The sequence below is a fragment of the Macrosteles quadrilineatus genome, unplaced genomic scaffold (assembly GCF_028750875.1).
Source record: "Macrosteles quadrilineatus isolate MER2022 unplaced genomic scaffold, UCM_ALF_1.0 Scaffold_1__1_contigs__length_201487025, whole genome shotgun sequence".
NCBI classification, from domain to species: domain Eukaryota; kingdom Metazoa; phylum Arthropoda; class Insecta; order Hemiptera; family Cicadellidae; genus Macrosteles; species Macrosteles quadrilineatus.
This window is the reverse complement of record NW_026542594.1, coordinates 88,912,372-88,984,460: the sequence shown is the minus strand read 5'-3', so window position 1 is coordinate 88,984,460 and position 72,089 is coordinate 88,912,372. Positions and strand designations below refer to the sequence as shown.

General features: G+C 33.3%; 2 protein-coding genes and 1 non-coding gene across 3 annotated transcripts; all 3 read right to left on the bottom strand.

Annotated features, from left to right (window-relative positions):
* Positions 1–38,445: 38,445 nt before the first annotated feature.
* Trnal-uaa (transfer RNA leucine (anticodon UAA)) lies at positions 38,446–38,529 on the bottom strand. Its single transcript has one exon. It is a non-coding gene; the product is annotated as a tRNA-Leu (tRNA).
* Positions 38,530–56,332: 17,803 nt separating this feature from the next.
* Positions 56,333–58,051, bottom strand: LOC128998719 (uncharacterized protein K02A2.6-like). Its single transcript, XM_054425027.1, has 3 exons — positions 57,923–58,051; positions 56,898–57,436; positions 56,333–56,588 (listed from the first exon to the last, which is right to left on the bottom strand). The coding sequence occupies exons 1-3, from the start codon at positions 58,049–58,051 to the stop codon at positions 56,333–56,335; spliced, it is 924 nt and encodes a 307-aa protein (XP_054281002.1).
* Positions 58,052–58,917: 866 nt separating this feature from the next.
* On the bottom strand, positions 58,918–60,923 carry LOC128998718 (uncharacterized protein K02A2.6-like). The gene is made up of 2 exons (XM_054425011.1): positions 59,738–60,923; positions 58,918–59,543 (listed from the first exon to the last, which is right to left on the bottom strand). The coding sequence occupies exons 1-2, from the start codon at positions 60,921–60,923 to the stop codon at positions 58,918–58,920; spliced, it is 1,812 nt and encodes a 603-aa protein (XP_054280986.1).
* Positions 60,924–72,089: the final 11,166 nt, after the last annotated feature.

Here is a 72,089-nt window from a genome sequence, read left to right as displayed (position 1 = left end):
GAGGTTTTAAACGGTTTAATATTACAAGCGCTTGAAGAGTCACTTGCAGGTCATGTGACCACCCAGCTGTAGTCTCTAGCATCATTCCAGCTCTGGCTGACAGTATCGTGCTAGTTTCATACTAATTGTTCTTCATACTAGTACAGTGCTAATTGTTCATACATTGCCGTAATTTTCTCGTTGTTACAATTGCTACATCTCACATATATTAATTAAATGAACGTGTTCTTGAAAGATAAAGTCCTTTTGTTATACGCCTACCACAACTTATTCGATTTTAATTAGTTAATTTACATGCCCGTAGTAGATACAAAATAATAGTGTTTATATATTAAAAGTATATTTTTTCCTTGCACTTTTTAATTTTATGATAGCTGATCATAGACACAACATCAATTCTAATAGCAACAGAAGACATTATTTTTGTTAACTACACAGTGAGTTCCAATTACATCACCAAACTTGTAAGTTGTAGCGCTAGTTCTCCAGCTTCGTCTGACAGGACTTCTAGCGCGCTGGAGAACTAGCAACTAAAGCTGCTGGATCTCGCAGCGAGAACCAGCTGCTGGAACCAGCTCCGTGTGACAGGGGCTTTAGAGAAAATTTTCCCTCTCCATAACATATTTTATTGGCTATCTAAGTTCGCGTGGTCACACTAATAACATGTACTTTGAGCGTATTGCTTCAGTTTGATTGCGTCTTAGGTGGCGTTGTGCTTGTTTGATTAGTTAATGCTAAATCTTATTTAGTCTTTGGTCTGTATGTAAAATTCTAATTTTAAAACTGTACGAGTTATTTTTATGTGAATAAAGGACATACAGTTTTCTTATTACCTATGAAAGTAAAAAAATATATATTTATACCTAGTACTAATAAAAGTTATATATTTAATTCACAAAGAGAATGGTTAAACAAAGCTATTTTTAACTAATCATCAATAATTTGTAAAGGCATTGCCTCAAATCTGAGGTAAAGTTCTTATAATAAAGATAAAAAATATATGAATACTAAACAAATACTTCTCCGTGTCATACTGGGGGCTAACAGCACGTCCCTCTGTAGCAAGTTGGGCTAATCCATCAGCAAATGTGATTGGCTCGTTAAGAATCCGTCACTCGCAGTTTGCGTACACAACATTCAATCAATCCAAGTCGTTATTGGAAAATGCAATATTGCAGTTCTAAGTTCAATCTTTGAGGTTAGAAATCTTGAAATTAGGTATCCAGGAGGGACTGAATTAAAGAAGAATTCATCATTCCTGTTGATTTATATCATACACGCATATATTCATGTACAAGCTACGCTATCTCAAGAAACACGATTTTTCGTCTATGTCTACGCCAAGCCGGTTGATTTTTCAGAAGAAGGGAGAGTAGTCTAACGCTTTTTAAGAAAGTGGTCCAAACCCAAAATCATTTGTGGGTGCGTAATGTATTAAACTGTATTGAAACCGTACATAGATACCAATACAGTTAGTATTGGTTCCCTTGCCTGAACATTTTACATGTACGTTGTATTGTGTTGATAGATCTATATTTAATGTATGACAAATAAATATAGGTTAATGTTTATATTTGGACCAACTGCAGATTTGTATTAGTTAAAAAAATCTTAGCAGATAATACGATGCAGAATGTTTTCTCCCTCAGCGCATTACGTTGAATGCTGAGTGAGCAAAGCCATCAGCAGATCTGCACAGTACACTTAACACAATAGTTTTGTGTGCTGAATCCAGTGATGAGGGACGAGAAAATGGACCTTCGAGCTAATAGCCTCGTGATATGCATTTTACAAAAAGATGCATATTCAAAGTTGTGGTAATATTTTTGTGGTCAATTTCTATTGTGCGTCTTTAAACCATTCTAATGTTTGATTTTATTCCTTTCACAAAATGTAAATGGTTTGAGAAGAAGCGATTCCACTCCCTCCACCCCATCCTATCTATGAAAGAACATCTGACAGCGGATAAGCTTATATATACAAAAGTGTATACATCAAAAGTCTGTGCAAACAGCTAAAAAGAGGTTCGGGGGTACCCAGGAAACCTTCTTCTTAAACTGTCAAATTTTATGAACGGACTTTAGTACAAGGCTGATCATATTAATTTAGACCAAAAGTAAAATACTAGTTATCCCTGCCCGTAGTTGTGTGTGAGAAGAAGTATTTGTTCTCAATACTATGTTGGTTTCCCTATGAAAATAGATACAGTTTAGTTTGTTCCTGGATGTTAACGATATATGTTCCAGAAAATGCACGCTATGTTTAGTTTGCTATTAACAAAATTTTTTATGGACAAAATTTCCAGAATTGTAGTGCAAATAATAACGGTTTTCTACATTAATAGATTTGAGTATTGCAGTTGTTTTTTTTTTTTTTTTTTTTTTTTATATATAGTTTTCAACAAAACTTCTTCCATTTCACTCAAGTATGCACCCTTGTGATTCTATAAAGATTCATGAAGTAGAGATCTCCTGAGACTCGTATTCCAGTCGAACACATGCTACACATGTATGAATGTTTTACATATTCTTTAAATAAAAATATTTTCATATAGATTCTCAGGAACAGAACCTCTTCACTGCGGGTGTTTGATTATCTTTGTAACATTCTTACTCTCTGGCCAGTTTATGATTTTCAATGAAGACTAACCGTATTTTCTTTTAATACAAACCTCTTCCCTATAACCATTTACCTGTATCTTAGTAAGGTATCAGATGGAAATATTTTAACTGCAAATGTATATATAAATTATCATTGATAATATAATATTTCTTTTAGGAGGGAAAAGCATACAAAGGCTCTGTGAGTTATGTAATATTCATATTTTTAACAAACTGTTTACAAAGGGTGTTATAAGACGAAATATTGTCACAGATGAATGTTTAAACTTTATCCATTTTCCTAGATATTTGAACACTCTCAACGCAATGATAATATAAGTAACTATGAAAGATAATGTCAATGGTGAGATGTTTGGCATTAGTATTGTTTTAGTTAATCTCCGTTTCTAGAGCCGCAGCTTAACGGTAATGGTACTTAACAATAATATATCTATCGTATACTAAATCACTACAGCCTAGCACTTAGGTGTATACATTTCTTTATTTAGGAACTTAAAATTTAATTTATAGCTCATATCTTTCAAATTGTTTTGGTAGTTTATGGTTGAAAAAAAAGATTTTTACGAAATAAATAATTAAGGACTAGAACCACCTACTTTGCTCCTTCTGACAGATATATTTGAATAGTATACCAATCGATATACTAAACATTTTTTAGTTGGGGAATCTATATATTAATTTGAAACTGTTTTTCTTTGTCATAGCTATTTTGAGAGAACGGCTGGGCGTAGAAACTCGGTAGGGGTGTCTAAAGAAAGGTCTTGGTCTGTAGATGAGCCATCAAAAGAGAAACGTGGTAAATTCCCTCGGGGCTCTGCCCCAGTGGCCTTTAAAGTCCCATCCCATGTTATTCTTATGGAGGAAAACAGAGTTTTTGTCACAGCTAATTTGAGAGAACGGCTGGGTGTAGAAACTTGGTAGGGGTGTCTAAAGACAGGTATTGGTCTGTAGGTGAGCCCTCAAAATAGAAAAGAGGTAAATTTCCTTGGGGCTCTGCCCCAGAGGCCTTTAAAGTTCACTCTGCAATTTTGTTTACATTATGATCATATGGATAATTTTACACTACTTTTAATGAACCAGCTGTTAATATTAAAATTGTATTCAAAGGACTACTGAAACGGTCAAAATTAAATGTTTACATTATTATTTATGATTTTAAAATGATTCTCCACTGCATGGTAAGTTTTTTATAGTTTAAACAAAATGATGAATTTATGATACGTTTTAAATGTTTTGTTCAAAAATCTATGCTTTATTGCTCTTAGAAAATGTTAAATTATGAAATAAGTGTGACATATCATTTTCAAAGGAACATATAACTATTCCTTATCGGGTTAGCTTATGTATTGTAAGGTTGGCACTTGCCTTTTTTTCCTACTTTCAATCACCATTTATTTTTCAATTCAAGAGAGAACACCACAAATTCATTTATTGGTATGAAAGTTTTCGATAATCGGGTGGAAAATTGTGTCATAGATGAGTAACTTGCATTGAGGATGAGAGCTGTGTTCAAGTTTTGGAATAGACTAACTACGGAGTATGTTTCATCTATGGTTTTGGTGAAGTAGGTGAACTAATGTCAATTCAGGTATTTTTAGAAAAATGTGCAGGCCTACAGGGTTTTTACTTTGATGTACACATGTAGCTAGGTCGAACAACGCATCTGAACCTCACTACATACAACACATTCGGAAACACAACAGTGTCATCACATCTCATCGCATTTGCATAATTTGTTACCAAGGCTGGACTAGGTTATGCATTTGGTTCCACAAATGTTCAAGATTTGTGATCAAATTTCCTACAATTATGGTTCATTCCATCCACGAAAAACATGCTTTATGTGGTCGATATGGCCAGGCAAAACTACCCCCTAAGTTAATGAATTATCAAGTAAGAACAGGATGATTAAATACATGGGTCGATGTGGCAAGAGAAGGAATTAAAATTGCTTAGATTGAAGTAAGAATGTTACTGCTATCTGGAGAATCAGATATTTTTATCAAATACAGAAAAAACTTATTTAAATGATGATAAAATTCTGTATTTTTATGACTAAAGATGAAGATTTACTTATAAATCTGGATACAATCTGAATCATTTTTCTAAAGCAGTTGGAATTAGTTGTTAGTAATAAATATTGACTCTTTCCGTAACATGATAGACTAATTATATGAACTCATTCTCCCAGATAGTGAAAGTGGCTTTGACATGAAACAAACTCATGAACAAACAATTATAACGACTCCTAAAAAACCTTTTGGGCAACATAAAGCCGATAAAAAGGTAGGAAATATTGTGTTAAACGAATTCAACAATCACGTTTTTTAGGGAACACAATCGTCATACTTATTATTATGCTTATCCTCCCTTCATTTGACTAAGATTTTAATGACTTCACTCTATCTATCGCAGTTAGCTGAATTTACATAAAACCTCAAGATTAACCGTCGAATTCGACGGGGTTCCACTAGTCCTAATAAATTGTTAACGAATTTTTTTATTCAGAGTTTAAGTACTTCTTTTTTGATCGAATAATTGGGTTCGTGTATAACCCGAACCGGAATTTTGTTCGGAATTTTGAAGTGTTCGATGTTTTTTTATTTATTTATTTTCTTTTATTTTTTATTATCACCCTAAAACATCTTAACCATTGTGTAGTACTAGCAAACAAGTATTCTTGTACATTAAAACGTTCTTTTACGATTGCAGGTTTAGGAGAGAGGTCATAAAAACTGTAGGCCTACGTTTAAAAATCCCATCATTCTTATGGAAAATAAACCTAATAGTTACATTGTGAATAAAAATATGACATTTTAAAAGAAATAATGTAAAGATCCGGAAATTCGCTTAGTCCGCAGGTTTTCAATGGTGGGGGTATTTATGAATACATAGCTTACGGTAGTTATACTTTTACCTTGCTTGCATAAATTAGCAGTAAATAAGTCAATTTCCATGGTATTAACGCCCAACATGAGTAATCAAGCATTGCGTTAATCGCGGTGGAATTGGAATCTCCTCCGGCCCAGCAGTTTGGGTAAACGAAGTTAAAACTCAATTGCGCTTCGTGATGGAAACGAATAGCCTCGTTTCAATCGAGCAGAGTTTCTTATTTGACAAGATATTAATAAAGTTCCCTGTAAACATAATATAAAATAGGCTTTAATGTTTCTGTATAATTCTTTATAGTACTTCTTGATACTCAAATGACCTCTATCTGACATATTACTATATACATATATATTTTTTTTACTTTATTTTTCTATATATTTTTCTATTACTTTTAAATACATAGCCTATTGCGGTAACATTCGTTTACTTCTCTGGGTTCTGACGGGGGGTTGAACAAATTATATAGTAAATCCCCATAAGCTTTATATTAATTTCAGAATGTTATTATTAAATATAATTATTTATCTAAATTTGCTTGAATGACAGAATATAAACACATCCGGACAAGTTTACACTGATTTAGTGATCTTGAGTGAATATTAAGGGGAATCTTACAGAGTCTTAGATATAAAATATCGTAAATTTAAAAAGTATAGTTGTTTAGTATAGTACAAGTATTAGTATGTTATATGTAAATCAAGAAATGCTGTATAAAATCCACATTGTGCTACCGTGGTAAAATATACTGAGCATGATGTTTTACTATAATCAATGTCTCTTTGGTTATGGAAGATTATTTTAGAGATTATAAGAAAAATATTACTATCATAACTTTTATTGAATGCTAACTCCAACTCCACAATAACACAGGATCAAACAATATATTCTATCTATATATTTTAAGGGATAAGTGTTACATAATACAGTAACAACTGAAACAATGTATGATTTAGATTCTTCACTTTGGCTACAACTAAATCAGCTTAACATTATCATATGGAATAACATTTCATGACACTGGGGCCAGTAAAGCGTGTGTGAGACTGGGTCTGAGAAATATCGCCTAGATAAGAGCTCGTTATCGTCAGTCCTACCATTTATCAGCTCGCGAGAAATAGCAGCGTCCGACCTGTGGACCCCTACATCTCTTTTGGCTCTTATGTGTTTCAGATTAAATAAATAGTCAAGAAATGGTTGCCAGTGTTAGCTGGGTAACGTATTTTGTGCAGTTTTTGTTTAATCATAATTGAAAAACGTTTATAATAGTTAAATTAATAAAAATAACAATGACTCACAATTGTAAAACCCTATGGTTATTTATTACTTTCAGTTGGTTACCATACGAGTATTATGCATGTATTTTATACTAATGGCAAAAGTAACTTTTAGGGGTTTCGGATACCAAAAAATAAATTTACACAGTTATTCAAATATCCCGTTTGTTTTTTAGTAGAATCTATAAACCTGATATATTAGTTAAGGTATGGTTCTTACGCTGACTGTTATTTCTTGTTCAAAATTCGTAATATTATTTAATAAGCTAAATAAGTACATAAACACGTCAGGTTTTTTAAATATTTTCCATCGGCCTACTCTTGCGTATCAAATGGTTCTATACCGGGTGTCCAAAACCACCCGTACACCCCTTTCAAAACGATGGAAACCATTTCTTACAAACAAATAATAATACAGAACTAGCTAAATTGGGCACGGTCTACCAAATGGTGATAAGTTCAAATCCAAAATCACACTGGAAGTGGCTTTTTCAGACCGGAAGTTGACTTTTTAATGTAAACTACAAATTTTGATTACAGAATCGGATTCTACGTTGAAAAATACATAGCTTTTGTCTAAAATATTTAAAAAAAACTTGTTTTCTACCTCTAATGCCCCATTAAAGTCAATAATTTTTTGTCATTCATGTGTCAAAATTACTCGAAATAGTAATAGAGAATAACAAATAACAAAGATTACATAAAGACATATGATAAATAGAATCAGCTGTTCATTGTAAACACCTTAGCAATAGAGTAATAGCTGCTCTACACATTGCTTAGTTTCATTTCATTTTAAAAATAAATCATTTGTTTTTACATTTAAGGGGTCAAATGTAAAAATAAATGATAAAAAAATTAAACTTAGCAATGTGTAAACCAGCTGTTACTCAATTGCTAAGGTGTTTAAAACAAACAGCTGATTCTATTCATCTTTATGCAATCTTTGTTATTAGTTTTTCTCTATTATTAATTGTTTCGAGTAATTTTGACACATGAATGCCAAAAAGTTATTGACTCTAATGGGGGATTAAAGGTAGAAAACAAGTTTTTTTCAAAAAAATGTTTTAGACAAAAGTTATGTATTTTTCAACGTAGAATCCGATTCTGTAATCAAAATTGGTAGTTTACATTTAAAAAAGTCAACTTCCGGTCTGAAAAAGCCACTCCCGGTGTGATTTTGGATTTGAAATTATCACCATTTGGTAGACTGTGCCCAATTTAGCTAGTTCTGTATTATTTTTTGTTTGTAAGAAATGGTTTACATCGTTTTGAAAGGGATGTATGGGTGGTTTTGGACACCCGGTATAGGATGATGTGCATTTTCCTGAAGAAAACGCCATTATTTATTTTTATTAATAATATGTTTTATAGAATAATATGCATAATGTGTTCATACTTTTCAGTAAATAAGAAAGTATACATATCCATTATATATGCTAGGTGGATATCGACAGTTACCGAGCCATAACAAACGCCTTGTTTCTTAGTTATTGGACTGTCACTGTACTTGACATCTTATTTCTTCTTCTCAGATTTGATTGTAATAACTTAATAAATCAATTTAACCTTCTGTTATATGCTTACGATTAATATTTTATACTTAAGCTGCAGTTATATTTATTTTAGTTTAGAAATGTTAAAATTACTCTATTATTGATATTTAGATAATTAGAGTCGATAAGATGGATAATTCGAGACGTTGTTGATACTTAATTACTTTAATACTTTTCAATGAAATGGCGACCGTACAAAGTAGGTATTGATACAACTGCTGGTTACTATACTGTTTGTAAATTTCGTATCACAGTCAAGTTAGTAAACATGTATTGAACACGTAATTTACATCACTGTTTGGTTAGCAATTCATGCTTCAATTCCAATTGCCTTATGTGAAGATTTACCTCTTAAAATTAAATTATTAAGTTTAGCATACTAACGGAAAACACTGGGTATTTCTTGGCTGGAATATATTGACACCTATTATGAACCCAAATCTGGTTTATATTGTAAAACATGAACTCTGAAATGAATAAAAAAAAATCCTTATAACAAAATTGAGTATAATGATGGTACCTAAATGCAAAGCCTAAAAACTTACAAGAAAGAATAATAATAACAATAATAACACAGGAAAAGTTGAACGAATAGTATTTTTAGCCTCTGGGACATCAAAACTAGAAAGTAAATCGGTCCCGAGCCCGGGACTTGCCGTGTCACAGATTTCCCTATAGGGGAATTCATTGAAAGATTTGAACTGACTGTTACTAACTTGTTTCTTCTATTACTAAATTGTGGGAGAGCGAGCTGGTCTAATTAGTCCAGGAGCTGAGGGGGGTTGAGCATGCATGAAAGTAGTACGCAATGTTATTGCTGATTATTGTAATATGGACTGTGGTGATCAAAATTACGTATGTCGCCTATTTCAAAAGTGGTCGATAAGGTGGGGGGGAGGGGGCAAACATGGCGGTTTGCGCTATGCGTTAAAACGCTGATAGTTCGAAAACGGTAAAAGATAGAACATCGGTTAAAACGTCGTTGTAATCCTAAAAATGTGGACAACAATAATGGTCATTGGGTCCGAGGTCGTATCTCTATAAATAAACAAGTTATTGTATAAAATATGTAAAAATGGACTTTTCGTGTAGATTTTTTACCGAAAGTAGAATTAATTTGTGAGTGTCGCAAAGAAGTAATATCAAATATCTTTGCTGATAGTTGTAATATGGACTGTGGTGATACAAAATACGCATGTCGCCTACTTTTCAGGTGGTCGAGAACTTGGGGGGAGGGGGGCAAAGATGGCGGAACGCGCTATACATCGAAATGACTGTAGCTTGAGAACGGTACGAGATAGGACATCGGTTAAAACGTAGTTTTGATCCAAAAAATATTACCAATAGAAAAGGTCATTGGGTAAAACGTCGTATCTTAACTAATCAAAAAGTTATAACAATAGCCTTGTTTCAATCGAGCAGAGTTTCTTATTTGACAAGATATTAATAAAGTTCCCTGTAAACATAATATAAAATAGGCTTTAATGTTTCTGTATAATTCTTTATAGTACTTCTTGATACTCAAATGACCTCTATCTGACATATTACTATATACATATATATTTTTTTTACTTTATTTTTCTGTATATTTTTCTATTACTTTTAAATACATAGCCTATTGCGGTAACATTCGTTTACTTCTCTGGGTTCTGACGGGGGGTTGAACAAATTATATAGTAAATCCCCATAAGCTTTATATTAATTTCAGAATGTTATTATTAAATATAATTATTTATCTAAATTTGCTTGAATGACAGAATATAAACACATCCGGACAAGTTTACACTGATTTAGTGATCTTGAGTGAATATTAAGGGGAATCTTACAGAGTCTTAGATATAAAATATCGTAAATTTAAAAAGTATAGTTGTTTAGTATAGTACAAGTATTAGTATGTTATATATAAATCAAGAAATGCTGTATAAAATCCACATTGTGCTACCGTGGTAAAATATACTGAGCATGATGTTTTACTATAATCAATGTCTCTTTGGTTATGGAAGATTATTTTAGAGATTATAAGAAAAATATTACTATCATAACTTTTATTGAATGCTAACTCCAACTCCACAATAACACAGGATCAAACAATATATTCTATCTATACATTTTAAGGGATAAGTGTTACATAATACAGTAACAACTGAAACAATGTATGATTTAGATTCTTCACTTTGGCTACAACTAAATCAGCTTAACATTATCATATGGAATAACATTTCATGACACTGGGGCCAGTAAAGCGTGTGTGAGACTGGGTCTGAGAAATATCGCCTAGATAAGAGCTCGTTATCGTCAGTCCTACCATTTATCAGCTCGCGAGAAATAGCAGCGTCCGACCTGTGGACCCCTACATCTCTTTTGGCTCTTATGTGTTTCAGATTAAATAAATAGTCAAGAAATGGTTGCCAGTGTTAGCTGGGTAACGTATTTTGTGCAGTTTTTGTTCAATCATAATTGAAAAACGTTTATAATAGTTAAATTAATAAAAATAACAATGACTCACAATTGTAAAACCCTATGGTTATTTATTACTTTCAGTTGGTTACCATACGAGTATTATGCATGTATTTTATACTAATGGCAAAAGTAACTTTTAGGGGTTTCGGATACCAAAAAATAAATTTACACAGTTATTCAAATATCCCGTTTGTTTTTTGGTAGAATCTATAAACCTGATATATTAGTTAAGGTATGGTTCTTACGCTGACTGTTATTTCTTGTTCAAAATTCGTAATATTATTTAATAAGCTAAATAAGTACATAAACACGTCAGGTTTTTTAAATATTTTCCATCGGCCTACTCTTGCGTATCAAATGGTTCTATACCGGGTGTCCAAAACCACCCGTACACCCCTTTCAAAACGATGGAAACCATTTCTTACAAACAAATAATAATACAGAACTAGCTAAATTGGGCACGGTCTACCAAATGGTGATAAGTTCAAATCCAAAATCACACTGGAAGTGGCTTTTTCAGACCGGAAGTTGACTTTTTAATGTAAACTACAAATTTTGATTACAGAATCGGATTCTACGTTGAAAAATACATAGCTTTTGTCTAAAATATTTAAAAAAAACTTGTTTTCTACCTCTAATGCCCCATTAAAGTCAATAATTTTTTGTCATTCATGTGTCAAAATTACTCGAAATAGTAATAGAGAATAACAAATAACAAAGATTACATAAAGACATATGATAAATAGAATCAGCTGTTCATTGTAAACACCTTAGCAATAGAGTAATAGCTGCTCTACACATTGCTTAGTTTCATTTCATTTTAAAAATAAATCATTTGTTTTTACATTTAAGGGGTCAAATGTAAAAATAAATGATAAAAAAATTAAACTTAGCAATGTGTAAACCAGCTGTTACTCAATTGCTAAGGTGTTTAAAACAAACAGCTGATTCTATTCATCTTTATGCAATCTTTGTTATTAGTTTTTCTCTATTATTAATTGTTTCGAGTAATTTTGACACATGAATGCCAAAAAGTTATTGACTCTAATGGGGGATTAAAGGTAGAAAACAAGTTTTTTTCAAAAAAATGTTTTAGACAAAAGTTATGTATTTTTCAACGTAGAATCCGATTCTGTAATCAAAATTGGTAGTTTACATTTAAAAAAGTCAACTTCCGGTCTGAAAAAGCCACTCCCGGTGTGATTTTGGATTTGAAATTATCACCATTTGGTAGACTGTGCCCAATTTAGCTAGTTCTGTATTATTTTTTGTTTTTAAGAAATGGTTTCCATCGTTTTGAAAGGGATGTATGGGTGGTTTTGGACACCCGGTATAGGATGATGTGCATTTTCCTGAAGAAAACGCCATTATTTATTTTTATTAATAATATGTTTTATAGAATAATATGCATAATGTGTTCATACTTTTCAGTAAATAAGAAAGTATACATATCCATTATATATGCTAGGTGGATATCGACAGTTACCGAGCCATAACAAACGCCTTGTTTCTTAGTTATTGGACTGTCACTGTACTTGACATCTTATTTCTTCTTCTCAGATTTGATTGTAATAACTTAATAAATCAATTTAACCTTCTGTTATATGCTTACGATTAATATTTTATACTTAAGCTGCAGTTATATTTATTTTAGTTTAGAAATGTTAAAATTACTCTATTATTGATATTTAGATAATTAGAGTCGATAAGATGGATAATTCGAGACGTTGTTGATACTTAATTACTTTAATACTTTTCAATGAAATGGCGACCGTACAAAGTAGGTATTGATACAACTGCTGGTTACTATACTGTTTGTAAATTTCGTATCACAGTCAAGTTAGTAAACATGTATTGAACACGTAATTTACATCACTGTTTGGTTAGCAATTCATGCTTCAATTCCAATTGCCTTATGTGAAGATTTACCTCTTAAAATTAAATTATTAAGTTTAGCATACTAACGGAAAACACTGGGTATTTCTTGGCTGGAATATATTGACACCTATTATGAACCCAAATCTGGTTTATATTGTAAAACATGAACTCTGAAATGAATAAAAAAAAATCCTTATAACAAAATTGAGTATAATGATGGTACCTAAATGCAAAGCCTAAAAACTTACAAGAAAGAATAATAATAACAATAATAACACAGGAAAAGTTGAACGAATAGTATTTTTAGCCTCTGGGACATCAAAACTAGAAAGTAAATCGGTCCCGAGCCCGGGACTTGCCGTGTCACAGATTTCCCTATAGGGGAATTCATTGAAAGATTTGAACTGACTGTTACTAACTTGTTTCTTCTATTACTAAATTGTGGGAGAGCGAGCTGGTCTAATTAGTCCAGGAGCTGAGGGGGGTTGAGCATGCATGAAAGTAGTACGCAATGTTATTGCTGATTATTGTAATATGGACTGTGGTGATCAAAATTACGTATGTCGCCTATTTCAAAAGTGGTCGATAAGGTGGGGGGGAGGGGGCAAACATGGCGGTTTGCGCTATGCGTTAAAACGCTGATAGTTCGAAAACGGTAAAAGATAGAACATCGGTTAAAACGTCGTTGTAATCCTAAAAATGTGGACAACAATAATGGTCATTGGGTCCGAGGTCGTATCTCTATAAATAAACAAGTTATTGTATAAAATATGTAAAAATGGACTTTTCGTGTAGATTTTTTACCGAAAGTAGAATTAATTTGTGAGTGTCGCAAAGAAGTAATATCAAATATCTTTGCTGATAGTTGTAATATGGACTGTGGTGATACAAAATACGCATGTCGCCTACTTTTCAGGTGGTCGAGAACTTGGGGGGAGGGGGGCAAAGATGGCGGAACGCGCTATACATCGAAATGACTGTAGCTCGAGAACGGTACGAGATAGGACATCGGTTAAAACGTAGTTTTGATCCAAAAAATATTACCAATAGAAAAGGTCATTGGGTAAAAAGTCGTATCTTAACTAATAAAAAAGTTATAACAATAATAAGTTTAACAAAATCTACATCGTACAGCTATTTTTTTCGAAAATCGTATGGATTGTTGATAAATAATAGTGTAATTACTTAATTACTCGGCTAAATATTAACTAGATGCATTTTCTTATAAGAAAAAAATATATTATTACGAATACACTTGGTTTAAAATGTAAAACACGGCCTCCAAACTACATATAATACTTGGGGTTTCGCCGCAATCAAATGCATAATACAGACTACCACTACAAATCCAATTTTAATTATTATAATGTTGAAGGTTATTACAATATGATTATGTAACAGATTCTTATTTAATACAGTTATATGAAATAAAAAACATTACTACAAAAGTAAATACCTTATATTAAAAAATACGGCAAATCTCTTCATTCTATCCATAACAATTACACTGGTTGTTCATATTATTTGTTGAATTGAAATAGGTACCTTTTTAATTTCTCTTAGCACCTGTAATACAAATAAAAAATTGTAAATATTTTCTTTGATACAAATGTATGTATATACATCTATATATAATTAATGCATGAGAGTGGTCAAGAAATTTAAAGTTTATGGTGTTTATATTTACAATGGAATTAAACTACTATATATTATATTTCATATTTAATTATTATCTTATTTGTTTTATTATTTATTTATCATTATTTCATTTATATACTCAGTGTATAATGAAATACAAAATACAAGCAATCGTTATTTTAAAAACAGCAGCAATTATAACGCAACCTAACGGACGAACCCCAAGGCGTTTGGAGGCCGTGTTTTACATTTTAAACCAAGTGTATTCGTAATAATATATTTTTTTCTTATAAGAAAATGCATCTAGTTAATATTTAGCCGAGTAATTAAGTAATTACACTATTATTTATCAACAATCCATACGATTTTCGAAAAAAATAGCTGTACGATGTAGATTTTGTTAAACTTATAATTGTTATAACTTTTTTATTAGTTAAGATACGACGTTTTACCCAATGACCTTTTCTATTGGTAATATTTTTTGGATTAAAACTACGTTTTAACCGATGTCCTATCTCGTACCGTTCTCGAGCTACAGTCATTTCGATGTATAGCGCGTTCCGCCATCTTTGCCCCCCTCCCCCCAAGTTCTCGACCACCTGAAAAGTAGGCGACATGCGTATTTTGTATCACCACAGTCCATATTACAACTATCAGCAAAGATATTTGATATTACTTCTTTGCGACACTCACAAATTAATTCTACTTTCGGTAAAAAATCTACACGAAAAGTCCATTTTTACATATTTTATACAATAACTTGTTTATTTATAGAGATACGACCTCGGACCCAATGACCATTATTGTTGTCCACATTTTTAGGATTACAACGACGTTTTAACCGATGATCTATCTTTTACCGTTTTCGAACTATCAGTGTTTTAACGCATAGCGCAAACCGCCATGTTTGCCCCCTCCCCCCCACCTTATCGACCACTTTTGAAATAGGCGACATACGTAATTTTGATCACCACAGTCCATATTACAATAATCAGCAATAACATTGCGTACTACTTTCATGCATGCTCAACCCCCCTCAGCTCCTGGACTAAATGGTTAGAGCGCGGGACTCCGGTTCATGGGGTCCCGGTTCAAATCCCGCCAAATTACCAATGGATTTTATGTAAGTGATAATGCCGTAACCCTTAGGTATAGCCTGAAGTAAAGTGAAAAACAATTCCGGGCTCGTGCCTAGCGTCCTAGGACGAAAAAAACTTATTCTTCAAATATTTTACTCGCAAACATAATGAAAACCCCTTATGTGTATTTTATACACCCCCGCCACAGAAAACCTGAAGACTGATGAATTGTCATTTGCTTAATTGGATTTCACTTAAATATTTCCTAAAACCAGTCCCATAAAGAGTCTACGTAGATTTATTGCCTTGAACAAATTATTTATGAGACTTAGGTTTGCTGATACAGGAAGGGTAATAAAGATTGATTTAGTAAATAATTGTAATAGCTGGTCAAAAATATGTACATGAACATAAAATAATCAAAGTTGACCAATAACATAAATAAATTGGCCAAGTTAGTTTATTTCCATAAACAAGCAAACTACAATATTTTAATTGTTCTTAATAAGTTTCTAGTTTATACCTAACATCGATTGCTAGACAATGACCAAAGAATCGAATTTTTAGAAACCATAATCCACAAAATTAAAGTAATTAGATGTGTTGCGTTCCTCTCTCTCAACATTTCCTTCAAAACTGGAACCATTAAAATTTTAGTGGTTCGTTCAGAATCTTAAAAAAGACCTTTACGTTTTCCCTAAACGTATTATATTGCTAATAAGGATGTTACTATCCTATTTGTATAAAGGATAATAATAGCAACAGTACCATACCATTCCGATCAACTGTTTTTGGGTTTGAGAACCTAATTCTATACATGAAGATATTGTTATTTGTATATGCCATTCCTAATTTGAGACTAAAAAGTAATAATTGTTAGTGTTATTGTTCGTTTCCACTACACATACCGTACAATATTTTTTTTCAGTCTCATGGAAATGTGTGTTGCCTGGTGCGGATGAAGATGTATGGGATTTACATCTGACAGTCCAATTCCTGTGAAACAAGTTAGGCGTGATCACAATCGCTTGGATTTATTTTTCTCCTGCAATATCTTAAACATTGCTTCACATATTACGATAACCATGTTTGGAAAAAGAATCATGATTCATTTCGACACAGTTTGAATTGGCCAATTTACATAATCATAGTTGTTTAAACTACACATGTTTTAAGCTATGATGCGATTTATATATAACTATATGATTTTGACTATGCGATTTTTATATGAACTAGCTGACCCGGCGAACTTCGTATCGCCTAAGTTATAGGTTTCCCCTAAGACAGACCGATGGAAAGAAAGTACCGTTACGTTTAATTTTCAAGATGATCTCGTTCGCTTCGCTCAATCACGTCCTGGTTGAAGTTCGTTCGCTACGCTCACTCACCTTTGGGTTGGAGCTCGTTCGCTACGCTCACTCACCTTTAGGTTGGAGCTCGTTCGCTGCGCTCACTTGCCTTCAGGTTAGCTCGTTCGCTACGCTAACTCGCCTCCAGGTTGAAGTTCGTTCGCTACGCTCACTCACCTTTTGGTTGCAAATTAGCTGTTGTCATAAATGTAAAAGAAATAATAGTGCTGCACCCTGTTGGTAATCCTTGTAACTTTAATGCTATTGAACATCATAGATCTAAACCAATATGTTTAATTGAAACAGCTGTTAAGATTCATTAATTCCATTTCTCATAAGGTTAACATGGGAAACTCCAGAGCCACTGGGGCAGAGCCCTTTTAAGAATTTCGAAACGGGAAATAGTTTACGTCCGATTCGCATACCTACAGAATTTACACACCAAATTTCATAACGATCGGTGAAGTCGTTCCGGAGGAGTTTGCAGACAAACACTGTGACACGAGAATTTTATTTATTAGATGTACGAATATTTCAATTTATTTGAAGACAATGGTAATCAAATACTTATTTCACACTGACCTAGTTGAAATTGAAACCCTTGCAATTTTATTGTAGGCTATGTGTAAGAATATATTATTATAAAATTTGTTTTAACCTCACGATTACAAACATATTGTATCACTCTTTTGTATAGATACAAGAAATAATTTGCAAAAGTAATTTTCAATAATATGTGCTACCTACTTAATTCCCGTATTACCTGTATATTTATCATAGAGTTTTTGCAAGCACATAGTTTTTTTATGAGAGTAATATATGTCATGTTCACTATATGAAACACGATACATTACGGCGTTTATGTTAGGTCCAGAAGTATTTAAAGTAATGAACTGTGCTAGTTTTAACTTAGATTTGTGTTTTGGATTGGGCTCGGTCCAACCGGTGCAGTGGCGGACTGCGTAAGCATGGGTTATTATACAGGGTGGTAAAAAAGTCCCAGGACAGTTAAATATTTAAAAAAATAATGTAGATAGAGCTACAATACTTGGTACAAAGTTACAGGGCATAAAACTCTATTTTCACACATATTCAGTGATCCAATAACTCTTCAGGGGGACGGCACACAAGGAGTCGGAAGAAAATCTTAAATGGAAGCATAGGTCAATATGCACATCAAATTAAAGGTCTTTTTAGTAGAATACAATGCCGCAAACCGCACTTCAAAAGGTTGATCCTGCGCAAAATGACAGTTGTTCAAAGATTAATTTAATTTACATTGCTATTATGCGCTTACTCCTCAGGGGGCACAGCCCTAGGAATCGGAAGAAAATTTTTAACGTAAGCATAGGTCGATATGCACATCAAATTAAAGGTCTTCACTAGTAGATTACGATGCCGTAAATTCAAGCTCAAAAGAATGCCTGAGTAAAAAATGGCAGTCGTTCAAAGATTCAAAATGGCGGATTCAAGAAATCTTTTATTATCTGCCATTTTGCGCAGGATCTACCTTTTGAAGTGCGGTTTGCGGCATTGTATTCTACTAAAAAAGACCTTTAATTTGATGTGCATATTGACCTATGCTTCCATTTAAGATTTTCTTCCGACTCCTTGTGGGCCGTCCCCCTGAAGAGTTTTTAGATCACTAAAAATATGTGTTAAAATAGAGTTTTATGCCCTGTAACTTTGTACCAAGTATTGTAGCTCTATCTGCATTATTTTTTTTTTAATATTTAACTGTCCTGGGACTTTTTTACCACCCTGTAGATACCTACTATAGTTCGGCCGCTTAGAAAACGACCTGCGCGCTAATGCTAAACCAATGCTGGAGGAGGTCGCTTTCTAAGCGGCCGAACTATAGTGGTCAAAAACTCGACCATAATATTTAATGTACAGTCTTCTCTATTTTAACCATACACAGTAAAGAACACATGTGATTGGAATTGCTTTCATTTGGTTTGATTTTCTGTTTATATTTCATTGTTATTTCGTCACCAGCTCGGCAACCCATAAATGTTCATTTTGTTCATTCATTCATTCATTTTGTTTGCTTATTTTTTGTCTATTACAATTTATAAAGGGATTCTGAACACATACAGGAAAATATCTTTCTCACAATATGCGTAAATTTTCACTGCCATCTACACGAGCTGAGAAAAAAGGTTTTAAAGAAACATGCTTGCCTATTGATATATAGATGTCATGGGTTCATGTCCCGATGACATCACTAAGGTATAGTTCTGCTATTAACTCTGTACCAAGCTGATCACCTAACCTTCTCCATACTTTGATTGGTAAGCTCCTAGCTCTTACTGAGGTATTCATAGTAAGATTTAGTTCTTGGACCTCAATGTACTTAATTAGGTATATAACATTGTTTTTCAACATTATCACGTCACAGATGGTCATTACGTGGTCATTAGCTGAAAGAAACATCGTCACTATCATTATCTGCAAGGTGGTACAATCCTGATTTTACTGATTCATTAAAATATCCAAAAGGGCACACGGTCGGTTGATAGCCGGAAAAGTTGCAAGGTTTAGGTTTTAAAGAAACACTGCACCACTACTACTCCTGCAATGAATACATCTGTACCTTCAAAACGTTTTGTTGAATCCAGGTACTAATAACTTCTGTCAGCTTGTAAAATTCTTTGAAGTCGTGGATGAACATGACATATAAATAAAAAACTGTAACATTGTGATCACTAAAGTAAAATGTTGGTGTAAAGTTGTCATGTTGTTTATTATGATTGAAAGAATACAATACAAAGGTAATATTGCAGTTTAATGAAATAATTGTACATTAACAAGTCTTTGAAAGTTAGTAAAATTCACTTAAAATTTTAAAATAAGAAATATGTTTTTGATTATAAACAAACGATAATATTTTTAAGTAAAGCGTGTTGTTGGAATAACTACTTTAACACCACTGTTATCCACCCTCATTCATCATAGGACAGTACATATTCTGTCAAGAGCAGGCAAAGTGAATTTATTCAAGAACGATTGTAAGCTGGTCTTTGTGAACTACGGGCTTTTGTGTCTAGACAAAGGCTGTGTGTATTCGACTATATAATCCCCTTTATGTAATACATAAATATTATAACATATTTATTAATATACCAGTTGTTAAAATATATTATATGATATACCCATCAAATATATTATTCCTTAATTTGCTCATAGAATTATAACCTCGGTCTTTAAGGCGGACCAATATTGATTGTCATAACAGTAGACGACCACGGGCTGTTAACTATGTAGGAATATTTATAACATGTTATATTTATAAAACAACCCGTTTCTCTTAAGCTATTTAAACATTTTCTCTCCATATTAATTTTATTCATTTCTTATGTGCTATTTTTAGGAGTGGAATTCACAAAACCTTTTAACAATTCTTAGACACACTTAAGGCTTAACTTCGTCACGTATTGTTAAATGACAGTGTAAAAATTTCGAAGTGAGTGGTTAGGTCAAAAATTAACCCTCCAGTAGATTATCAACACCACCTCACTAGTTTACTTAGCTTACTTAATATAAAATGCAAAACCCACTCATTTAAGAGGAGCTGATTAACGCAAATCTAGTGGAACTCCTTAATATTATAACAAATTAATGTAGCTTGTATGATAAATTAAACTATTTACAAATTATCATAGTTATGTTAATTTGTTTGTAATTTAACATACATGATTATTAGTACTTTACCTTTAAGACAGTCCATTAAAATGTTATTTAACTACCATATTGTTTTAAAGTTAAAGCTTCTGCTTCTATGTAACAAACAATATTGCAGTGATTGGAAATAAACATTGTGGGAATTGATAATCCTGGATTACAGAGAGTGCTGGAAATGCGTTCAAACATTAACACTACAGCGTGACGTGTTATAACTCTGTACGATCAAATCTAATATTTGGAGACTAAAATTATTAAGTTTATATCGCCTTAATGACAGTTGGATTATAATACAATAAAACGAATCCTCATTCCTCAAACTAATACAGCCCTACTAATAAAATATAGACATTTAGGGGTTTGGTCCGTATTTATTAAAAGCATTTATGATTTTATTACCGAAGCCATTCGCGTTAGTGAAAACTTAACCAAAGTAAAGGATGCCCTATTGGTTAGAATAGTTTTGTTATTGTTTATCATTACAAATATGTTTACACCAAACTGTAATCACCATTGCTACTGACGACAACGATTTAATTTCGTAAAATTCTTGTAGGAGATTAATGTACTGTTTGTTTATATTGATTGATAGACCCAGGTAACTCAAAACTAGTAAAACAACCATTAGCCATAGTTTTGACATTTTATGCTATTGAAGAGGATAGTGAAAATTCAATTGCAGATAAAGGAGATCAAAGGCTGTGCAAGCTATGAAAATGATTTATATCACTCGGATAAGGTATAACAACCATTGGTGTTAGTTTGAGGGGAGTTTGGGGATCGTGGGAAGATGGGTCAGTACAGAGTAGTCAGGAATATTATAGTATTGTTCGTACTTTGACAGGCTATAAAACTTGGATTAGGTAGAACAACCATTGCTCATAGATGTGACAGTACATTGATCAGGGAGATGATGGATCAGCACAGTGTAGCTAAGGGGATTGTGAGCTATGTGTAGATTTACAGAGCTGTCCAACTGTAATCAGATAGAACAACTAGTCGTTGATTCTACTTAAATATGGAGATGATAGATCAGTGCATTGTAGCTAAGGGGATTGTGATTTATGTGTAGATTTACAGAGCTGTCCAACTCTAATCAGATAGAACAATTGGTCGTTGATTCTACTTAAATATGGAGATGATAGATCAGTGCATTGTAGCTAAGGGGATTGTGAGTTATGTGTAGATTTACAGAGCTGTCCAACTGTAATCAGATAGAACAACTAGTCGTTGATTCTACTTAAATATGGAGATGATAGATCAGTGCATTGTAGCTAAGGGGATTGTGAGTTATGTGTAGATTTACAGAGCTGTCCAACTCTAATCAGATAGAGCAATTAGTCGTTGATTCTACCTAAATATGGAGATGATAGATCAGTGCATTGTAGCTAAGGGGATTGTGAGTTATGTGTAGATTTACAGAGCTGTCCAACTCTAATCAGATAGAGCAATTAGTCGTTGATTCTACCTAAATATGGAGATGATAGATTAGTGCATTGTAGCTAAGGGGATTGTGAGCTATGTGTAGATTTACAGAGCTGTCCAAGTCTAATCAGATAGAACAATTAGTCGTTGATTCTACCTAAATATAGAGATGATAGATCAGTGCATTGTAGCTAAGGGGATTGTGAGTTATGTGTAGATTTACAGAGCTGTCCAACTCTAATCAGATAGAGCAATTAGTCGTTGATTCTACCTAAATATGGAGATGATAGATCAGTGCATTGTAGCTAAGGGGATTGTGAGTTATGTGTAGATTTACAGAGCTGTCCAACTCTAATCAGATAGAGCAATTAGTCGTTGATTCTACCTAAATATGGAGATGATAGATTAGTGCATTGTAGCTAAGGGGATTGTGAGCTATGTGTAGATCAACGATATAAACAACTTGTAGATTTACAGAGCTGTCCAACTCTAATCAGATAGAGCAATTAGTCGTTGATTCTACCTAAATATGATGATGCATCAGCACAGTGTAGCTAAGGGGATTGTGAGCTATGTGTAGATTTACAGAGCTGTCCAACTCTAATCAGATAGAGCAATTAGTCGTTGATTCTACCTAAATATGGAGATGATACATTAGTGCATTGTAGCTAAGGGGATTGTGAGTTATGTGTAGATTTACAGAGCTGTCCAAGTCTAATCAGATAGAACAATTAGTCGTTGATTCTACCTAAATATGGAGATGATATATAAGTGCATTGTAGCTAAGGGGATTGTGAGCTATGTGTAGATTTACAGAGCTGTCCAACTGTAATCAGATAGAACAATTAGTCGTTGATTCTACCTAAATATAGAGATGATAGATTAGTGCAATGTAGCTAAGGGGGTTTATAAGCTGTGTGTGGATTGACACAGAAATAATTATTTTGACTTAATTTTGAAATCATTATTTTAAATACATTTTAAGTGTTCAAAAACGTTAAAATAATTCAAGTAAATTGACTTTATAATTTCACAATTTTTTTCACCAAAATCTTTCAATACAATCATTCACATTAGCGAATTTTAAAATAATTAATTAGGGTTAGATACAGCAACAGATAGACAATCTCACTTATTTCATAAGATCAATAATTAATGAACGATCAAATATAAGAATAAATAAACATGTCACATGATTGTAGAGAATATTATACGCCTATTTATAAACCAGCTGTAGGATTGTGAATTAATGTGGTTTGACAGTTCAGCTTGTTTACCTTTGGGTGGCATAGCAAATTGCAAACATTGTATTTGTGTTCTCATGGCAGCCATAAAGACCAAGCAATATTTACTTTTAAAATCCTCACTCAGAACATTTAAAACCAAAGGGGCAAAGCCTACGGTCGGTATCGAAGTGTGAATAGTCCTATAATGGTCCTTGGTATGGTAGCTATATTTTTGTAAAATTTAAGCCCAGTCAGTTCAGTAGTTTATGTGCATATTAGTAACAAACATACAGACAGACACCACTAGATTTTTATTGAGCGTAGCTCTTTGGGATCAACTTCAATGCAACAAATAGAGAAACATCACTCAATAACGGCTGAACGCATTTCAGCCAAACTTAAAAAAAATTACTAAGACTAATAGTGAGATGGTTTTTAAACAAGCAAATTTCAATTAGATAATACTAATGCAATTTAAAACGAACTTAAAATTTCCAATTTTTAACATTAGGCTTATGGGACTAAAGTAGCCATATGCCAGTTTTTTGTTTACAAGGAAAATGTAAACAAGAGAATCATAAGGTATTTCTTAACTTTCTAGACTTTTCTTTTAAACGTTTTTAAACCATTCCTATGATTTTAATAAACAAGAAAATGCCGTTAAAACATTTTTTCAAGGCGTGGAATTCACTGAAAATTGAGAAAATATACGAAACTACTTTCTCAATGCGCGGAGCATAAACAAGGAGCGGAGGGATACGGACCGCAGTGACTACTTTCTTGGGAACCTATTCGTGTTGCCAGCTGATTCGAATTTAGAAACAGCGAATGTTAGAAATCAGAATCTAATAAGCGATATATCGAACCGCATCGAAATCGATATTTAATCCGATAATACCTCACAGGTTATATTATGTTGAATTACATCGACGGTGCAGTAAGTTATTACACTTATTAATAAAACGCAGATTGAACACTGATTTAATTTCGGCATGTGGGGAAGGTAGGTCGGGGTTTATGAGTATTCGTGGTTTATGAGTATTAGTGTTTTGAAGTAAGGTTAGATTAGGAAGGTAAAATGTAGGTTAGTATGATTTATCTATGGTTATAGGTAGGTGATCGGGTTGTTTATTTGTGTTGCACCATATAATTTTTATCTTTTGGAATAGTTGGTTAAACGGGGAAACGATTACAAAAATGCTTGCATTATGGTATTAACAAGCCATCTACGGTATTCTAGCATTGTCTTTATATAAAGTCAATGATTTTAGAAAATTACTACATAAAAACCAAATGAAAAGAACATTTGGATTTGGACCTTTGACCATAGCAAAACCGTATGTTTTATCTATGGCAAAACTAACATGTAATTTATGAAATGTGAAAAGTTGTATATCATTAAATACTACTCTGTAATATTAATAATTGTTCGGCAAATCCTCATTTTAATGGCTCGGCTGAAAATGGAATCCGCATTTTGTGAAACAGTAATTTGGTAACAATTCAGTAATTTCAAATGTTGATAACAGTAGCCTCCTGTATAAATACTGTTATTTTATTGCCAAGCCACGGGCTATACATACGTCCAGTTACAACCATAATAATAAGTAAATAAATTAATTACCTAGGCTTATAGAAGTCCACTTTTAACTACGGTATGGATAATTGTCAAGGCTTGTCCAGAAGTAGGCTACTAATTTCTAATTATATTATCTACATTGTATATTTAAGGCATGTCTTCCCTTCTTATTATTATTCTGTTTTCACATAAATCAGCTGAATGCGATGTTTACTTATTACTTATGTTTAGGACTACATTTCAGCCATTTTATGTTGTACGGTTGAATTTAAATGTCAAATTTCCCCTCCTGTTGTTATACTTTAATACTCGTTTTTAGCGAATTTCCCTATAGGGAAGTAGCTATTACCGTAGGTGGCACGGTAAGACCTAGACCCGGGACCGATTTACTTTTTCATTTTGATGTCCCCAGAGGCCAAAAACACCATTCGTTCAAATTTTTATATATGTATATATATATATATATATATATAGACTTATATATATATATATATATATATACGTCCGTGAACGCGATAACTTGAGTAATTTTTGTCCGATTTTGATGAAATTTAGTTTAAAGGTGTAAAGCGGGATAAACTTGAATGAGTTCGCGAACCAGCACGATCGGACCATGGGAACGGGGCTTTACAAGGGGTTTTATGGGGTAAAAATTGGTTTTTCTCACTTTTGACCCTCAAAACACAAAATTTCCCAATTTCTCTTTAGACCTTTTTAAAGAGCTTAAAAAAACAAATAATTTAGTATGTAAAAGTATTTTTGTTCGATTGTTAGTAACGGAGAAAATTAAAAAAATTGTAAATTTAAAATTCCCATGTTATTCTTATGGAGAATATTGTCAAATGTTGTAGTTTGCTTGTTTATGGATATATTTTGATCAAACTTGGCAAATTTATTTATTTTGTACTAAGCTATCAATATTTTACTCAAAAACACACTTTATTAGTTTCCTTGTAGCAGCAAACCTAGGTACTCGTTAAACCTAATGTTATTAAAATATATTTAACTGAAAATCAATTCAGACAAATGGAAATTCGCTTAGTCGGCAGGTTTGCTGCGGCGGGGGTATTTATAGTTACTGTTTTTTTTATACTTAAATACTTTAACCGATTGTAAGGGTGAAAAATGTAGCCCAATGTTTTTTTGTTGTAGGCTACAGTTGCATTTGAATGTTAAATTACCTTTCTCTTTTTTATACTTTACTTTTTGGATGTTAATATCAGATTCCAACTACTGTAATATTTTCATGGTCAAAACTACCATAATGCACTTCTGGAAGAGGTATCTGAATAACAAGATGTAGTAAAAACAAATTTGAATTATTATAATTTTAATCAATAAAACCAGCATTAGTACATCTATTGACCTTTTTACATTTGATTACTTATACAAATATCAAATCACGTTTGTTCCGCTCAACTGGCTTTCACCTCACTGAAAGCAACCCTAGTATAATAGCCTAGTATAGATTTTGCGGCGCGTTGAGCAGCACGGGGTCACTAGTTAAATCTTTTTACTTCGCTGGTTTATAATTAAGTAAAATAAAAAAAACATTTTATTTTATTTGGAAATTGTATAAAAAAATGAACAAATTAAAATCAAGACTTGAGAAGTTACGATCTTAAATATCATTATGTTTCTCAGCCATTGTTCTACCAGAAATTCAGAGTCATTGTTCTTGCAAGAGCACTAAGTATTGAACTTTACACTTGGGTTCCTAAACTTGTAACACTCTGTATCACACTTTCGGCCCCGCTTACAGTTCTGTTTACTCAAACTATGTACTTATTTATTTGCGTTGCAAGAAAATTCTTATTTTTTGCTTTAGATTTAGGTAATGCTATATGCAAAACAACTATAATGCTTTTATCTTTTCACCACCAACTTTTAGACAGAGTTTATAAAAATATTAATTCATTTTACATTAAACCTGCCTTGTGGTACCTAATGATCAAAGTTAAGTTCCAGCCAACGGTGTTGTAAGAATATACTCTGTAAAATATTCCAATAATTGTCGTACGGTATTGTTTTAATTTATAATTTTTAGATTAGTGAGAAACATTATTCATGGATATGATCAACCCTGTAACACGAAGATGATAGTTCATTATGTTTAATAATTAAATTATCTTTTACATTTACAGGCAAATCAAAATAAATTATTCATTTTCTGGTTGGGTTGTTTTTACCTATTTAATTTTATTTATGGCAATCACAGGCCAGTATATTAAATATAAGATCTGTATTTTTGGTTTTCGAACCTTTTTGGGCAAATGTGACAATGCAGGTTTAATTCTACAACTGGTTAAAATAGCCGTTTAATACGATGTAAAATGAAATGGCTTACTCTCAGGATGAGCTGCTACACACTGTGTTTCAGGGATTGTGTGCCCAATTTGCATAACCTGGGGTTAAGCTGACTTTACCCTCTGAGAGAACTGAATGAGCTTAACCTTAATTTTATTGAGATCTTTATGCAATCGGATGCTCCACACTTCAACAGTTTAATGTAAAGTAACTCGAACTTTATATGTTACTGAAATAGTTGTAGTTTCATATTATTTGCCAAAATGGTATGCACAAATAATTTGCTAGGGTCAGTTATGTCATCAAAGTACACTAATCACGATTACATTTTAATGCTCCAACTCACTAAAAAAATTAGAATTACACAGTATCGTACATTATACTCACATGGATTGCTTATACATTTACCGTATATAGGTACACTCATGAAGGATATAATCACATAAATATGATGAGTTCAACACAACTTTTTAATTGTTATATAATTTCAAATAATTGAAATTATTGTTCTCTTCTTGTAATGTTACAAATAAATTGCGGATGACTGATTTATTCATGAGTATATTTTCAACAAAAACTTAATAGAACATCTGTAATCTTGCGCACGTCATCAAAATATCGTTATTTTTACAGCTAATTACAACTGGGAGTGGGTTTATCTCGGCCACTAGAGTGTAGTATCCTTGTTAACCAAGTCCGTTAACGAGGCATAACGGCGCTGCTGGGCTGAGTATCTGTTGCTGCGATGAACATCTCGGCTCTAGAAATTAACCCTTCATGTAGCAAGTAGCTACAAGAATATTGTCTTCTGCATAAAATGACCCTAGGAAGTGCCACAGAGCGTTAAAATTCTAATTAATTCTAATATAGTTAGTAAATAAAAAAATCAAATACTAATACTCTGACTATGATTATACATTAGACTAAAATCAGACTAAATTGCCTTGACTTAACCGCTTTAAGATACTTATCTGCGAAGTATCATTCTGCATCCCACAATTCGCCTTCAGAAAACACTTATGCATCCAAGTCCACTATACTACTTAATACTTTGCAGTGAAGTGTTAAATAAAAATAAATTAAATCCATTCAATGTTCTACAAAAAACAGAACCATTTACCATTAACTTAGTGTTTGTTTTCATGTTCTGCAAACAATATTTCTAATTTTATGAAATTGGCTATGGAGTGTTTATGGGATATCACATATGTTCTTTTACTTCAAGTGTTTACTTATCTATAATATTAATTTCACTTAAAATATTGTTATTTATAGTAATGAATAATGAATAATGTGGTGTAAGTGATTTAAGTTAAACAGCGGAAACAATGTCTCATGATCCAATATTCTTTGTACCTTTTAATATGGTCCATCTTCGATATTAAATAGTACCCATGAAGATTTAGTTTATTTAATTATATATATTGCTTATATACATAAAGCATCAGCAAGAACATATTCCCTTAACAAATATCAACATGATGCAATAGTGGAAATCGTGTTAATCTTTGTCAACCATTAACCAATCATTGATTGAGCGCCGTACTAGATTTACGAGTATCCACTAAGACACTCCTCATGAGGCCATAGTTACGATGTTGGCCTTTATCAATCGTCAAATCGTTATTGAAAACGAATTTAAAACACCTTATACAAAAAATTGAGATATATACATTTATAGATATAAATTCAACTATACCCCATTAGTTGTGGTAATGGTAGCTTTAGCTTTATGAATGTCAGATTTTAACAATTGATCATTTGAGAATGCAGACAATCTTGAGACAAGAGATCCGGTGAGAAGACTCAAGGGAAATCTCCAAATCCAATAACCGCTTTCAATCATCTCATCCCTCGCCACCAGGTATTGTTAGTGTCTAGTCTTGGTTACTTAACTGAGGGCTGTCCCAAATTAGACCTATTTCCCGGGGCTGGATTTATGAAAAAACACATTATTTCTTTCTCATAAGTATTTCCTCCTTTGGATTGGTGTACATTATTTATTCACATGAACAAATAATTTACAAACATTGGTTTTACAGCTGGTACACTCATAAACAGAATTCTTCCTGATTCTGTTTGTTTGATCATTTGTTTGATAATTCTTGTAAAAATAATGAATTGGTATACTACTAATTGAAACAAAAAAGAATAACAGACAAAGTTAAGCTCTACTCTTACACTCCTTATCCTAACAAACGTGTTATCCATAGGAAGCGATGTAAGCATTATAATGCCAATTTCGAGATGCGCTTACTGAAGTATTTTAACTCATTTAAAACAGTGTAAAAAACTGTAAGCCTAAGGAAAAGATTTCATCGAAAATCAAAAGCACGGCTGATTTAGCCTTACAACACATAGTTTATAGTCTGCTACACATGTAAGTCATTCAGGTATTATACAGCAGTATTATAATATTCAAATGTATGTCATTTACGTTTGGTCTCATCTACATTCTTGATTGTAAAACCACCTAATTTTAATACGATGCAGATATTGCAGATTATAAAATAATAAACCCATACAGACAACCAGATGATGTTTTCGGTTTATGTCAAGAACTTTATCAACAGTAAAAGTATGGCCATAATACAGTATATTCCATCATGTTGTACAATATAAACAGCTATTTCTTATATCAAAGAGTTAAAAGTGTGGTTAAAACCCACCTTACTACTTGAGATTTGTATAAAGAACACAATATAACTTCTGATCTAACTCTAAAATACTAGTAGATAGGTACTTTTAAGAACTCATTGCTATTAAAACTAGCATAGCGGATGTCCTAACCTCTTAATTGAATGGAAAATAATTTGTGTGATATAATGTTTCATGTAGCCTATATTTTTAGACAAAACGGAACACAATATATTTTTTTCAAGAATCTTATTGACAGTTGAGATAAAAAAAACACGCATACGTTGCATAACAAAACTAAAAGTGAAGCGAGTGACAATATTATTCATACAACGTGTCTCCAGAGTGAGTTATATATTCATAACTGACTTCCCCTCCGTTATGTCGTCCCTGGAGGGTGTGAGGGACATCCAATGGAGCTTAATCACTACCCAGCGGCTACTGATGATGAAAATCTAATGTCAATGTAAACGATGTTGAATACGAAACTAAATCTCAAGTAAGGCAATAACAAACACAAGCTTCTTTGACTTATCTTCCTAACCTATACTTTGGTCTCCGTGGTGTAAAGATGACGATCAGTTGATGCCACTGTCTTCTGCTACATCAGATATGCGAATAACTATTTGAATTATTTACTAGACCAAATCCACATGTTCTTTTATTGATTGTCACAAATTACAATAGTAACAGTAAATACATGTGTAGCTTTACTTTTATATTGAAACACCTGCTCAATCAAAAACTGTTCACTTAAAAGATTAATATATTAAAACCATGTTTAGACTATTTATATTTTAAATACTCAATACAATAAGGTAATTAATACAATAGGTTTACAATAAGGTATTGTATAAGGTCTGTGTTACATCCCTTTTCCGGGCGTCTTACGTAACCAAACTTAATGATTGAGTTGTCATTTTATAGCTTATGATATAACAGAGTAACGAATGCTAACTAAAAAGGCGATTTAACCTATGGCTTCGCCCCCCCCCCTTGCGTTTAATTCATTTTTAGAGTTCTTTTTCAATGGTTTTATGATACTGATCAACTTTCTTTCTAATTGTATTCAATGTAAATTATTGTAATAAAAACTACTATTAATTCATCAGTTGAATGTTACTGTTAGATTCATTGTTGGTTTGTTAACAAGAAACAAACCAGTTGATAGATATTGATTTTAAATAGGACACTTTTTTTATAATGAAAACCTGAATTAGGTTGGTAAATCACTATCATAGTGTGGGTGAAAAATTTAACAAATTATTTTAGCGTAAATTATCAGTTTTATTAGCCTAAAGATTTCTCTAGGCAAACACAATCTTTGAAAAGTAAAAGGGGTTTGCGTTTTTCGTTTTACTTGAAAACAAGTTTTTGCCTTATTAAAATTAAATCTGCGCACGGGTCCACTGGTATTTCTTTGGTCTAGTAAATAAGTTTAAACCCTATTGCTAGGTTTTTCATATACACAGAGGGAAAAGACATTCAAAACGCTTCAGACATAGCTGCTCACAATTGTGCAGACCGTTTATGAATACTGTAGAAAAATAACTACTTGAGCTCTTCCTTAATATTTCATGTAGAAATACCCGAAGATACTGTATTAAAACGGTTCCGATTCCACCAGAAGTTCCACCTTTAACAGTCGTATTGATACCAGTCAAGCACATTACAATCTAATTAGTAAAATGCTTCCAGCATGAAGGCAAGCATCAGATCAATGTATTACTGTTGGTGTTCCGTACATTTCTGTTTTGTATAACTCCAAAAGCAAAGGACCCCTATTATAACTCTGATATAATATATATCTCCGATGATTATACCGCTGAGTATACAGATGAATGGTTCGATCGGTATTGGTGATAGTTTATGGAATTCGCTCACCTGTATTTTTGTCTTATAATATAAAAAACTCGTACAGTAAGGTACGATTATAAAACACACATACAATCATTATTCACAATCGTACAAAAATATCAAACTTGACGTTTCGTGGGACTCATAAATGTCCCAACTCATTAAAGTTGAAAAATTATTTTCGTCCTACCAGCATAACTACAACTTAAACATAATTGGCTTGCCAATTATAAGGGTTTTTGACAAGCAAATGGGAGAAAGTATCTGTCAGACAACTGATTCATTTTATTTTCACTTGAAAAATTTATGCTTTCAGATATATTTTTAGTGATTTGCTAAATATAGATAGCAAACTTTTACAAAGAGAAAAAGCAGTTTAATAAATTAATCTTTGTTAGTAGTTGTTCCTTGTGATTTTCATGTATGAAATATAATGTTACAACCCTAGAACATTAACACAGAACTGCTAAGTTGCATTATTGTACATTGTATCGTATATTGTATATTGTTATTATTGTATACCTAAACTATACCACTGGTATGTCTCTGTACGAACAGTGCCCAGTGCTTTGTTAGAATTTCATGATGAGTAACATACAATTAATCACATTAAGTTTACATTCTTGTTTTGAATACACACTCTTCTCAGTGTGGTTTTTGTTTTGTGATTTTCCAGCTTTTGCCGAGTTTGTGTATTGTTCGTTTTATGATCCAGGTATTTCTCTCCTGAGGATGGGATCATATTCCTGATTTTGAAACGTTATGACAAGTTTTTTTTTACTAATCGACGAGTGTTTGGTACTGTCTGCTCTTGCGTTGTCCCCTGTACCCTAGGTAGACACCCTATCACCCGCTGCACCGTTCACTACACCGCCCCCCATCAGACTCACTAATCGGCGGAATTAATTAATTGCCTTTGCAGCATGTTCCAATTAGCTTCCCCTCCAGTCAGCGCTTGATGCAACCAAAAAGCGACCGACTATCTGCGGCGAATTAAATCTAAGTACAATTCGTTTTAATAAGGCAAAACATTTCTCTAAGGAGCCTAATTCAACTGCAGATTTCTCAACATAGGTAAACTATATTCATAGTATTTGTCAATCTTTGACAGTTCATGATTAATTTTTTTATTAATATCAAAGAGCCTAAACCTCCTACGACACATCCTGATACTTCTATCCTGAAGTATCTCTTCATAATCAGCTAATGGTATGAATTAGTCAAGTTTTCAAAATAACCTCTGCTGCAGCGAATTTAACCATATCAATGGAAAAATTATACTTACCAGCTTCAACAAATAGTCTATTTATCCAGCAACATTAAGGTTTTATGGTAGCAAATCTTTGATATAGTAACCAGAGACTGGATTTGTTGTTTGTAGACCACAAGTCTCGGAACAAGAATAAGCAATAAGCAATAAGCATGGATGCTAAAACTGACAAATCCTCAGGACTGATTCAGTAACACGCTTGGGTTTTATTGCAATCCTACAAACGTATAGTTTGGAATGTCATCTGTCGGACCACTTGCATTAATCATAATTCAGATAATTGTTCCACATTTCCAATTAATCCTAATCCAGCTATTTTTAGTTAATTTACCAGTAGGCGTATTATCAATTTAACCAAAAAATGAAAGAACACCTGGAAGTTTGAGTAGATTTGGTTAGGTTTACAAATGTTGAAATATGGATACCCATTATGTTTTCTTTTAAAAACTGTTGCCAGACAGAGACAACGTGGTAAGGCAAAAAAAAATTGCTCTTTTTAACAAAATTTGTATTGCCTAAATGCAGTTTCATTAATGATAATGAAACTGCATTTAGTAAACGCATTAAATAATATAGTTGTTCTTCTAGAGTGACCAAAACTTATATAATCTCAAATGAGTATGAATTATACGTAAATTTTGTATGGGGAAATTTTTTATGTTTAAAATATTTCCAACAACATCCGCCACAAGTTGTAGTTTGTTATCGTTTTACATAGACATGTTATGTAAGTCGCGGAAGATTACCACGATGTTTCTGTGACCACGACATTTGACCATGACAAGTGACCACGCGTTACCGCCATCAATGCACTTGTCTGCTTGCAATATTAAACGGAGAAATATGAGTCGCATACTTTTCCAAAGTCAATGATACATCTGGTTTACATAAATAGGATTAATATTTGTAGTATCATAAGTCAACGCTAAATCTTTTCTCGTGAATTAGATCCCTTCTTGCAGTATACAAAGTCCATGGTATATTATTTGGTTCACATAAATGGAATGGCAATATGGAGTATCTAAAGTCATTGGTGCATTTATACTAAATTATGCTCAATAATAGTGATACTAACCCGAATTTCTTCCCTTTTGTTCTGTATTTGTAATTTGCTAGTTTGATGATTATTTGATTACCATAATGCCTCTTTTGTTTACCTTTTTTGTTGTTGTCTTGCAAATAATTTCATGGCGACCAATAAAGCCCATTTTAAATTTGTAAAATTTTAAATTCTCGTAGAGTCCGATTTCTACCATTTCAGATTTATACCTTCCCATAGTTGGTTGCTATGACTGTGCTAGATTTCATGCGGATCGCTCATACGTTGAGGAGGAGTATGTGTAAAACAAAAGCAGGAATCTAGTATAAGAGCTTCGCTCAATAACGTCTCACCAATCCCCTGTGTTAAATATATTTTTAAATTATCGTAATAGGTTACTATATTTGGCATTATATAGGTTCTGCAAAATTTTATCAAAAACTGCTTCTTTTTCGTATAAGATTATAACTTACAATGTTACTGGCGTTTTACTAAACCAAGTAAAATTACTCTGACAAAAGGTAATACACTCGTATTTCGTCTCATTGCCAATAACAGCCTGCAGCTATGTCGAACTAAAGGTGGTGGTTCATATTGATTTATATTGTATCCGTATGCATTGCAAAACCACAAGTGCTGTATGAATGAATGCCACAACAATTAGTACACAGTGCGGTATGTGGCCAGGTCGGTTCTACCTAAATCGAACTGTCTGTCCCTCACTATGTCTACTCCGAAATGACATCACATTGTATGTAGCACTGGCATACATTTTATAATGTTACGTGTTACCCTATAATTCAACGATATATATCTATAAGGATGTGTTGATGACTGAATACATTTAGTAGAAATTTAACATATGGATCTGCCAGTATTTTTTTACATTTTAATACAATTTGTTAGTACAAAATAGTTAAGGATTAATTACTTTCCACCTAATTAATTACGTACGAGGACCAGTGCAAAAAATGCGCTTCCTAATATAGTTAAAAACTTATTTTCGAGGAAAAGAAATAATGCAATACCCATTTTAATTTCAAACATTATACTTGGGGACTGCTATTAAGTTAATGAAACTACTAATTCGCTGTATATCACATTATTGATGAATCCATATCAACAATTGATGAGATCCATTACACGAAGATTTATTTACCTACCTCAATCAGGTTACAATTGTCTGTTAAAGTAGGCTAGGCTATTTAAAGTGATTTTTATAAACTGTTCGCCTCTTGTCTACTATCTAGATGACGTTAAACATTCAACTAAAGGATCAGCCGTTATTAAATTACAGTTCGCTCTTAAATCCTTTATAAAGAAAGTTGGTGAGAATCACAGGATCTTAGGAAGAAAACTCTAAATAAAAAATAAATCAAAAGCTTGGGTGTAGAAGTCCTAAATAAAATATATTTCCAACTATCAATCGTCTCTCTGTTAGACCACAAGCTTTAAAATGAACCAAAATCGTTAAATCTGTTAATAGGACGGGCAAAACAGGGTTTTTATAGAGAAAACTCTCATTTTTTAGTCCATAGACTAAACCAATGACTGCATCATGCAACTGACATGCATGATCATGACTGAGTCATGGCATGACTGCTAAACAAATGTCAGGCAAATTAAGGTAAAATTAGAATATAACTCCACACAATTGGACAAAATAAAACTTAATATAGTTAATATATTAGAAGTATTAAATTATTTAAAAGCTAAAGAAAGTAAAAAGTTTAATGAAATCCATTGTCGATCAAGTAAACATGCAAAATAGTTATGTTAATCTTTCTTAAAGCGCCTATTGGTGCTAAATAAAGGCCACACTGTCGGAGTAGCAGGGGAAAGCCACCTCGCCCTTCTTTACAAAAAGCTCCTATTCTCTATCTACCGTAAGGAGTCAGACTTGAATGTAAAGGAAGACAATCTGAAGTGGCAACTATTGTAATATTTAAGAAATTTATAAGAGAATCCAGGATCAGATAATCTAAAAGTGAACTGTTACAGACTTTTCTCAACAGAATCAGCAAAATCATCGACTTGAAAACATTGGTTGTGAAAATAAAGGAAAAATAAAAATTCTGATAGGGGATGGATTGAGAAGAATTCAAAGATTATTTCTGAACGTATTTTTGTTTTTGTTTTCCATCCGAAATTAAAAAAATAATATAAATAAATTAATGATAAATTAATTAATATCCCAGACCATTTTGCTATTAGGCCTACTAAAAACTTAACACTCTATAATTAGTAACTATCATTTATACTTTATGAAGAGTAGCTTTATGTGGTATCTTTATAATATTTTTATACAAAGACTTCAAACACGAAAAAGAAGCATTCCGTGATAATAGTCTCGTAAATGAGAAAACAAGAGCCATTCCGAGGTGAGTAACAGTTCTCGCTCTTAATGAGGGTCTTACGCTCACCAAATATAGTAACTCTCTCTAGTGGACAATGTTTCTAATCTTTCTTTTAATTATTGGAAACAAGCAACAGAGCTCGTTGTGGTAAAATACAACAGTATCTGGGAAAATAATGGTTATGAAATCCATACACCACTTTACTCACTAATTAATACCTGGTACAGATAAAGCACATCTCTTTAGAAACACAGGCATAACATAAGGAACAAACTTTAACCATAAATGTAAATTGTGTACAACAACATGTAAAAAAAAAGGAAATCACAATTCAACAACTCCGCCACAGCAAACCTGCAGACTATGCAAATTTCCATTTGCCTGATTGGATTTAATCAAATGTCTCCTTAAAAATATCACATTTATTCCCTATTTAAATAGCATTAGTTTAACGAGTAGTTAGGTTTGCTGCAACAGGGAGGGGGAAAAGTGGTTTTTTATGTTAACGGTTTAGCATGAAATAAATACATTTTACAAATTTGGTCAATATATGTTCATAAACAAGCAAACTACAACAGTTTACGTATTCTCCAAAAGAATAACACTGGGATTGTAAATTAATTTTTTTTTTGAATTTTCTCCGTAACCATTATGCGCGATGGTAACGATTCAATATACAAAATTATTTGTTATTTTAAGCTCTACAAAATGGTTTGGAAATAATTTGCTTAATTTTATGTTTTTTATTTGTCAAAAATGGAAAAACCCAATTTTTACCCCATAAACCAACCCCCGTTCCCATAGTCAGATCATGCTGGTTCGCGAACTCGCGTTCGAATAAATCGGACCACTATAATCGGATCACTTTTGCTCGAGTTATCGTGCTAACGGACACATATTTGTGTATATATATATTAATATGAATTGATGGTGTTTTTGGCCTCTAGGGACCTCAAAACGAAAGTAAATCGGTCCCAGGTCCAGGTCTTACCATAAGTACTACGGTAATACCTTATCCCCTGTATGGGGAATTCGCTAAACAATTAGTTGCAACAATTAGTGGTTAAATTATCAACCCATGTTTCCTACGATAAGATTATGCATACCGGCAAAATCATTACTGCCACAAATCTTAAAAAATCGAACTTTCATTATCTACATTGTATTTTATTTCAATCTACATAGTGAAAAATGAAAAAGATTTGCTTTCCATTGACATTTGATTAAGAACATAGATCCAGTAGAACTGTAGAACAGATTAATCGTACAAAGTAAAAAAAAATCCTATTCTAAAAATTTTTATTTTAACATTTGAACATCCAGCATATTTAGAAATTAACATTATCTTAGACTAGGAAAATATTTAATCCGTATATCGAAGCTTCCAATTTATGAGGACAAACCATTAAAACTATTCTGTTCAAAACTATTAAAATTTCTTAAGCGGGCCCCCAACGGTAACCCATTAATATTCGTTTTTTGTGTGGATTGCAGTTTTGTTATAAACATCATAGCGAAACTACGTTTAAATATACCCCAGCTAATGCAGAAAATACAGATTATCACTGGTTTCCGCTTAGAAAGAGAATGTTCGTAATGGATTTTTACGTGCCGCCACGTGCCTCTTTACGACGCCTGGAGCTCACGTGGCGAGAATCCAATATCTGACTTGGGCGTAGGAGGAAATCGATATCAGGCTGGTATTAGCTTAAGTTAATTATTTATAGCAAATCAGTGCAATATACACTGGAAGGGGTTGGATTTTGATCAAGTGAAATATCAAGCAACCGAGTATGGATGATTAGTTCTATGTGTTATTCTACATACGTCTAAAATCACAACTGATAAATCTACTACTTATGTTAAACAAATAATGTTATGGTTGATAACAAGGTCATTAGAACAGCTTATAAATGATCAAATGCATGGTTTTTTTGGTGGTTATTTTCATTTTTGTTGATTGAGATTTTTTTAAATTTTTTATTACACTTTTTAAAATTATTTTCATTAACATTTTCCTGTAATTAATTTTAACAATCCTCAATTTATATAGTGATAGTCAATTTATATTAGATTAAAATTCTGTAATTTAGTTTGATAGATTGGAACGTAAAATAGTTAATACAACACAGGTCTTTCTTGAACAGCGCAAATTTATACTTTGAATAGATGTTGTTGATTGCAAATAAGAAAGATTTTTAAATCATAAAAAATGATGGTTGCGACTTCTTTGTCGATTAAATCCATCAGTTGCTTGGCAAGGACATAAAAATATTTCAGCAAATTCCGTAATGACCTTTGACGAGTTAAAAGTTTGTGTCAGGTGTGGGGTTCGAACCCACGCTCCCAACCGGGAACCAGAGCTTAAATCTGGCGCCTTAGACCACTCGGCCAACCTGACGATACTATCTCGGTACGTCTGAACTCTGCGTCGCACCTCATGTGGTTTTGTACACAAAACTCAAATTACTATTAGCCATCAGTGCAATATTTGTATCGTAGATTAACACCAAAATAAACAAAAATATACACTTACAACAATTAAGGTATTGTTCGGTTTCTACGGTATTCTTTTTCTTCTATTCTATCAGATATGTTTGTTTAATTCTAAAAACGTGTTTGGTATATTCAGTTATGTTTTCTTTTGCATTTTTAGGAGATATAGGTTTACTTTGTAAAAAAACAGATTTGTACTATAAGAGTTCCACACTGATTTCCATTGACGATTGTTTTCCGCAACTAAGTGTATGTCAACATTACATAATGCGACAGTGCTATTGGCTACGTAAACATAACAGATTCAGTGATGATGACCAACTTTCTCTTTAACGATTTGGTTGTGAACTTAAGTGTGGACAGCTGATCCTTCAGTTGAATGTTTTACTACAATCATATTGTGAAATAAACGGTATCAGCAATATGACAAGTACTTTCTCCTATGAGCTTGCCAACAACATTTATCATGGGCAAGTATGATATTATGGGCAACATTTTATGGTGGAAGAGTATGGTATTTTGTGGCTAAAATCTCAAAAGTTGCAATTACTCTTGAACTGTAACTTTTACAGTAATCGGGGATGTACGATTCTGTTTAGAATTATAAAGGCCATAAAGTAATAAACTTTAATCAAAATTGGCCAATCTAATTTCTAAAATAAAATGTTGTTATTATATGGGGAGTTATTTCCATAACCTGCGAACCATAATCTTACATGAATGGGGGCTGTGCCTTATTATTAGCGTTAAAATTACTGTAACATACTAAATTTTAATCAAAATCGTTCTGGTTGTTCTTAAAGAATAAACTTTTTTCATAATTTCATGAGTTTTCATGTAAAAATCACCATAAATAAATTATTAAAATAGCTTATTCTCTATATAAGAAATTCGCTAAAAATGAAAAATAAGCCTGGAGTTTCTATAGATTAGTACCTAAATACCAATTTTGATCCAAATTGCACCACAGATGTGATATGTAGCTCGATATACATAATCCACACATACAGACACATACATAAATTATACACTCACAGATAAATAAAAAAAAAAACTTTCGGGTTCAAGGGGACCTAAGCAAATATATCCACCCAAGACTCAAACTCAAAGGATTTGACGAAAACAATGATTTCTCCATGGAGCCTATGGAGAAAGTAAAAGAGACAACAGTTTAAGAAAATGAATTCTAAATATATTATTTTTTATAAATATAACCATATTTAGATAGGTACTCCACTCTCCATATTGTAGATCTATAAACATCAAATTAACCTTATTGCTAATTAGTAGTTTGAATCGCATAATAATTGTTTTAACCAAATACTGTATAATATTTTAAAAGTAAAAATGTATTTCATTGATTGTTTTGCCACAGAGTCGAATCTTATAAAAATGTACAATCTTTGCATGGTTCTGCTCATTAATCTATTTATTTATGATGTGTTTATTACATATTAAGTCATATTATTATACGGTGTTATAAATATTGCATAGAGTTTTTATGTCTCCTGAAAGAAGCTTTTAAACTTTGCCCCTTTGTCATCCCCCGCATTTTACAACCGTCAATAAAACTCTCCCGCAGAAAGGGTGCCTCCCTTGATGAAAGCATAAGTGTTAATAAAACAATACCCCTTGGCTCCTAAGAGCTAAACCTTGCAAAATACTAATGAATAAAACACCAGTTGTTACAGGAATGTATATTTGATCGTATTAAAATCCACTCAATCATTTCTAGATTTTATTAATAACATCTAGTATTCGACTTCATTTCCATAGCTGTAATTTCCTATACATATTTATGTCTAAAGCTCGATAATATTCTTAAGTAACTGATCATTAATAGTTAAAGGAAAAAGTTGTATGCTAAACATATTGCCCTGTAAGTTTTTAGAAATCGCGACGAAGAAAACAAGGTAGTTGAGATTGTTCAAGAAACATGTCCAAGCAAACAAACATGTTAGGACGATATTAGTTACTGCAAAATGTTACCATTGTCTATTAGTTCTCGAAGAACCTATGTTCAAATGTCTTGGATAAGACGACTTTCAAGAAATAATGATGACTTTTGTTATGAATTTGATTGTCGTATATCATGAAATACATACAGGAATTTTGTGATAGCTAGAGACCGTGTCATAGGAGCAATAACCACCACTTTTAAATGTTAGGTGGGGAACACATGACTAACAAATGTGAAACAATATCACTAGTTCACTTGCTTTTATATTAATTTTCTTATATGTACTTGATAATTAAAATAAGTCAAGTTATTTTATTTGTAAGGGCTGGAAACAGAATCGTAAGTATGACAGTAGGCAGCTGCGACGCAGAATCCAGAAATTGTTGACACATTTTACAAACCACAAATGAAATAAGAAGTCAGCCAAATAATTTAAGGATAGAAAATCAAGATAAAAATATTATTATTTTCTGTTGTGATAGCTAAATTTATTTTAACAAAGATGTGCTAAAGATATTTTCTGTGAGTAAATATATCATCGCAAAGGTATTATGAATTATACTTTTTTTATACATACCACATTATCTATTCAACCTAGATATAGCATGCCAAATTACATAAAACCATACTCCCTTAGTAGATTTCCTATCCTTAAAGAACAGCTGAAGACAATTTTACTGTTAGTTTTGTCCGGTGTACTGTAGAGTCGTGTTTTGTTTACAATTCGTTTCTTGCTATTTCAGTAATTTGAAGCCTCGTTTAACCAAATAAAACTATCTAATCATAAACAATAACTTGTCCACTAGCCTTATAACCAAACAGGGAGACGCAAATCATGAGAAACTAGCTAACCCTAAAATAATAGAAACAAATTGTAAACAAAACACGACATCTACAGTACACCAGACAGAACTAACGATAAAATTGGCTTCAGCTGTTTCATAAGGATGGGAAATAAAACCAAACATAGGCTTATTATAACAGTAGGGCAAGCCCTGAAGATGGCACTCTGTATCAAGGCCGAAACGTCGGTAAGTGTTAGTGTTTCAGCGTTTTTGACACGGTCGTCACCAGAAGACCAAGATTCAACTTGATATTTTTCACCTTTAAAGTGCAGATAATATTTCCACCTTAGATCCCTAACGGTTTGGACTTGGTGACTTGTAAAACCACACGAAAAGCGTTCATAAATACATTACGAACTAAGGGGCTCAGACTTGCGTCTTGGGATGTTATGCGGAGTGCATATTTAATTGGAACATTATCCTTGGGGCACGGTTACGAATTGACGAAGGGTGGTTGAGTGTGCAAGAAACACAATCAGAACTTACTGTAAAATTGGGTGTAATTGAATTTTGCTATGCTAACAAATCGGCCATTTTTATGACTTATATACGATTAAAAGTATAACTTAAGAGGTATTTTTTAATATAGATATTATGTCTAGAGACTACCAAACAAATATATAAAATTGCTCTTTTACTGCAATACAAAAATTCCATTACCATCCTTAACATTTTTTGAGCAAAAATGAAAATATATTTTACACTCTTAACCTGTAATGCAACAACCTTAAGATCCATCTTATATGCAGGATAATTTGTATCAGAATGTAGGTGTAATTTGGTATTTCGTCACGTAAAAATGTGGGTTTGCCTACTCAGTGGTCATACCAACACTTTGAACAAGTGTAAACAAACGAACATCTGTTGTATCTACTCACATTGGAAAAAAAATTAAAATTTTTAATAAATTATTGTCAAAAGTGACAGGTACAGCGAATTTCTCTGTTATTTGATATACAAGTTGTGTCAACATGGCTTCAGATATCGCAATCAGTATAGTTAAGAGGCTTCAAAAATTTAGAGCTAGCTAATATTTTGCCTTTACAGTACCTAACAAGTATAACCGATTGGCAATTTTAAGTTTCGGGTCTTTGATTAATTATCAAATAATTATAACAAGTGACAAACTACATTTTATTGAAACAATATTAATGTATGAATCGTTTTGTTAATAAAGGCAGTTAGTTAGGGTACTGTTAAGACGATTAATCAAGTGATTACTATAATGCATACTGATTCAAACCTAGTACAATAGAAAGCTGCATACGGGTTCGGATTTGGAATAACATTCAATGTTTGATTCTCAGAATTAATGTAACAATGTTTGCATAAACCCGATGCAATATTAATAATGTCGAATAACAACGTAAGCTAGGATTAACCTTAGTTCTGCTAGTCTCGTAAATAACAATCCATTGAGATAATCGTTCAGCATTGCATCCATATTATGTTGGTAAAAAAATATTATTTTAATGATGAATTAGAAAATATGCCATTAGTAGGTTGGCTCATTCGGGTGACATTCTAAATATCCCTAATATATGTATAATTATGTTGCATTAAAAAACGTGTTGTGATATCACTCCGACTACCTGTCACCTCATTCAAACGGTGACGGGTAGTCGGGAACGATACGCGACAACGTGTCACCTCAAAACCTGTCTTAAAAGGTGACGGTTGGTCGGGGTGACTGGTTGTCGAGGTGACACGTAGTCGCTGTCCCCAATCTTACACATTATGCCAAATTTCATAAATAATTGGCTAAAATTACTTGAGTAATCTCATTGCCAAATTTTCCTTAAATGTATACACAATTGAACATATTGGCCTAGTATTTTAGGCTTGTAGGGCATTGTATTGAAAAATTAAGTCGGTCCCGTGTCTATTTCTTACTATGCCTACGGTAATAGCTTCTTCCCTTTAGAATAAATTCACTGGCATAGAAATTTGACGAGGCAAAATGCTTACGGTTTATGTTCCTTGGTAGGCTGAAGCTGAAATATTATAAGGATACCACTTTCAACCATATTATTTCCAGATCAATATTTTGAAAAAGGAAACAAATTGATGCAGTTGCTTTAGGTGTATTTTAAGTGTATTTCTACTCTTAAATAGACAAAGTGATCAAATTTTTTCTTCAAAACTAACTAACAGACGACAGAAACGTGCAAATTTCAGAATTAAAATACAGATTAACTAGACGGTAAGGAAAAAAGAATTTTGCACTGATTTTGTTATTATTTCTTCTATTTAGTCCGCATTCTTCCTAGAACTTATTAAAAATTAAAAAAAAAACTAGCATGATATCACGGGACAGCGACTACGTGTCACCTCGACAACCAGTCACCCCGACCAACCGTCACCTTTTAAGACAGGTTTTGAGGTGACACGTTGTCGCGCATCGTTCCCGACTACCCGTCACCGTTTGAATGAGGTGACTGGTAGTCGGAGTGACAACTAGGCGCAAGCGTGCGAGGTGACAGGTTGTCATGTACGAAGGCGTCTAGTCGTCACCTCCAAAGAGAGGAGGTGACACCTTGTCTGGGTGACACCTAGACGCGAGCGTGAGAGGGGCGGTTTAGCGTCGATGCAGCCGACAACTTGACACCGCCTCAAACCGTCACTCCGATAGTATCATCACTTTTAACTAAAATTACATATATGAACAAACTAGCAGTACCCGTCCTTCGTACGGGGCTGGCGTATACGAATACAATGCTTATTGCAGTTATACTCATGCTTTGCGTTTATTATAACAAATCTAAAATAGACATAATGTTCTACCTAAATAATAGAAGAAAGTAAATTTTCAAACATTCGCACAATACCGCAAATTATTAATTAAAAGAAAAATGCATACGTAAATGTAAACAATACTACTTTGCAATTTTCATTGTGTATCACAGCTTTTTGTTGCTGCTTAATTCAAATTAACTGTTGTCATAAAATAAAAAAATAAATAATACTAGTGCTGCACTCTGTTGGTAAATCTTTTAATTTTTAATGGTATTGAATATCATAGAACCAACCAGTTTAGTTGAAACAGCTAACTAAATTCTGTAATTCCTTTTAAATATGAATACTATTCTTTTCTTTAATCATACTAAATATTATAAATGTGAAAGTTTGTGTGTTTGTTTGTTCGTTTGAAGCTCAATCACGCACTAACTACTTGTCGGATCAGGCTGAAATTTGGCAGGATGATAGCTCACATCCTCGATTAACGTATAGACATATTCTTACCTCAAAAGTCCTTTCGGGTTCCGCTCCAGCTAACCCGAAATATGTTTTTCATATAAAATATGTTTTATATGGTTTTCAACTTTACATCACTCGTGATGAAGTTGTATACATCACGCTTGGGATAGGGAAGTTTAACATGGCGGGTTAGGTAAAAAATATACCTCGACGTTCAACGCTAGAAATCAGCTGTGTGCTTGAATTTTATTGTGTTGATTTAAGAATTTTCCTAACCTAGCTTTTGTTTGTAAAAGAACCTTACTGTTAGAAGATGAGTGAAATGGATAATACAAAATATTGAACGTAACCCCCTGTATATTTTCGGGTCAGGTAAAATCTTGTACGTTACACGTTACGCAAGAGCGTGTTTACATCACTTAGGTGAATTATGCAACTCGCATTCGCTCGTTGCACAACATTCACCTGCGTGACGTAAAAACGCTCTTAGTACACTTGTAATGTAAATAGCTATAAATGGGTCTCATTACATCACCGAGTGAGTTTTTTTCAACTTTACATCACTCGAGAAGTAACGAAGTTATATACATCACGCTTGGGATAGGGAAGTTTAACATGGCGGGTTAGGTAAAATATATTTCAAGCTTCTATATCAGATTAAGACAGAGACATTCACCTGCATGATGTAAAAACGCTCTTACTACACTTGCAATCTAAATAGCTATTGTAATATTCAGTAGATTAAGACGAAGTTAAAAGGTTAGTAAAAGGTTAGTCAGTTTTGTTGGAAGAACAGAAATGCCTCAAGTTCAAATAAGAAATATTTATAACGGTAGGAAGAGACAATTAATAATAAAATATCTTATCTGTATGAGGAGAGTAGAATAGGCCTGCTCTAACAAATACTCATCCAGATACACATTTACTTGGTAAGATATATGCCAGTTCTGCTATGCAACTTACTTTAGAAGTGAAAAACATACGAAGCACATAGTGTTGTCTTGGTGGTAAAGTTAACTTGCTTAATGTCAGATCAAATTAATGCATACAAGAAATGTTTTACTTCTGACACTAACAGATCGAGATATTTCAAACATTTACGAAACCATAATAATGCCTTGACTGTGATAAATTCAAGTTAGATTATACCAAATCTTGGTGGACCTTATGTCTTTATTGCAAACTTTAGAATTACTCACTCTACCTCAATTGAAAAAAAAACGCAAATGGGTCGTTTAAGCAACTTTCAATGGTGTTGTTACTTTAGCCTATTCAAAGCAGATTATGGCTGTCCAGTTGGTAACCCAGAGTTTGTGGGTAAAAAATGGAGCACATGAAAGGGTTGATATCACCAAGGTATTACTTGATTAGATATTACTTATTATTGACAAGATATTACTTAAGGTATTACTTTTATTTTAAGAGTAATTGCATAACCAAAAAAAATCATACAATAACAAGTGCAATGACGAATACAGAAAATATGACGGAGTCAGCGTGGAACAATAATTCATATTTTATAAAGTTTATATATATGCTTAATGTGTGTACTACTACATAACATCATAACTTAAAGTTAATATTTGTTTTGCTGAGCAATTATAATAACGTTTGTACTGTAAATGTTTAGAAAATATCAGATTTTGTCGGGCTAAGATACATACAAATACATACAATTAACTCAACCTTGTCCCAGCAAGCGTGCTGAGTTGCCGTTTGTCACTTTAATGGTGTGTGCCTTGCTTTCTGTGTTTATTCATATTTAGGAGACGACGAATTATAATCACAATTTCACACTAACCCACATTTCTGTACCAGCCTAGTTTGAGTGCACGTAGAAGAAGTGACATGTTATGTGTGTCATACTGATCAATTCTGATTGTTTATAATAATACGCTAAGATAAGAACACCTCCACCCAGCCTGCACATAGTACACAGTAGTATAGTGCCCTGTCTTTTTGGTTTGTTAACCAATTATGACATAGTTTGTTTTATAATACGATACAAACAGAGTTATATTATTGTGTTTGTTAAAAATATATTTGTTTGTAATAATATTTGTTTTGATAAAATCCCAAAATTACAGTATAACTGAAAAATAGAGATCCAAAAAATGTAGACTGTTACACTGGTGGCGTAATGGCAGTGATTAACATGGAAACGTGAAACCACTCCTCGAGCTAATTACTTGGGTTGGGTAAGTAACTGTCTGAATTACCACCTCTTAATGTATCTACAAGACATTAATATACATCCTTCTATATGCTAAACTCTTTATTTGTCCACAAAATGGACGGATAACACAGTTTATATTCTGAGTTTTTGGCAGAAACTTTCCAATTGCTAAAACTACGATCTTAGATTCAAATTAATATATTCATGTTTCATAAAGCTTGTAAATTTCTTTCCTTTGCTGTTTAGATTATCTTTACTGTATTTTACAAGGTTGGATTATGCTATTTGTTTTGAAGGATTGCGTTATTTAAGTCGTAACATATTGATAAACTGGCCGGTTATAAATCTTGAGACAAGAGATCCGGTGAGAAGTCTCAAGGGAAATCTCCAAATCCAATAACCGCTTTCAATCATCTCATCCCTCGCCACCAGGTATTGTTAGTGTCTTGTCTTGGCTACTTAACTGAGGGCTGTCCCAAATTGGCCTCATTATGGTAATTGGTTCACGAATGATTAATTGTTTGTAGTATTTGGTTTAGTTAATACTTCATTTAACATACATTTAGGAGACTCACAACTTATATGTAATAGTATATTACGTTACTAGTCTTAAAAATAAGTGTTTAATGGACGAGTGTGGTCGTTCCCGTGCGAGACAAAGTCGAGTACAGGATTACCATACGATTTACCAATACCATGTGTCTGGTAAACACATTTTGGACGAGTTACGTACGATAGTTACGCCATACTACTAAATCTTTATATATGACTACCAATTGAATGACTAAAAATCACTAGTCGTAATCTTAGCATAAAGTTGGCATAAAAAAAAAATACTTTTGAAAAAAGTACAGAAAACTTTTTTCCTGGCTTTGTGTTGTTTTGCTTTGCACTTTATTAGGAGGATCGCCAGGCTTGGGGTTGCACCCTCCATGGCTTTTACGATAATTAATCCTCAGCTCTCCAAAATAAAAGTTTTTGAAAGGCCTGTTTCGAATTGAAACAAAGCTTGGTTAAGTTTCTTTTCTAATATATCCACAATTTTGTTCCTTTTAATTTAATATAATTAATTGTAATATATCTGTTGGATGACTCAGGCTGATAATCTCGGTCCCCGTGGAATAACTATAAGTAGGTGTAGTGATATCAATAGGCATTGGCCCAGCCATACCAGTTGTCAACTAGTGTAAGGAAAATCTTTAAAGTTGTAATAGATATTTTGGGTAGCAAAAACAATCAAAAGGATATATGAAAACTATTTTCATAAGAGTCTAAATATTACCATATTAACAAGACCAACTAGACTTATATGAAGATTATTCGAAGTATAAGAAACATATTCCCAAGCGAGTTTAGTATGATTCAATTTGGAAGAGCATGCATTTAACATACTGACTAGTAAACAGTTAAAGGAGTTTACATTTGTAAATTTATAGTAGATATATCATAAGCTATCGAAAACTAGTTTCAACGACATGGTTGCTTTGATAGCCCGTAACGGCAAATTGACGAATAATTATGTACCTGTAGTGTAACTGTCAACACATATCACATCTGCATGCATTGGTCTATCAACAGTTTCACGATATAGAGTCTAGCTTTTGGCCATGCGGCAATGACGAATGGTTTTGTACTCTATAGTGTCATTGTCAATGAACATTGTGTGTGTGTGTTCAGATCACAAAGCAGTTCACACAGTACATAGTCCTCCTGTGAGGATGACAGATAGTTGTGTACTCTACAGTGTCATCGTCAATGAACATTCAATTTGTGTGCTCGAGTCAACCGTTCACACCGTATACAGTCCAGCTTGTGGGGATGACGTATGGTTGTGTACTCTACAGTGTCATCGTCAATGAACATTCAATTTGTGTGCTCGAGTCAACCGTTCACACCGTATACAGTCCAGCTTGTGGGGATGACAGATAGTTGTGTACTCTACAGTGTCATCGTCAATGAACATTCAATTTGTGTGCTCGAGTCAACCGTTCACACCGTATACAGTCCAGCTTGTTGAGATGACGTATGGTTGTGTACTCTACAGTGTCATCGTCAATGAACATTCAATTTGTGTGCTCGAGTCAACCGTTCACACCGTATACAGTCCAGCTTGTGGGGATGACGTATGGTTGTGTACTCTACAGTGTCATCGTCAATGAACATTCAATTTGTGTGCTCGAGTCAACCGTTCACACCGTATACAGTCCAGCTTGTGGGGATGACAGATAGTTGTGTACTCTACAGTGTCATCGTCAATGAACATTCAATTTGTGTGCTCGAGTCAACCGTTCACACCGTATACAGTCCAGCTTGTGGGGATGACAGATAGTTGTGTACTCTACAATGCCATCGTCAATGAACATTCAATTTGTGTGCTTGAGCCAGTCAACGGTTCACACCGTATACAGTCCAGCTTGTGGGGATGACGTATGGTTGTGTACTCTACAGTGTCATCGTCAATGAACATTCAATTTGTGTGCTCGAGTCAACCGTTCACACCGTATACAGTCCAGCTTGTGGAGATGACGTATGGTTGTGTACTCTACAATGCCATCGTCAATGAACATTCAATTTGTGTGCTTGAGTCAGTCAACGGTTCACACCGTATACAGTCCAGCTTGTGGGGATGACGTATGGTTGTGTACTCTACAGTGTCATCGTCAATGAACATTCAATTTGTGTGCTTGAGTCAGTCAACGGTTCACACCGTATACAGTCCAGCTTGTGGGGATGACGTATGGTTGTGTACTCTACAGTGTCATCGTCAATGAACATTCAATTTGTGTGCTCGAGTCACAGTTCACACCGTATACAGTCCAGCTTGTGGGGATGACATATGGCTGTGTACTCTACAGTGTCATCGTCAATGAACACTCAATTTGTGTGCTTGAGTCAGTCAACGGTTCACACCGTATACAGTCCAGCTTGTGGGGATGACGTATGGTTGTGTACTCTACAGTGTCATCGTCAATGAACATTCAATTTGTGTGCTTGAGTCAGTCAACAGTTCACACCGTATACAGTCCAGCTTGTGGGGATGACATATGGCTGTGTACTCTACAGTGTCATCATCAATGAGAACCACACCTGTGTGTTCAGGTCACTTAAATGTTCACACAGTAGTACAGCTTTGGGGTGGCAAATGCCACATCGCCGGACATCGCTCTGTTATCAGATACTCAGTTTACCAAAGCAATCTCGATCATTACGCGCCAAGTTTTAAAGAACCACTACACTGCAATCGAATGAATACATTATTAATAACAACATAACATGTTGACATAACGTATACTTTGAATATTCGTTTTCGTAGTGTATGTAGGCTATGCATTTATGATTTATGTATCTTATGGACTCTATATGATTACTAATATTAATACAATTGTATTTACCTTAATATTTGGTTAAAACATTGATCATATTTCTTTTCATTGGTTCCTCATTTCAATCAATTTTCTGATGTAACCACAACATTCCTTACTGATAATAAAGTATGGCTGATAGCGAATTTCCCGTATAGGAAATAAAATATTACCGTAGTGCTCATGATAAGACCTGGACCCGGGACCAACCAAATTCACATATATATATACAGTATATGAATATCATTGTTTACTATAACCATGGGTAAAAAATTACCTGCTGCAAGAAAAGTGCAGAATAAGCGAATTACCATTCTTCTGGACGGAGTTTTATTCAAATAACTATATTTTTTTACATGTCAGATGTATTCCCTACATGAAAAATAAGGTAAAACAGGTACTAAAGCTCGCTGGAAAAACAATGTCGAAAAAAACATTAATTACATCGTATCGAATATTTAAATTTACCAAATGTTATCAAAATTCATCTGTAAATAAACAGCAACCTACAGTTTACTTTTCTACAGAAGATTAACGCGGGAATTCAAAATGTACAGTTGTTTGTTATGTTCTCTGTTAATTTTTCTCCGTAAATATCAATCGTACAAAGCGCTTTAATAAACAGCACTGTTTGTTTGCTTAAGCTCTATAGGATGGATTAGTAATTGGTAATACATGGGTACAAGTATGTTTAAATTGCTTATAAACCTTATGATCCATAAAACCCCATCCCCATTGTCCGATATTGCCGGTTCACGAAAGATCAAGGTTATGCAATCTTACGGGTCGCCGTCTATGTGTCACCCCGACAACCCATCACCTCGGTATTTTGGGCACAGACGACAACGTGTCACCTCGTAAAAATATAACGATGCCGTCTAGGTGTCACCTCGTCTAGTTGTCACCTCTTCTCTGGAGGTGATTGTTTGTCGTGTGTAGAGACGACTGCCTGTCACCTCGCACGCTTGCGTCAACGTGTCACCCCGACTACCCGTCACCTACTTAGGCCCAGGTGACGATCTGTCGTTGCCGTTTACGACAAACAGTCACCTCGTACACTCGCGACAACGTGTCACCCCGACTACCTGCCACCCCGCTCCATCTGTTTACGTTTTCTTATAACGCATAATAGGATTTCTCCACTTGGTTTATCGGCGCTACCATGCTTGAAAACAAATAATTGTATATGTTACAATAAATAATAAGCAAATAATAAAATACATTATAAATTATGCATGTTTAATCTTCACTAACTAGATGATACACGCAGGCTCCACCCGGGTAATAAAACTAAAAAATCTAACAAATTAATAAAATAATACTAAAATATAGGTAGTTAGAACCAAATAACATTAGGTTGGTTCTGTATACTGCAACAAGTAGAAGAAAAAAAATATTTGCAATCTAAATGCAGTTAGGACATTTTCCAATGTAGGAGATTTTATAAAAAGTTCAGTGACACTGTTACATAAATTTTAGTTTAAGCCAACATTGCGTGCTCTCAGCTTAAATAGAAGTCAGTCATTGTGCCTGAGGAAATAAAAACAACCTTTTGCGATTAAAATTTTTCATGTTAGTACCAAATATAAACTTAGTTCCAGATCATAACAGATGTTACATTTGAGACTAAATTTTTAAGACGCCGTTAGACATTTGACCAATTAATTGAACATACATTGAAATAGCTCATAGTGTATTTGGATGAATTAATAATTATTATCCACTAGGCCTTCTATGGCCATGAGAGAAATTTGTTTCTTGCATTCAAACACAAAAATGAACTAGTTAAATAAAAAAATAAAAAAATACAAGATATGTCAGAAAAAAATACGTTTCATGCTAAATTAAAATTAAGTTCCTTTACTTTAGCTTACTACAATCATTAAATTCAAATATATATTTAATTTTTACTATCCATGTAATTCAACAGATTAAAACTATTATTCAATTAAAAATTAAACCTGATATTCCAAAATATAAGCTTTCAAACAGCACTGAAAAAAACGTATCTTACATATTGAACACATAACTCTTGGGAAGTTCAAGAATAGACTTTTAAATGTTAAAGGATGTATTTACCTGACTTAAGTAAAAGGTATTCTTGTTAATACAAATATACAAACTTTGAGTTTTTTTTACTTATCAAAATCGAAAATTTTGACTGTAGTTACTGCAGTTTTAAATAACGCCTTTATAACAACGGTACTTGACAATTGCTAGATTTGGAGCAACAGGTACATAGTACTCAATTATTTTATGAATGCTAATATTATAAATTCAATATTTCTCAAGTAAGCATATCGTCTAAAAAAACACAATACCGACTAATATACTATTATTTAAAAAAGCTGTATGTCTTACCATGTAAACACTTCAAATTTGTTCGCATTAAAACACGTCGTTCTGTTCTTTAAAACCCCGAACTAACAAACCAATCCATATTGCTAATAAAACGGGTTAATTAAAAAAATATATATAACTGTTAACTGTTTGACTGTTATTTAACTGTTAATCACTGTTTACTATTAACTGTTATAAGAGTCGACGTATAAGAGCTCCGCTCCGCTAAAAATCTGGGTTTTCTAATTTTTGTCCCTCAAGACACAAAATTTCCCAAATTGCCTATAGACCTCTTTAGAGAGCTTAAAACACAAAAAATCAGTATATCTAAGTATTTTTGTACAATTATTAGTTATTGTACAGAGAAAATTTATAAAAATATGATCTGAAATTTCCTATGTTATTCTTATGCCAAAAACTCAGAATATAAACTGTGTTATCCGTCCATTTTGTGGACAAATAAAGAGTTTAGCATATAGAAGGATGTATAAATGTCTTGTAGATAAATTAAGAGGTGGTAATTCAGACAGTTACTTACCCAACCCAAGTAATTAGCTCGAGGAGTGGTTTCACGTTTCCATGTTAATCACTGCCATTACGCCACCAGTGTAACAGTCAACATTTTTTGGATCTCTATTTTTCAGTTATACTGTAATTTTGGGATTTTATCAAAACAAATATTATTACAAACAAATATATTTTTAACAAACACAATAATATTACTCAGTTTGTATCGTATTATAAAACAAATTATGTCATCATAAGTTAACAAACCAAAAAGACAGGGCACTATAATACTGTGTAATATGTGCAGGATGGGTGGAGGTGTTCTTATCTTAGCGTATTATTATAAACAATCAGAATTGATCAGTATGACACACATAACATGTCGCTTCTTCTACGTGCACTCAAACTAGGCTGGTACAGAAATGTGGGTTAGTGTGAAATTGTGATTATAATTCGTCTCCTAAATATGAATAAACACAGAAAGCAAGGCACACACCATTAAAGTGACAAACGGCAACTCGGCACGCTTGCTGGGACAAGGTTGAGTTAATTGTATGTATTTGTATGTATCTTAGCCCGACGAAATCTGATATTTTCTAAACATTTACAGTACGAACGTTATTGTAATTGCTCAGCAAAACAAATATTAACTTTAAGTTATGATGTTATGTAGTAGTACACACATTAAGCATCTATATAAACTTTATAAAATATGAATTATTGTTCCACGCTGACTCCGTCATATTTTCTATATTCGTCATATTGTACTTGTTATTGTATGATTTTTTTTGGTTATGTAATTACTCTTAAAATAAAAGTCATACCTTAATTGGCTTCATAGTTTATTAATTTAAATAAAAGTTCTTAATTTACTCTCAGTGGTACGTTATGGTGACTTATTAAAATTTTTACTGCACAGTAGTAAATTTTATTTTAATAAATTTTTAGTGTAGTTTTCTGGAAAATAGCGTTTCTTTTATGTTTTGGAAAAAAATTGAACCTAGAATTAAATTCTTTCAAGCGTTGTGATACCTGATTTAATTATTAGTGGCTTCTCAGAATGTTTACAGCACCCTAAGAAAGTATGTCAGTAAATATGATCAAACATTTCATTAGTTAATGGGCAGCAGTTACATAGATGTAAGTACCAACCCACTCATCCACAAACAAGTGCCACATTGTAGGCATTAGTGCATTAAACAAATTGAGACATGCCATAGGCTAGTGCCATTCCGCTCCGGATAACTTATTTTTAGTGGCAATTTTTAAATTCCAGTTACGGATTAAGTCTACAATCTACAATATACACTGCCTGACATCACAAGAATTGTAAAAATGTGCAATTTATATTTATATGCATATGATTGTCAATAAAATTTTCCCTACGATAAAAGGTTTCACGTAAAAGCTTTTGGTGACATTAATAATGAGCTAAATGCTTTACCTGTCTATTCAAAGAGCCATGAACTGAAACTGAACAAAGACAAATGTTCAGTTCTCGAAATTGTGCCACAGAAAATTATTAAGCTAAATCAAGCAAGGTATGGTCAGTTGAGATAGTTGAGATAAAAGGGAAAGCCATTAATATATGCGAGAAATATAAAACGGTTAGAGTGATTCTTGATAAAGACTTGACGTTATCTGACCATGTAACCTCGTGTGTCAGCTCATGGGTCGGCTGTGAGGGTATGGATTGGGATTTTACCTGAGAATGTTAAAATAAAACCAGTAAGGGCCTTATTAATGTTACTATTTGATTTTTCCCTTCCTGCTTATGGAAACAGCTTTAACAAAAGTGAGCTCAATTAAATTAAACGCATCATGTGTATTGCCTTCCGGATTACTTGATGAATTGTATACAAGAGGGTGTACGTCTAGACCTACACCCTGTACCCGCCGCCGTGTTGTAAATTAGTTGTGTGGCCATGCATTTTATCGTTTTTTGTTTGTGTACGTGTTATGTGTTACGTGTTTTTCAAGACTCATGACGACCTCCTAGGAGCAATTTTACGTTCAGCTTGACAATTATGCCATAGACATCGAAACTGGTCGCACTAATGACGACTTAAGGATTACTTGGACAAAATCAAGGTAACCTAACCTACAGTAATGTATACAATAAATTAAACGTCTACAAAACGCCTTACTTATACATATTTATAATTGCACGAGAAGAGATCACATAACTTTTTAGAGAAACGCTGCACATATTTTGCCAATTAAAAAGGATTGTTTACACCTATCCTGCAGCCTGATACGAAAAGATAACAACTCCAGCTTGAGTACCCGTGTGAGAAACCTCTCTCTTGTCGAGATGGCTCTACTCGCAGCACGTGGCAGAACAAGTTGTTGCACTTTCGTAGAGTCAGGATTTAAGTGGGGAGGCTGATATTACTCATACTTTACAGCCCTGCCATGTATATTGTATAAAGCTCTCCATAATCAAGTATAAAGGGAAAGTTTAAAAAAAATAAATATTTATGCTTTTGACAAAATCAATGTTAAATTTCATGCATATCTGACCATATTTACTATTGGTATAAGGTACATTAATAATAGAGAATTCATTATTAAATATATAAAAAAACCACAATAACTGGTATAATTTCAACCGTGGATTCTTTGAATATAAATAAATAACGACTAATGGTGAAAAGAAAATTTTGATAAATAAATAATAAACGAAAATCTATTTACCAAGCAAACGTCTTTTAGAAACAATTCTGATCCTCAAAGCACATCTTATCATTCATATTTTAAGCTATACGTAAAACACACTACAAAATATAAACAGGTAGATCTATAACCCTAAAGTAGAATTATTGTTGTTCAGTATAGTACGAGAAGAGTAAATAGTATTTTGAGTTATTTGTTACCTAAATAACTTCTTACGTACTTTTGTGTGAACTATTTCAAAATATTTATAGATATTTTTACTTACCTCTCAACCATTTTACGAGTCGGTGCTACTCGTATCATTTGGAAATCGTATAATAGCTGCTACATCTATTTAAAGATATCCAATATGTAAAAGTGTACTCTAAAACTTGTTGTAGTTTAATGACAGAATTTGTGTACTAGTCATACTAATAAACTATTTCCACTGTAGACACTTAAACAAGATGGTACATATTAGATATAAAAATAATACAAAATATATGAACACAACTCTTGATACATGTTTATTTCTTAATAATAAATGTAAACATTGAATTATTTACAATATGAAATTATTCCAGTCATATGATCAATATTAAATAAAAGATAGATTATTTGGAATATATAACAATTCCTCCCTACTTATTTAAGAGAATGTTCATTTACAAGTTCATCCTTTTAATTGGTTTTCTTATTCTCAATGAGCGGCGAATTTTAGGGACAGGAACATCTGGTTGTGAGTTTGCATTGGACACTTCAGCGTCTTGTTGTGTACTTGGCTCTTCGGCCTCTTGTCGGCTGCTTGTACGATGGATTGTACTTGACGCTTCATTGTTATGTATAGGGCTTTTTTCCTCAATATTAGGCATAGTGCTTGCTGTAGGACCCGATGTTTCAGTGTCTATAGTTCCTTCCCAGCTTGGGGTGTTACTTGAGACATTTCCTGTATCTTGTGACTTTTCTGAATTGCTTATTGATTTCCTTAACATACCGTACCTTGTATTTCCCATGAATATCGGTTGTATTGAACAATTTTGATTGGTATTTTGGAATATTAAAGTTCGATTAGTTTGCTTTGGTGGTACTTTGGCTTTTGGGTCGCATCGGTTGTTTGAACTTTCTTGTCTTGTTTGTGTCAATGAGCTAGGTAGAGGGCTTTTGTAATGAGTAGAATCTTTTGGCACTTGACAAGCTCGAAGTTGATTGAAGTGGCGTTTTATTACATACCCATCATCAATTTCTATGAGATAGTGAAGTCGTCCCAGTCTTTCCACCACAGTTCCAAATTTCCACAGAATGGATCCTGCGTAATTTCTTGATTGTACTCTCTCCCAAATATTGTAATGTTTGTTAAATATTGGTTGTTGAGCCTCATTTTTGTCATCTTCGCCAGGCCTTAAGAGATCTAGCTTGGTTCTCAAGTTCCTGCCAAACATTAATTGTGCTGGGGATGCACCAGTACTCAGTGGTGTAGCTCGGTACCGAAATAATAGTGCACATAGTTTTTCATGTAAAGTGCCCTGTTCAAACTGCATGCACCTCAGTTTTGTCTTGAGTGTTTGGCAAAATCTTTCCGCTTGACCATTTGTAGAGGGGTTTCCTGGTGCAATGAATCGTTGTCTTATTCCTTGGCGTTTACAGAATGCTTGAAACTCTGCAGATTTAAAAATTGTGGCATTGTCACTGACCAATATTTCTGGTAGGCCATGGTAGTAGGGTAAAAATGAGAGAGCTAGCACCACCGTGTTATTAAACGGCTGAGAGAACTGGCACGGGGAGAACGTACATGGGTGAGAGAGCTGGCACGGTGAGAGAGCTGGCACACGGTGTCGAAAGTTTCCGTCGGCGTGTCGGGGTGGACGGTTGAGAGAGCTGGCACCGCGGAGGCTGGCACACGGGAAAGGTGTCGGTGGTGTGTCGTGGTGGACGGACGAGAGAGCTGACACCGTGGAGGGTACAGGTGTGACAAGATGTATTATAAATATTTAAATTAACATTTTGATTTTTAAGGTGGTGATGATTAACTCGCAAACGCTTGTCGCTTTTGTCAATTAGTGTTGAGTGTAGATAGTTTTCCAAATGCGTGGAGTAAATAGAGTGTTTAATTGTTAGCCTGATGTAAGGAATAATGGATAAATAATATGTTTATATAGATTAATTTAAATTTTTGGTTGAAAACATTTTAAAGATATAAAGTATAACGTTTATAAATCTAAAGTTTTTTATCAATAATATTTTTATTTTTTTCCTACCTGAACATTAGGTTGAGGGAACACTGCCTTCAAGATAATGTAGAGGTCTTCAAGACTCTCCAGGCCTGATCCCTCGACGATGGAAACGTCCCAGGTGGAGGGTGTGGTCAGCGCGTTGGAGGAAGACATGATGATAATGATTTTGTGTGCGCGAATTATATATCTATATATATACTGATAAGATATGACGTCTTTGACCTTAACCTCCACACGTGGTATTTACGTTATCAGTCGGAAGTCATTAAACACACACGCTGCAACGCTGCACTTTGTAATGGTTACGCAAATTATTATGTTTTGATAAACTAATGCTGCATCCATGATAATCCCTATCAAGAGTTTTTGCACGCCACGATAAGCCTTGCATCATCAAGGATAATTATCAGCTCAGCGCTAAATATTTATTTAAATATACAAACAGTAGTTTTATGATATAAATGAATTTCAGATATAAATGTACAAATATCCTTATTAAACAAATTGTTTTCATGGTAAACAACGTCATCGTTAAATGACATGCCATAAAAGCGCTTTTAAGTCCACCATAAGTGTTTTTAAATTAATTTATTAAGATATTATTATTTATCCATTATTTCTTACATAAGGCTAACAATTTAACATTCTATTTACTCCACACATTTGGAAAACTATCTACACTCAACACTAAATGGCAGAAGCGAGAAGCGTTTGTCAGTCAAACGTTACCACCTTAAAAATCGAGTTTTAAATAAAAATATTTATAATACATCTTGTCGTACGCCCGACATCAGGTAACAAACACCCTTCCAAACCGACACACCTCCGACACCTTTCCCGTGTGCCAGCCTCCGCGGTGCCAGCTCTCTCAACCGTCCACCCCGACACGCCGACGGAAACTTTCGACACCGTGTGCCAGCTCTCTCACCGTGCCAGCTCTCTCACCCATGTACGTTCTCCCCGTGCCAGTTCTCTCAGCCGTTTAATAACACGGTGGTGCTAGCTCTCTCATTTTTACCCTACTCATGGTGACTGAATATTTCTCTGAGGTAATGAATAGTACTGGCAGTTGTTGGCGCACTTTTTATCGGATATATTTCTGGCCACTTTGACCTGGCATCTACAACAATCAAGAAGTTGTGATTCAGAAAAGGTCCTGCGTAATCCATGTGGACTCGCTGCCAATTGCGTTTTGGTATTTCCCAAACATGGGTAGGAGCCTTCTCTGGATTTTTCTTATTCTCACAACATGCCTTACAACTTGCCACCATACTCTCAATATCTGTATCAATGTTTTTCCAGTAACCGTAGTTTCTTGCCAGACTCTTCATCCGCACTATTCCTACGTGTGTTGAGTGTAATTCTTGGAGGATTTTAGGTTGTAGCTTTTTTGGAATGATAACACGATTTCCTCTAAAAATAATTCCGTCTTGAAGTGATATTTCTGGGTCAGCGACTTCTCCGTTTAGGAGCTTTTCCTTTAAGCGAGAGAGTTCTTCGTCAAGTGATGTTTCTTTTTCTATGTCTTTAGCCATGATTGTATCGGTTGTTATGCAGTGTATTGTCTCTCTTCGAACAGTGTAATCTTCGTCAACCACATTTATATTCTCTTCTTTTATGGGTAAGGGATGTCTTGAGAGGTAATCTGCATTACAGTGGTCGTTTGATTTTTTGTGTACAATCTCATAATCAAATCCTGAAAGAAAATGAGCATATCTAAGCATCCTGGATGAAGTCAACAATGGTAGTTTCTTGTCTGGATGAAATATGGTCATCAGTGGTTTGTTGTCAATGGCAAGAGTAAACTTCCTTCCGTATATGTAATCGAACATTTTTTACATCCCCAATATACAGCAGTTGCTTCTCTGTCCAATTGGCTATAGTTGCGCTCTGCAGCAGTGAGGGATCTGCTGGCAAATACAATAGGTCTCTCTTCATTATTTGGCATTTTATGAGACAGCACAGCTGATAAGCCAACAGGGCTAGCATCTGTAGCAAGTATCACGGGGAAGTCTGGGTTGTATGGAGTAAGGACTGTGTCACTTGCTATCTCTTCTTTAACACAAGTAAAAGCTTTTTCACATTCCTGGGACCAGTGAAAACGTTTTTCTTTCCTTAGAAGCTGATGTAAGGGATTTAGCAGTGTAGATGCATCTTTGATGAACTTTGAATAGTACTGTACTAGTCCAAGGAATTGACGCACTCCTGTGATATTTGTTGGACGGGGAGCATCCTGGATTGCCCTCACCTTTTCTGGTGATTTCTGGATACCGTCTTTGCTGATGATATGACCCAGATACTGCACCTTTCTCTCAAAAAACTTGCATTTTTCAACATTCACATGTAGATTGTGTTGTTCCAATTTTTCTAAGACCTTTATGAGCCTGGATTTGCATTCTTCAAAAGTGCAGCCTTGTACAACAATATCATCAAAATAAGCCACTGTCCCTTCAAGATTTTGTACGACTTGGTCAATAAATTTATGAAATTCATTTGGGGCAGTCTTAATTCCGAAAAACAGTCTTTTTGCTAGATATGTACCCTTATGTGTAGTAATTGTCTGGACTTTAGAACTTTCAGAGTCCACTGAAAGATGTAAATAAGCCTTGTAAATGTCTAAAGTGCAAAAATAGTTTCCATTTCTCATTTTGTTAAGGATATCCTCTATTCTTGGTATTGGATAACGACTGTCATGTAGTTGTTGGTTCACAGTTACCTTGTAATCCGCGCAAATACGGACCGCTCCATTTGCTTTTGGAATCACAACAATCGGTGTTCCCCACTCAGATTGATCCACTTTCTCTATTACGTCTTCTTTTTCAAGTTTATCTAGTTCATTCTCAACAGCTTCTCGAAGAGCATGAGGTACTGGTCTGGGTTTTAAGTACACAGGTCTTGAATTATCCTTTAGTTTTAAAGAGCATGTAAAGTTGGGTGTTTTACCAATGCATTGTTCAAAAACGCTTGAAAATCTTTGCTTGATAGATTTGACAACAGTGTTGGTATCAACCTCTGGTTTCTTCATATTGACAAGATTAATATTGTGCAAGTTAATTTTCAATTTTCGAATCCAATCCCTTCCAAGAATAGCGTTTTTAGGTAGATTTACAATGTATAGATCCTCTCTGAAAGATCTCCCTTCGTAAGATATGCTTAGGGTACAGACCCCGATTGGTTTGAAAATTTGTCCAGTATAAGATCGAAAAAGAGCACTTGTTTTGCAAACTGGAACATGTAAGTCTAGTTTCTTGAAGTCATCATTATTTATTATGCTAACACGACTTCCGGAATCACACTCAAAACGTTGCTGTTTACCATTTAGAGATACGTTAATCATCATTCTGTCATCTCCTTCGTCATTCTTCAATACATTTATGATCCGTTGAACGTCGTATTCATATTCAGAATCAATTTCATCAACTCTTTTTACATTTTTCTCTGAAGACTGTAATTCCTGTATTCGTTCGCTATGCAAACCTTTTCTATGTGTCCATCTTTATGACAATACCTGCAATTTAGTTCATCTATTAATCGGCAATTTTGTGTTTCGTGGTTATTCCTTCCACAGTGCAAACAGACATCTAAAAGTCCCAGTCTTTGTAGCCTTTTGTTTTTCCTGTCTTTCTTTTTGCTTGAGTCATTAGAGAAATGGTTTTTGGTTGAGAAACTTTTATTCTTAGGGCCGATATTGTTCTTTGTTGTTTTACTTATTTTGTGAATGTCATTCTGGTTATTACTAGTATATAAAATCTGGTTGTCAAGTTTTGATGCCTCTATAGCCAAGGCGATTTCTAAGGCTTTGTCAAATGATATTTCCCCCAGTTGTAAGAGTTTTTCTCTGATGTCCGAGTCATATAAGCCTCTGATGAATTGAGCCCTGAGCATGAGGTTTATAACTGATTTTGTACATTTTCCTTCTTTACACCCAGATTTGAAATCTGCTGAACAAGCCAGTTGTTTGAGGACTGTGACATAATTTGTGATTGATTGATTTCCATCTTGTAAACGGGATAAGAATTTGTGCTGTTCTGTAAGTATGTTCTTCTTTGGGCTTAGGTGCTCATTTAGTAATATCAGTAATTCTTGATATGTTTTTGAGTCTGGTTTGTCTGGAGATGTTAGACTACAGATCAGATTGTAGTGCTTAGCACCTAAGCAATTGATTAAAAATAAACCTTTCAATTGTTCAGTCTCTGAGTCATTGTCTGTCAATCCTTTTATTTTAAAAAATATTTCTAAACGCTGAGTGTAGCTTTCAAACGTTTCCTTACTTTCATCATAAGCATCAAACATCAAGGCATTGCTCTGAAGTAGTTCCTTGGTACTATGTTTTGATCTAGGCTGTTCTGTCTGTTGACTTGTATGTTGTGTCATTAATGTCATAAAACTGTTCAAAGTAGATACAAGGTCTTGTATTTCAGTCATTTTCTTCCTCGTCGCCAAATTATTAGATATAAAAATAATACAAAATATATGAACACAACTCTTGATACATGTTTATTTCTTAATAATAAATGTAAACATTGAATTATTTACAATATGAAATTATTCCAGTCATATGATCAATATTAAATAAAAGATAGATTATTTGGAATATATAACAGTACATTTGGTATAAATATCCATGTTATTTCCAAACTAAAATTATAGTCTCGGTAATCTTTACGCAAAATTACATTTATATGATTTTATAAACATTCGTTAAAAGAGAGAACTCTATACGCAGTGCGATATAGATTTACTTAAACATCATGCCTTTTTGTACTACGTTTAGTAATTATTGAAGAAAGTACACATTGTTTGCTTGTATATTTGACTATACCTTTTTAGGACGCAATATTATTTTTAAGAAAACATGTATTTGGAATGTATCAAATCTGGAAACCTTAAACTAAGTTTTATACACTCGAGCCCAAAGAATGTTTGCCTACTAGGAGAGAATACCATCTGGCTTTCAAACTTGTTTCTACGTTATACATGTGACTATCACTGAAAGAGTGCGAATATGTTCAGTTTGTAAATACTGAATCACACGGTTTTATGCCCTAAAATTTTCAGTAGTAACTAACTTTTTCTTTATTATAAAATGTAACCGAAAAGTATAGTTTTTAAATTTTGTCAATAGTAAATTGTGATCGATACGCATAAAACCATAAATAAAAGGAGTTCTTTTAATCTATGAAAAAACTCAAACTTGTAAGAAATAATGAATCTCATTAAGTCTGGCTTTGGAATACCACGTGATTTACGATAATACTGGTTAGAAATAATTTTATTAGTATTTAAGTGTAATCTTTACGAAGTACAAAAACAATACTTAATTTTCTATTATAATATGACGTTTATATTGTTTACAAAGGTATTGTAGATAGATTTTTACAGAGGCATAGCACTAGCAGAACCTCGAGTTGGGTCGTAATAAAAACTGTGAACCGTAAATCTCTCGGTTGGAGCGCGAGCCTAATATGTTCGGCTGTTAATCATTTGTGAGAATGCGCATTGTTGTTAGAAAACTCGTTAATTGATTATTCACTGGCAGTTTTGAGGAAATTAGGATATTTTATCTTAGGCCTGTTATCAATATAGATTGGTTACTTCATAAATGAAAAGAAATAACATTAAACTCATACCATTTACAATGAAAGGTAATTATAACTAGTTGCACGAGTTATAAATATGTAATGCTACTAAGGATTTCTGTAAAACGTAACCGTCATGGATTTCAAAAAGTTTACAGTTACTTTTACTTGAGAATGGTCCCAAAAACACGTAAGTAATAATTTAAGTAATTAAGTAATAATTTAAATATACGGTTTATTGCGTAGACTATTAAACATTTGTTGACGCTCCTGTATTGAAATGGTTGGTGTTGTTAGTTCACCATTTCAGTGTGTTTCAATCAACAACATTCAAACGGTGACAGAATTATTCTTTTTTTTATAAATAGACACCTATTTATAAAACACTTATAAACTAGATATAACACTTATTACAGACGGTTGTATGATACCAAGGTGCAAGCAAATCGATTGAGATGAGCCTCAAAGCAAGAACGTAAACTGGCGCAACAATTGTCGATAACATATTTTAGGACGTCCATTTGTCGACGATCATCATAATCAAGGTAATGTGTTTAGTTATTGAAGTTTAGTGCGCTTATTAAGCCATGTGTCCAAGCAGGGGATTTAATTGAATTTGTTTACAATGTTTTAAATAATAACATTTTCGATGGAGAATATATAGGTTTGCACCTACATTATTTTTAAACATGTGTAACTTTCTCCTCATACACATAATGCGTTATATGGAGAAAGTATTTTCCTCATAAAATAATTATTATAGGTACTCCTACAGTTTACTCATGTTTTGGCTTGTTGACAAGCTAATAGGAGAAAGTATTTACTAGATTACTGATACCATTTTCTCTATAATTTTTATATACTTATACATTTGTTTTTTGTTTTAATTAGTTCTTTAATAGTTTTTGGTCAAATCAGTATTTAAAATTTTTATGGAGAGAACTTCATCATGAAGATAGCATAAACAATTTCTTAAGGTGTTTTACAAACACTATATCCATGACAATGTTACGATACACAACAACCGTAAAGCTGCTTCGCTTATCTACGACCGATATCGATTGGCTTGCCACTGAAAAATATAATTGGTGGTCTAGTTTTTGCATAAAAAAGATCATTATGATACCATTCTGTAGTCAAACACTAGCTAAACTTTATCCCACATTTAAAACAGTAAAACAAACTAAATCCTTTATTTTTGTGCTGAATTGCCTGATAAAGTTCACCAATACATATTAAGTTTGGAAGCAATTTCATGGTCATGTAAGCACACTACAAAGTCTACCTCAAAAAAGTAATTTTCTTCTAATGGAAATCTAGATTTAATGATGTTTGGTGTGCGTTTCCTTAACCAAACGCCTAACTTATCTTAAATCTGCACTCAAAATGTAGGCTTAGTAATAAATAAAACTATGACTGACATCAAGAAAATAAGTAATTAAAATAGCCTGGGATCTAACAAAGTAGCAATTACCTTTTTTTAAAGCAGAAAGCATTATCGCAATTTGTTTGTTGAGGAGAAATCGCAGGATAAGATTATGACATAATAATTTTGAACAATTACGAATTTCGTATCAGGTATTTTCGGTTGACAGTTTAAACTTCCCATGTCACCACATTACATAACTCATGGGCATGTAAATGTACTTTTCTATTCTCAAAGAGAAATCTTTTTCACCACTCTGTATTTGGGACATTTCAAAGGTCGTTTTTTGCCAATCTATAAAAAACATTTGACTTTTTCTGTCCTAAACAATACTTTTCCTGTTCTAAATATTCATAAAAAATGAAATTTCTGTGAAGCTCAACAGGAGCGTTAACGTATGTATTACGAGGAATGAAATATTATTCAAAAATACTTTTACAACCAGCTATTTTTAAAACCAAGTTATGGAAACTTTAAAGAGAGTTTCTAGGCTGTGAAATCAAATTTGATTATTTAAAACCAAAAAGTCTTGTTCGAATGTTTAATCGGCTTCACCTCACATGTGAACCACTATTCCGGGACTAGATTTGAAATATGCTATTTGAAGCATTAGTGTTTCTAAGGGCGTATTATTAGTCACTATAAAGCCTGATTAGTTTAGTTGGTTTATGTTAGGTATAGATTAGGGGGTATAGTACTAATATTAGCTCTGAAAAGGTTAGTTTCACTGTCAAACAAAATTTAACTAAATATAGTGATTGTTTCCCAATCCCGTGGACCAAGATTTCTTTAAGAGTAATCATCTACCTTACACGTTCGATTAGAGGTGTCCATCAGTCAATGATTAGTTATAGTCCCTTTGTATTTTCTTCACTTAATGCCATTAATCCGAATGTTTTTTTGTACCAGATAAAAATTTACTGTTTCGAATTTAAAAATTAAAATTTAAAATTAAAATTAAAATTTTGCGTACTTTTGCAACAAATAACTCCATGGTCTAGGCCTATATAGTATTTAGTAATTTAGTACTATTTAAGTATGCAAAATATAAGCAGAGTACTAAAGGTTTGATAGAAAAAGCGTACCTTTGCAAAATAAATGCATCTCCTGATAGCAGAAACAAGCCAGAAATATATTTTACATACAAATAGACGGATTTAGTGATTTTCCAGTCCTTAAGAGTGTTGTGTCTAATCTTCTCTTTATCTATTCTAAGCTCCGGTGCAGAGCTTAACTTCTACACAAATACTGCTCTATTTTAATTCCTTTACATACAGAATAATACATAAGATAGTCACTGGAGTTTGTTTGTACTGTGACTACCTAAATAATGCAATAAATAAATAGAATGCTTTACTTCAGAATTTTAAAGCTGCATTAAAACTGAGCCCTCTAAATTGCTGCAGGTTACGGTTACACTGATTGGACTTGTAGTAGCTTTTGAAAATGTGTTGCACTGTGAACATAAAAAACAACACAAAGTTTGACAATGCACAATATTCTGGTTTGAAAACATCTCGTTAAATAATATATGCTTTGACTATTTGAGAGCTCTCGTCCTACATAAACACAATACATGTAAACAGCTAATTTAATTCCTGTTAATTTAAAAGCAAATAGTTATAAGCATTTTGATATTTGTACTAGGATGAATTTTGTGATTTAATACGAAAAATTCTTATAAACAACGCATTCACAAAAAGTTGTTACATAAGAAGATAGAAGCAGCCCAGTAACAAGTCGGAGGGCCGATCAGTTATTGCAAATAATTGTATGTTACTAATAATCTTTTAGGTAAACTATAGGTAAACAATATACCTATATAACTCCGTTTCTATATACCTATTCTCGTTTCTATATACCTATATAACCAATATAACTATGGGTAAACTATAGGTAAACAATAACTATAACTACAAACTACTATTACAAAATCCCTCGACACAAATTCTTGGAAATTCTTTGGCTCAGTATTTTATTTAGATTTTTCTACAAGCAACAATTTATTTGTTTGGTCCTACTACAAAATCTTTTGTAAAATTATTTATACTAAAAATGCTAGTAGGCCTACAGCTAATTTAACCATTTAAAAGAAGTAATTGTCATAAACAACAGTAATATTACTATGATTACTTAAAAGTACAAAAGGTATTACGTAGCTGGAAATAGAGCTAAAAACCTTAAATATGCAAATGGTTTTATAACATTAACGTATCATGTTTTAATTGAATCTCTAAAGATACAGGACCTGGGCTGAGTAAGAGGTTCATCGCAGCAACAGCTACTCAGCTCAGCAGCGCCGTTATGCCTCGTTTACGCGGACTTCGTTTACGAGGAAACTACACTCTAGTGGCCGAGATAACCCTCGCAGAGTTCCTAATTAACTGTAAAAACATGTATTAACTCCAATGGTATGTCATTACTTTGAGGTAAGTAAAATAAGCTTTTTTAAAATTGAATTAACAGTGAATGCCAGTTTACTACTGTGTTTCAACTAGAAAAGGTAATTTTACAAGTTAAATTTTTAAACGCATGTTTCCGCTTAATACTATTGTGTTGGTAAAAAGGAACTCTTATCTCATTGAAAGATTTAAACAATTAAAAGTTAAAAACGTTTAGAGCAGAGTACGGCCTAGATGTTGTCAAAGAGTTGTGGTAAGATGATTTAGTTATATGTTCGAATATTGTTAAGGTGTTAATTCTTGCAAGTAATGTTGACTTAACTTGAATATGTTATCTTACCAATAACCACTAATGTAACGTTTGCTTTAATTATTTTCGGTAAATATGGTATTTTGCTTTTGTCTATAGAATACCTTCGTCGATGTTGCGATTCGTGGATTTTGTACATCGATATGATGAGAGTCAAAGTCAAAGTCAAAGTCAAATCATTTATTGCCGCAACACATTTACAATGTATGACAACGTCAAAAATAGGTACTTCACAACAAATTATTTACAAATCAAATACATCAGTCCATTGATTTACAATTATCAATTAATTCATTCAAAGAATATACACTAAGCTGCAACAAAATACATTTTAACTGTTTCTTAAGACATACAGGTTCTAAACTTTTAAGGCGAGGTGGTAACATATTGAACAGTCTTATTCCTAACTCAAAAGAACTAACAACTGTGCTTTGATAATTACATTGGTTTATCCTAAAATTATTAATATTTCTTGTGTGATGACTGTGAACAGTTTTGTTTGTAGGAATAACGTTTGAGTTTAACTTAACATACATAATACTTTCAAGAACAAGCATTGAAGTGACAGTAAGAACTTTAAATTTTTTAAACAGAGGTTTGCAATGTTCACGGTGATGTGCTCCTGCCATAACTCTCATTGCTCTTTTTTGTAGTTTTAACAATTTTTTTACATTAGTATCAGTTCCCCAAACAAAAATACCATACAACAAATGGCAGTGTACAAAAGCAAAATATACTGATATCAATACATCTACAGTAACAATCTATATATATAATACGCTAAGCCGATTTTTGTAAACAGAACTCCTCCCACATTTTTGGACCGATTTTGATGATTAAAATGTCAAAACAATTGCCCTGATCTGTAGTTTTGCAAAGTGTGTTTCGTTTTTTGATATCTTTATTAGTTTGGGCAGGATCTTCCATCAAAGTTGGGTTTTCTTCAATAAGATTAACATGGGGGAATCTAAATGTTTAATTGGAAACTTCGTCTCCACTAATTTGAGAGAACGGCTGGGCGTAGAAACTTGGTAAAGGTTTCCAAAGAAAGGTCTTGGTCTGTAGATGAGTTATCAAAAGATAAACGAAGTAAATTAGCTGAGGGCTCTGCCTCAGAAGCCTTTAAAGATCCCTCGACAGCTTTGTTTACATTTTGGCCATATAATACTTTTTAATGAAAAAGCTGTTAATTTTTAAATTGTGTTTTAAACAACGCACATTTATTGGGAGTAACTGAGTTGTCCAGAAGAAGTATTTGCAATGTTATTTTCTGATTTTAAAATTGATTTTCTTCTGTATTATGTAATATTTTGCAATGTATAACGTTTCATTACGAAATCAGAGGAAATTCCTTTTATCACAGAACTCTTACAATAATTTCTTATCGAACTATCTAATATCTGTTGTACGGGTTGTTGTCTGCCTTTTTCACCACTTTTGCCTATATTTGATCATATTATTCTACAGATCATCATAGGTTCATGAGATTATTGTCATACATGTTTTCAATCATTGGAAAAATAGTCGAATATGTAATACAATACAAAATAATACAAGTGCAGAAGGGCACGTTGTCCATTTGAGCCGTGTCCAGATTATGTTAAATTAATAGTAGTTTACAGCAACTGGATAAAACTTTTTACAATATTTATGTAGAAATATGTCCACGATTTAGAAAGTAATTAAGCTATAAATCTGCAATTTACTACAGACTTTTCAGAAAGGTTGCTATAAAGTATTCATTCATCATAGTGAACACATAATATATATATGTATACAAATAAGAATTTGAACTCTTAGAGAGCCTTTTAATGTTATTAGAATAACGAAATGGGTTTTACATGTTTACTAGCGCTACTCAGCAACAAAAACCATTTAATTTTTCTCTAAAATATATATTCTTAAAGTGCACTGAGCAGCAGCCTAAAAAATACTATGTAACTTACCCATATAGTTACAAAATGCCTGAACTCGCATTGTAACATTTATAATTCGGCGTATATTTCTCCAGCAGATTATTTATCTGCAGAAGAAGTTTATTGTGCTCTTATCATGTCTAATAACATCCAAAGACAGAAACCTTGCCTAAAATGGTACCTATCTAGAGAAATTATTTGCATCCTATATTACGGACCGCGGCCCACTGGTTTGTTAACATGATTGAAAATAACACATTTCGGCTTTAAAAAAGGCATTAAGAGTAAATACTATTTAAGCAGCTACTTAAAGTACATTCCACTTAACCTAACTTTCCGTAGATGAATTAGCGTAAGCCTTGAGAGTAACCGTCGATTTCGACGGGTTTCACCTAGTACATTTTAATTTTCTCAACAAAAATATGGCTTTGGAAACCCTCTTGCAGACAAAATCTATGTATTCCATTCCATTTTATATTTGACTGAACAAAAATACCTAAAAATTTTACACTATCAATATTTCTATTAGCACTGTGACTAAATTCTAAGCTTTGCGTTTTATTTGTATTCAAACACAACATGTTAGCAGCTGTCCATTCGTCCACAACAGAATTACATTTTGAAACTAGTCTTTTTAATTCAATAGAATCTTTACAAACTATCTAAACTGCCAAGTCATCTGCATACATATAAGGAAATAAGCAATTATCATTTACAATATTTGGTAAGTCGTTAATGTAAATTATAAACATTGTAGGGCCTAATATAGAACCCTGTGGAACACCTGTATTTACAGGCAGAAAGGAAGAGTAACTACCATTACAAAAAACTGCTTGAAATCTATTTGACAAGTAAGAGCTAACCAAATCTAAAGAATGTTGATCAAACCCATAAAACTTAAGCTTATCTAATAATATCCTATGAGAGATAGTGTCAAAGGCCTTATACATGTCATAAAAATTTCCCATGACACTGTACCTTGAGTCAACGCTATATATACATTGCTTCATAAAGTCAACAACTGCAGTACCTGTGCTCCTGTTTTGTCTGAAGCCATATTGATTTCTTGAAAAAAGATCATTACCTTCAAAGTATTCAATTATCTGACTATTTATCAATGATTCAAACACCTTGGAAATTACTGGAAGAATCGACACAGGGCGATAATTGTTATAATCAGACTTATCTCCCTTTTTGTATACTGGAACAATCTTTGAGATCTTCAAACATTGAGGAAAAACACAATTATCAATACACATATTTATCAAGTATGTCAGCACTTCAACAATAAAAGGTGCAGCTAGTTTCAATATTTTAGAATTAAGACAATAAACATCAAGACTTACACTATTACTTAGTTTGAAAATAGTTTGATACACCTGTTCAACAGTGACATGTTTGATCTTAAAGCTAGGGGCAGTATCTAATTGTAATTTGTCCAGAAAATATTTTACATCCTTATTAGATTTAGGTACACTGTGTACAATAGATTTTACAGTCTCAATAAAAGTAACATTGAAAACATCAGGTTTGAGTGAGAGTAAAGATATATTTGCTGAAGGCAACTCATTTTTGTTCCTATTTTCATTAACTATCGACCAAATTGCTTTTGGTTTACTCTTTGCACACAGAACTCGGTTACAGTTGTAGGCTAACTTTGCCTGGTTTGTCTCAAATTTATACTTTGATTTTAACTTCTGATATGAAGTTCGATATGTTACGTCACCAGTAGAAATGTATTGGTTATACATATATATACATTGCTCTTTAAGATTTAACAAACGATCATTGTACCATCTAGGCCTAAAATGTTTTTTATTCTTAACATTACTTACAAACACAGTAGGAAAAGCTATATTTACAATACCTAAGAATGTATCCATGAAACATTGGACCTTGCCATTCAATGACATGTCATTATATACAAAAAGCCAGTTTACCTTACGTAGCAAGGAGATGAAATAGCTAACATTCAAGTCAGGAATAGGTCTAACTTATGTCTTGCTGGGTTTAATTTTCATGGGATTACTAGCTTTAGGCCTATCTGTTTCCAAAAATAGGCTACTTTCCATTACTACAGCGTTGTGATCAGAGACCATCATTATTTCAACCCAAGATCTTTGCCTTTCTATGTGTACAGAAGTCGCAATATTATCAATACATGTACCTTTACCTGTGCCTTTTAGACTGGGCCTGGTAACCTCATTAACAACATGCTTTAAGTTAAAAGTTGAAAGCAAATCAACAAGTGTTGATGCCTTCCCACTATTTAATAAGACATCTACATTTAGATCATAGCCTAATACAACAGCAGCATTTGATTTATTTTTATTATATAGCACAGATAGAACATTGTACAACCTTTCAATAAATAAGTCAAAGTTGTGATCAGCAGGAACACGGTACAGTTCAAGAAAGATAACATTATAGTTCTTTATGTATACAGCTGCAACTTCACATACTTGCGGGATTGAAAGTTCAACCAGGTGAGACAACTCCTCATATTCAAGATGAGACTTGAGAAAAATAGCTGTACCACCTCTATTACCCAGTGATCT

Bases quoted from the DNA above. Each gene is read 5' to 3' on its own strand.
- LOC128998719 (XM_054425027.1), bottom strand. From the start codon at position 58,051: ATGTCTTCCTCCAACGCGCTGACCACACCCTCCACCTGGGACGTTTCC. The intron at 57,437-57,922 runs GTAGGAAAAAAA...TCCCCGTGCCAG, and splicing joins TCCCTCAACCTAATGTTCAG to TTCTCTCAGCCGTTTAATAA. The intron at 56,589-56,897 runs GTATGTAATAAA...TAACACCCCAAG, and splicing joins CTCATAGAAATTGATGATGG to CTGGGAAGGAACTATAGACA.
- LOC128998718 (XM_054425011.1), bottom strand. From the start codon at position 60,923: ATGAAGAAACCAGAGGTTGATACCAACACTGTTGTCAAATCTATCAAG. The intron at 59,544-59,737 runs GTAAAAAATGTT...ACTGTAATGCAG, and splicing joins AACTGCTGTATATTGGGGAT to ATTACCTCTCAAGACATCCC.